Source organism: Condylostylus longicornis, unplaced genomic scaffold, assembly GCF_029603195.1.
Source record: "Condylostylus longicornis isolate FDR11 unplaced genomic scaffold, ASM2960319v2 ptg000038l, whole genome shotgun sequence".
Classification (NCBI taxonomy): domain Eukaryota; kingdom Metazoa; phylum Arthropoda; class Insecta; order Diptera; family Dolichopodidae; genus Condylostylus; species Condylostylus longicornis.
This window is the reverse complement of record NW_026578007.1, coordinates 5,290,716-5,362,804: the sequence shown is the minus strand read 5'-3', so window position 1 is coordinate 5,362,804 and position 72,089 is coordinate 5,290,716. Positions and strand designations below refer to the sequence as shown.

At 25.1% G+C, this 72,089-nt stretch overlaps 5 protein-coding genes across 5 annotated transcripts; all 5 read left to right on the top strand.

The window, feature by feature from the left end:
- Window positions 1-22,063: 22,063 nt before the first annotated feature.
- On the top strand, window positions 22,064-26,590 carry LOC129609161 (uncharacterized). Its single transcript, XM_055521066.1, has 5 exons — window positions 22,064-22,405; window positions 22,749-23,034; window positions 23,103-23,268; window positions 25,692-25,994; window positions 26,056-26,590. Exons 1-5 carry the CDS (start codon window positions 22,285-22,287, stop codon window positions 26,476-26,478), a joined length of 1,299 nt encoding a protein of 432 aa, XP_055377041.1. The 5' UTR covers window positions 22,064-22,284; the 3' UTR covers window positions 26,479-26,590.
- Window positions 26,591-28,154: 1,564 nt separating this feature from the next.
- Window positions 28,155-30,775, top strand: LOC129609188 (uncharacterized). The gene is made up of 5 exons (XM_055521107.1): window positions 28,155-28,399; window positions 29,188-29,473; window positions 29,535-29,700; window positions 29,987-30,289; window positions 30,360-30,775. Exons 1-4 carry the CDS (start codon window positions 28,291-28,293, stop codon window positions 30,113-30,115), a joined length of 690 nt encoding a protein of 229 aa, XP_055377082.1. The 5' UTR covers window positions 28,155-28,290; the 3' UTR covers window positions 30,116-30,289; window positions 30,360-30,775.
- A 923-nt stretch (window positions 30,776-31,698) lies between these two features.
- On the top strand, window positions 31,699-34,727 carry LOC129609147 (uncharacterized). Its single transcript, XM_055521044.1, has 5 exons — window positions 31,699-32,038; window positions 32,401-32,686; window positions 32,740-32,905; window positions 33,805-34,107; window positions 34,164-34,727. Exons 1-5 carry the CDS (start codon window positions 31,921-31,923, stop codon window positions 34,590-34,592), a joined length of 1,302 nt encoding a protein of 433 aa, XP_055377019.1. The 5' UTR covers window positions 31,699-31,920; the 3' UTR covers window positions 34,593-34,727.
- Window positions 34,728-36,535: 1,808 nt separating this feature from the next.
- On the top strand, window positions 36,536-40,970 carry LOC129609040 (uncharacterized). The gene is made up of 5 exons (XM_055520893.1): window positions 36,536-36,817; window positions 37,464-37,749; window positions 37,860-38,025; window positions 39,947-40,246; window positions 40,308-40,970. Exons 1-5 carry the CDS (start codon window positions 36,697-36,699, stop codon window positions 40,731-40,733), a joined length of 1,299 nt encoding a protein of 432 aa, XP_055376868.1. The 5' UTR covers window positions 36,536-36,696; the 3' UTR covers window positions 40,734-40,970.
- A 3,127-nt stretch (window positions 40,971-44,097) lies between these two features.
- LOC129609255 (uncharacterized) lies at window positions 44,098-54,080 on the top strand. The gene is made up of 12 exons (XM_055521188.1): window positions 44,098-44,230; window positions 45,010-45,295; window positions 45,362-45,527; window positions 47,355-47,657; window positions 47,731-48,160; window positions 51,673-51,743; window positions 51,894-51,952; window positions 52,590-52,761; window positions 53,298-53,471; window positions 53,532-53,609; window positions 53,670-53,763; window positions 53,881-54,080. The coding sequence occupies exons 1-12, from the start codon at window positions 44,098-44,100 to the stop codon at window positions 54,078-54,080; spliced, it is 2,166 nt and encodes a 721-aa protein (XP_055377163.1).
- The last annotated feature ends 18,009 nt before the right edge of the window (window positions 54,081-72,089 follow it).

Genomic DNA, 72,089 nt, shown 5'->3' with positions numbered 1-72,089 from the left:
TACACCTAGATTTTTGATTTTTCTTGTTTTGTTTTCTTTTTGGGAATGAGATTTCTAATTTGAGGTGGAAAGTAAGCAAGACTTTTAACATTTTAATAACAAAAAAAAAACATATTTTCATTTATTTTTGTTTAACTGTATTGGTATTTTTAGGTTTTCACCTAAAAAATTCATAATTTAAGAGGTACTAATTTCAATTATTATAAAGGCCAAAAGGAAAAATTATTGCTACAATGTGTTACATTGCCTTTAGGTGAAAACCCTAGAAAAAAAAAGTAAATAAAAATAAGAAAAAAGTTATGTTTACTTACCGTAAAATTTAAAATTTATTGCCAAAAAATTTCTGAGTGGCTACCAATTTTACTTTTTTTATTCTGAATTTTAAAATTTTTTTTTAATAATAAAAAGTATCTTAAGGAATATTTTTTGGGACTAGTTGTAAATTAACGTGAATTGATAATTTTTTTTTCTCTGAAAGCTAATTTGGGCATAGTCATTTGAATATCGTTTAGGGCTAGTATAATATCAAAATTATTGGTAATTTGATCTAGAATTTTAAATTTTGATTTCACTACCGAAATTTTACTAATTAAAGGTAATTTAAATGTTACGATTTTTGTTATTTTTATTATTTCTAGGACTGAAAAATTAAAAAACAATATTTGAATTTACAAAAGTTTTCTTTGTTGAAATTAGAGAAAAATTGGATGATATTGCAATAATTGTAAATAAAAAATTATTTAATTTATTTTTGAGTCCTTTATAACCCCATTATAGCCACCATTGATGAAGAGGCAAAATATGAGGTTTCATATTAAAATATAGCGGTAAAAGCAATATGGAAATTTTCATAAAGACCTCGAATTTTAAAATTTGAAAATTATGCAAAATATTTGGTTTTGTTATAAATTTTTAATTGAAAACTGATCCATTTCTAGCTAGCAAAATTATTTTCTGCTATCAGGCTCATTTTTGACTTCATGAATTTATTAATAGACAAAATTATTGCATTATTCGAATTCTATACATTCTCATTACCTTCGGAAAAATGTTTCGTTTAATACGGTGTTTAGGGCGGCATTGTATTGCAATATAATCCACAAAGATCCTTACTGTACAATAATACTAATGATTTTTAATGATGATTTTTAATGTGAATTAAAAACCTGCAATGCAGTAATTGAAAGTTTGTTCGATATATTGAAATCAAAGCTTAACCTCGTAGTTGATCCTCAATGTCGTGCCAGATACCAGAATATCGTACACAATTCAACAAACATGTTATTAATATTAGCTTGATAAACTTATTGACTTCATTTTTGACTAATTTGAACAGCATTTTGTCTCTGCGTTATTCGTGACGCATGTCCAGAATTCACTAAACAATATATTAAGTAAACGACTACTAAACTACTAGAGGACTAAAATTTTTATTTGCCATCATTATTTTAAAACTGTTTTTCTTCAATTCTGTTGCATACTACGGAATCTTCAAAAGTAAACACTAATACACAATCATTAAATTAGTAAACCTGACACATAAATTTATACAATCATAAGTATAACAAACAATTGTGTAACAAGTTATAATTTTGATTTAATGTGTTACTTCTTTAAAAATTTTAAATCATAATAAATTCTCTAATAATACCAACTCCTAATTTACACTCCTTCTGTAAAAAAAATAAATGACTTATTCTTCCGGAAAATCTAATAATTTTTCTAACAAGCTAAAAAATAATGAAATTGAAAGTATTTCGAAAATTCTTGTCTTTTTCACTTGCTTAACAATAATTCAAAATTAAATATATTATAATAAAATATATCAGCATATAAACATACACACTTGCAGATATTTTTGTTGTTAAACAGAACATTTGTAAACCGACAACAATTTCCAATCGATAAAACAACAATGTCGTTATTTCTAAGTATATCTCTATGCCTGGTGTGTTTGTATGTAAATGTAGAAATATAAAAGAAAAAAATTTCGATAAAAATGCAAATATTTTTTTTTTCCAATTTATTAAATGAAAAATTCCAAAAGCAAAAGAAATGAAATATTGAATGATAATAACAATAAGAGAAACATGACACTTTGGATATCAAAAACATGCTATTACTGAGAATACAATAAGAAAAAATAAATAGGAAATATAATTTTGTTGTATCCTTCAGTTTATTTTTTGTTCTTTATTTTTTTTCTCTTATATCCTTTTAACTTATCGAATACATATGTAATTCAGTATTTTTCTTTTGTCTCTTATTTTTACAATTATTTTATGGTTTTTCACTTTGAATACATGAAATTTTTCGAGTTGAAATTTTTTTGTTCAAGCTTCGAATTCGATTCAATCTTCATTGGAAACTTTTAAAATATGAAAATACTAAATGCTTCGTGTATATATAGTACAATTTGCAGGGAATCAGACACATGTTTAAAATTTTTATAATCTATACTGAAATGTTAAATAGAATCTATCTAAAAACTACTAATAAATCGAAATTCGTCTGATTGCAACTAATTTCAAAAACAATAAAATTTAAAAAAAGCAAGCTTTTAGTATTTTTCTATTCTTAGAATACAGTTCCGCAATACACATTTAAAATACTCTAAAAATACACTACAAGAGATATATGAGCTAGCAAATGAAAACACCTATACAAAAAATTATTTTCAAAAATTTTAAGGAAAAGAGTCTAAGACGGCTCCAAAAATATTCTAGCCAAAAATCTATAGTTATTTAGGCTAAAAATTATCGAAAAAATTAGCATCTCATAACATGATCTTCACAAAAAAAAATTCTTAAAAAAGAGATCGACTTCCAATAGATTTAAAATATAAACACATAAACTTATCCATAACATTCATCAGCATAAACATGGAACAAATTTTGAAATCCAATTTTTACAATAAATAATTCGCCATCCTCATATATTCGCATCCTTAAAAATATTGGTGTCAAGATCAATATAACATGTGCAATCATAATATCAATATTAAAATCACGTATAGAGTGTATCCTTGTTTAGTTATTTGCATATTATAACATTTTCTAAACATAACCAATTTTATTTTTTCCCTTTTGGTCTTTCTCTCTTTTCCTCTCTTAACCTATACGTCTCATCTTCTTTCCCTTATTACTTTGTCCTTTCCTAATTCCAACATTCATCCACTTTGCAAAATTTATATAAAAATATATAACAATACATCATCATCATTATTCTAATAATGTACCTACTCTTTATGTATAGCCATATTAGGGATGTAGTTAAGAATTCTTTTGATTGAAAAATGATGCAATAATATTTTTTTTTAATATTTTTTTTATTAAAAGTGAAAAAAACCTCAACAATATGAAAATGAAAATATGGGGAAAGAAAAAGAAAAATAGAATATTCGAAAATTGTTTGACATCATTTTCAGCATAACAATCAAAAATATTAAAAAGTGTTATAACAGAAAAGCTAAAATAACAAAATGAATAAAAGTTAAAGTGTGAACAAAACTGAGAAAAATATCAGTAGAGTTCTAAAATAAGAAACCAAAAATAATACAAGAAAATTTAAAAGGTAAAGGTAAACGATAAAAATAAAAAATCAAATTACTTACACAATAATAGAAAATCTTATTATTGCAATCCTTGAATATTCCAATGATTATGCTAACTTTGAGTTGGTTATGTTTCAAAGCTTATTAAAAATAGAAGTTGTTTTGTACAAGAAAATCATAATGAAAAATTACTGGGCACGAATAGGTAAAATAAGACGAAATAAATATGGAAACTGGTTGGGAGGAGCGGGTCAGTGTCGATCTGCTACAATTTCCCACATGTATCCCATCCTAAAAAATTTTTATCTTACTTGGGACCAAGGGACCGAGGGAGCGAGAACTGGCTACACTCGGTCGTCTAGATTTGAAGCTATCTGAAAAGGATTGTGCAAGGCGGAGAGCAAGGGCTGCCGTCTCTGCTTGGAAGAGGATGAAATGGAGGAACACTTTTTGTGTAATTAGGAGGCAGGGGCTACTCCATAACTGAGATGCTTCGAAAAGAGATTTTGTGGCCCCTTTGATGGGGCTTTCGTGGCTTGAGGTTGCTGCTATACTGCAATTTGTCAAGGGTCTACATACAGTTAATGTAGGATGGGAGTCACGAAAGATCCTAAGAGTCGATATGAGAAGAGTTAAAAAAATTAAATAAAAATATATGATCAAAATAAAAATTTTATTACTAATCAATTTAAAATGGAAACAAATTATACAAAGTTAAAAATTTTTAAAACGAGAGGTTTTCCTTTTGTTAACGCTGAAGATTGACTTTATAAACCTCAAAAATAATAAAATTTTTATGCTTTTTCATAGAGGGTTGATCAGATCAAATGCCATCATTATACATAAATTTCGCTGTTATAGTGTTTCATAAGAATGTTATTTGAATTCGCTGCAAACCTGAATATCGGACTCCAATAAACTTAGGCTGGACAATGTGTTTATTTAAGTTTTATATTTTATCGAAGCTTTAATAAAGTTCGTGCATATATTATGCGAAATTCCAATTAAAATTATTTTCATTATTATAAGCTACTATGAAGAACACCCAATAGTCGTCACATACACATTAAGCAATATAATTAAAAATTAAAAAGAATTTTTTTTCATTTTCAAATAGCGTTCTCATTTTTTGAGAATAAAATTTTTAATGAATCTTATTTGAAGAAACTCACAAGAGCTATGACTTTTTTAAGTTTGCAGGGAAATTTTATATGATATTCTACAAATTTAACAAACTAGTTGATAATTTCCTTTGTCTTATTGAATGTAAGAACTTCTTTTCAAATGTTCATTGTTATTTAAATAAGACGCTCTAAAGAACTATAAAAATAGCTTATGAAAGGAACAACACAATTTTATTGTAACTGATTCACAATTGCATGAACTTGTACTTATTTATTATTAAAATTTAGAAAATACAATTTAAGAAAAACAGATTTACTATTTATAAAAAAACATGCGAAAAACAAAAATAATAAAAATTTTAAAGTTAAAAAACTAATTTATCACATTTTTCTTCCACCTGTACAATTTTGAATAAATTCATTTTAAATTTATGCTTTATATGGACTAGATGAACACAAAGTAACAATAAATAAGAAAGCAAGGAATCTCATGGTTAAAAAAGAGTTGTACAGAAAACATAATTTACAGTGTTATCCTGTTAGTAAATTTTATGAGTTTTTAAAAAAGAAAAACAAATAAAAAAAAAATTCTCTATGGAATTGTTAAAAGAAAATGGAATGGAATTTTTTAGTTTTTAAAATTGAAAATTGAAACTGATGATGAAATTTTTTTTCGTTATAAACCAAAATACTCATAAAATCTGATTAAGTCATTTCATTACAAAAGAATATAAAAATAAGGGAAATTGTCCTTTACATCAGTTATGATTGCATAGAAATTGCAGTTGAAAATTATTACATACAACAATGGATGAATAACTTACCTTCTAGTCTTTTACTTCTTCTAGTCAAAAGAATACAAGACGATGATAATGTTCTGTGTGTTTCGTACCCATTGTGTTCGTATATCTTTTGTGCTAGAACAACGTTAATGCAGCTCTTTTAAAGAAAAATTTGATTTTGTCAATTTTGAAATTTTGCTTATTGTGCTACAGTAACTGTTCCATATTTTAACTTTTGTTTAAAATAAACCACAATTTGTGAACTGACCATAGTATGAAATTTGGTACACCAAACTAATCGAAGCCGTATGCCAAACAATTTTTAAACTTCTTCAAAGTTATATCCCAGTTTCGAAAAATTTCTGAATAATTTAAAATTTCACGTAATTTAGTATACAGGAAGACTTATAATCACTTTCATAAATAAAGACTCCAGTAGATCATGGCACATAAGAAATTCCTAGAAAATTTAATTGAAAATCTTATATCAATTTAATTAATGGGCTTTATTAAAATGATAGAACAGGGATGTAAGTACTACTCATAAGACGTGCACCCATAAGAGTAATAGCTCATAAGAGTAATTTCAGAGGTAAGAATTGGAGGGTCGTAATCTAAATACTTTCTTGTCAAGACTGTAATGACGTATAAATTAGAAATTATCACATTCTTTCTTTCATCGCTCATTTTATTGTTTGGACAATTTTTATTTAAATTTAAATTAAAAGAAAATTAGATATATTTCCGAAGCATTGTAAAAAAATGTTTGTAAGTCTTCTTGTTTCTACAGTTTGTGAAACAGACATTGTAGAAGTATAAACACAAAATTTCTTTTATAGAATACGAGTACAATCTACCAAAGTTCTTTTATCTATTTTGTATATTAAATTAAAGTATACTAGAATGAGAGGTGCGATATTTCCAAATAAAAACTGAAATCAAAATAATTATTAAGTAAATTTTTATTTGCCTAAATTTCTTATTGAAAAATTTTACATATTATAATATAATTCTAGTATAGATTTGTACTATAATTCCATTCTCAATGTTGAACTAGCGTATGGGGTGCAAAATTGTTTCGAAAAACTCATAGTTCTTATATGAATACCATGTTATGTTAAAAATTAAAGAAATCCAATAAGACAAAGAAAACAAATACATTTAGTTCTTGTATTTTAATTTGTAAACTTTAAACCTATGACCTTAAAATATAAAATCAAAAATAAATTTATTAGATTTGAACAACAAAATTAAAATAAGAAAAAAAACACAAGAGAAGCATAATTTGGCAAAGAAAATGGCATGAGCATTTTTTAAAATAAATTTTGTATTTGCATTTCTGAATGCCTGATAATAAATTTTTTAAATTAAAAAATTGTAATTTTTTTTTTAAATTTTTTAAAAATACTTAAAACTCTTCAAATGTGAAATTGAAATATTCTTGTTTAAATTGTATGTGAATATATAAGCAATATTTAAACCTTATTTAAATTAAATTGAAAAAATTTTTCCTTTTCTAAAGAAAAAAAGTTTAATAAAAGTTTTTTGTATTTTGATTAAGAAAAAAAAGCAAAAGTACAGTGAAACCTTTTTTAAAAAATATTTTGTAATCTCTTTAAAATCTCATTTAAATCGGGCGTAAAAGAATTCTATGAGCTTGGTGTTCGCTGGCGCAATATAAAATATTTGATAAATTAATATTAAAATATTCGTATGCTTTATTCGAATTACAATACAAAAATTAGTCAATTGAACAACGCATTCTCACATTGGCTGCTAACGATCTTTTGTGATTGCTAAGCTCTCATGTACATAGGTGGTGATCTGGTATCTAAATGAGTGGCATAAATTAGGCTGGAATTGTATGATTTTTAAAGATTGTTTGTAATCTAAAGTACAATCATCTACAATTTTTTCTTATTAAAAAACTTTATGTCATTTATAATTCAACATTTTTTAAGTATTTGTCGGAAACCGTGAACTGGGAAAATTTTAAAAACGTACTTTTGTAATTTTAAAATTCGTATGTGATTTTTTCAATATGCATAAACATAAAAATTTTTGTTAATGAAAACGAAAATAGTTTTCGTTTTTAAAATGATCTTCATTTTACAAGATTTACTTTTTAAAATGAAGATAGAGATATAATTTAAATATAATTTAAAATTTTAAAAATTTTCTTACAAATATTTTGAAATTACAATATTTTACAATATTCCAAAATTTTATATAATTTAGTTTTACTGTAATGTAAAATTTTGGGAAATCTTATAACTCTAGTAATGTCAAATTTATTTGTTCAAATATTTCAAAGGCAACAGATATAAATTATTATAATATTGTATTTGTTATTATTATTTGAACTCAGTGCAAGAGTAAAGCTGTTTTTAGTTGGATTTCGGTAATAAATTTTTCTAAATTATTAAGTTTCTGTATAATAAGTAAGTTTAAATCTAAGAATTTGAAAAAAATACAATTCGATTGCAGAAATATGAATATTTTGTATTTAAATTTAATTCATCTTTAATTGTATACTGAATTTTATTTAATCTTAGCAAGAAATCTATCTACATCAATAGAATTTTAGTATATTTTTGTACTTGAAACTTTCGAGAATACAAAGTCGAAATGACATCAAACATTTTTTTTTTTAAATTAACCAATCTGAATAAATTATAATTTATCTATTTAAAGATTTTCAATTCCATTTTCTGAAGAAATTTTCATATTATTCCATATTTGGATTTTCCATAGAAAATTGTAGTAAAAATAACAAAATTCAAATATTTTCAGCTCTTCTCAGCTATTTAAATTGAAATTAGATCAAAATACCAAAGAATATAACTTTCATTCTACTAAAAGACTAAAGAAAAAATAAATTTATTTTAAAAATATTTTCAACGCCCAATCGTAACTATTTTAAAATTAAAAAATATTTTTTTTTATGAATATTGGAGGAATGAAGATAAACTTTTTATTTTTTCTTAACTTTCTTGAGAATTTTCATCTATAAATTTTAAATTTCTTTTTCTTTCCTTTATTATTATTATAATTTTTTCCAAAATTAATATGATTTTTATTCATAATGGTAATTATTTTTAAATTATGTTTTCATTCAGTTCCTAAGGAACAGATTTATAAAATTCTTATACCGTATGTATGTATATAGCATGTATTTATACATATATACGAGTATTACAGATGAATACATAAAATGTCTTCTATAAATAATTTATTAAAAAATTGCAACTTTACAATTTCTGATATCCTAGCATTTTAATTTTTTATAAAAAATTTAATTTAATTTTTTTTTTCTTCTGAAACCTACTACCGAAAACAACACCCACTTTATGACAAATTTTTATTCATATAAATAACAGTAATATGAATTTTTTTTGAGTTTATTTTTAATATGTAGAAATGTTTGTGATGTGAAGGTATGGATTTGGTTACGAAAAAAAAAATTAGTTTTATCTAAGCCTCATTCAAAATTTAATAGGAAATTTTTTAATAAATACAGAAAATTAATTAGGAAGTTGTTTTTTACAATCCGAATCAATAGTTTTGCAAGAATTTCAACTAATATAAGCACTATAAAAATATATTATTTAATTTGCCTAATAATAATGTGATCGTCATCCTAAATATATGCAATATTTTGTAAAGAAATGAAAGTCACAATAAAAGAAGAGTAGCTATTTCTGACCTTTTGTTATTTTAATTCCTAGTCCTGTTATATGTAAATATTATTCTAATTTTGTTTTATTACGTATTTTGCTCCTCTGATTAACCCTTAATAACGTCACCTTAAACTATACTAATATAATTTTTTCCTTACATTACTCTGAATTTAATTTCTTTTTCCTTCATTTATTGTATACAATAAGGGAGGTTAGGTCATTGCACCGAATTTTACATGAATCATTTCATATTTGAGTAGATATTCAACTGATTAACATGTAGCTAATATTTTCCTTATAATTTCAAAGAAGTTTTGAAACACTCTAAGAAAAAAATTTTCTTTTATATAGAATTTAATCAATATTTAGGTTTTTGTTCTCTGTAGCCGAATTAAAGGTATATTAACTTTGGTACGTAGTTTGCATTCACTTAATTGAGTCGTTAGCGCTATTAATATTACATAATCATATTACATAATAATTACATTAATAACTTCCTTCTAAACTTCCAAATAAATTGATTATTTTCTATCAAAGGCAGCTATTATTGTGGTTTTCTGAATTTGGCCAACGGTTCCGGATAGCTGCCATATAAATTAAAAATATTATTTCAAATTATTATTTCGTAAATATTTCAAAATCTAATATAGTAGCGTGTGCTCAATTGTATCTTACATAAACTGCTACAAAACTCAAATGACTTACTTGTACACAAAACGTAGTCGCTCAAGAAGTCAATAAAAAAGACGAATCTTTAAATTAGTATAATTAATTTTTTTATTTTCTAACGAGTTTTCAATTAAAAACTTTTTAGGGGGTAAGAAAAATGAAATTAAAATCATTTTTACCCACCATATATTGAAGATATTATTTTATAACTGAATATATTACATACAATTTAACATGAGTTGAATGCAGTAACTTTTAAAACAGCTGAATATAAATTTACGTTTGGTAGCATATAGCTGTAATGTTTTACATAATATGTGTAAATGTATTACATAACATCAACTTTAAATACAATGTAAATACCAAAAATAAATTTTCTTTTTTAGAATATCGGATTGCCATATCGATTTTTGAGTATGTAGGTATCCCACATTTATAGAACATTGGCTAGATGAACAGCATGTATATGAAATTTTATAATATTTTACTTTATTTCTTCTAAGAATAGATTTATTAAGAGAATGAAGTCGATTTAACTTTTAAATTTCTATATAATAATATATAGGAAATGAATACATATAAGAAACTCGATTTTATAAATATACTTACTGACAAAAAATTGCTTTAGTATTAAGAAGCAAAATATTTGATTTTTTTGAAAACTCTGATTCTGAAAACCTGGTATAAGATTTTTTTTTATTAAAAATTTTTTTAAATAATTTTTGTGGCATAATCACATACATATACCTATTCCCACATCATCATTCACCTATCCAGTATGAATAAAAGAACGATCCCATATGGCAAAATTTAAATAAATAAATGAAATTTATTACCATGTATGTACCCTTTTTATTTCCTAAAAAGAAAAATTTTGGAAAAATATAAAATAACAAATTGAATTTTAAATGTGGGTATAAAAATATGTGATGTTTTAAGAATTGAAAGAAAATTTATATAAAAAAAGTAAAGACAAAAATAAAAATAAAAAATTTTTAATATATTTTTAAATAGGTACATGTGGATCAGTGTTTGACAACTTAATCGTAATCGGTAATCTTTAAAATAATTTTGAAATACTAAATATACAAAGTTTGTTAATTTAACTGTACAAAATTAGCGTCGAACTTATTTTAAGAAAGGCAGTTACAGAAATAATGTTACAAATTCTATGCACATGCACTTTAATTTTATTGTGATTATAATCAAGACTACTATACTTAAATTCTTTACCATAATGTTCATAAAACTGAACAATATTAAGCATTAACAAGCGTAATAAGTATCTTCGAAAACGTACTAGAAAAATTCGAAAATTTTCGAAACATACTAGTAAAATTCCGATTTACTAATTTTTAATTAGCAGATTTTGTAAAATGTGAAAATACATTTGAGTGTCCGGGAGCTTAGGTATAAGGCTCGATCAATTAAAGTCATAATTAACTTGACTTTAAAAAATATTGAGTTTTACTTTTGGACAAAGCGTCATAATGCCCTATATCCTGAATACAATAAATTCAACAAATTAAAGAAACACTTTTCTGAATAATTCTTTCATATTTCTGCAAAGCTATCTCTATGAAGTTATTAGGGAAATTTATTTAGGTACTTGGCATTATTATGATTGTATTCAAACTATGTATTTATGAACTTGCAGATTTTATTAATTTTTAATAAAAGGTATTATTAATTTAATATAAAGCTTTGTCGTCATAATATAACTTGAAAAAAAGGTTTTTCGCTTCTGTCTAAATATGCATATAGAATTGGCATATGTCGGAAAAATTATTGAAAACTAAAATTTGTATACAGGTATACAATTTAAAGAAGATGAAAGGGTTTAAAGTATACAAATTAGGGATTTTAATATTTTGTTGAAATTTTCTGTTCAATTTTTTGTTTTTGGAGTATTAAGAATTTTTCCAACAAAATAAATAATTTTAGAATTTTTGATATTAAATATAAAAACCGAAATATTCCATAGGAAACGAAGAGTGTAAGTAAAAATTATATAATATAAAATTATATTTATATGATGGTGTATGTTTTCTAGCACTTTTTAAACAAAATCTTAATTGTAGCACGCTGCTCGTCCGTCCGTTCGTGAACTTACAATTTGTATACCCTTGAAGATAGAAAGCTTCAATCATATGTACATCGATCTTTACTAAAAACTTATTTCCGTGAAAAAAAATTTTTTCCTAAAACTTTCTAAAAATTCCATTTTTTGAGTAATTATTGTAGAAAAACCAGAAGCATTTTCTAAATTCTACAATCTCAGAAAAGTGACTGGCTTCTTCTATCGCAACATATTATTACACCTGAACTTTAAAAAAACAATAATAGCCGTTAATTTTATCGTTATCTAAAATGCGTTTTTTTTTTCAAGCTTTTTAGATCGTTTTTCCTTTAAACCGCAAGTTGTAGGTGTTTTAAAATTTAACAGCTTTTATACACTAATAAAAAGTAATTTATTTCGTTAAAAGACAATTTTTTTCAACATTCACCTCTTCACAAGTTATTGCCTTTTCAAAATTTGTTAAATTTGATAAATTCCTCTTGAAAGATTGCAAACATTGCTCATCCGAAATGTATGCAATTTTTTTAAAATTTTATGGTTTATGAATAAATTGTTTTTAAAACCAGTATTTTCACTTGTTGAAGGGAAAAGTGCTGTTTTACAAATCATTGGTTTGTCCCAACTTTATTACATATTATACATGTTAGTTACTTATGTGTTATCAAAGAAACAAATTTGCACACGTACATAACATTTTTTGTATAAAAATGTATAAAAATTAATTACACAAATGGATTTATGTATTTAATATGCATCAGAATCTGGTTCTGTATTATTTATTATTTACTTTATGTACATAGATATGAGCCCATATATTAGATTTTATATAATCCTTTTATGCACAATCATATAGAATTTTTGATTTCCTATTTTTATTTTATTTTTTAACCTAAATTAAAAATTTATATTGTTTTCTAATAAATTTTTTTTTCTCACATACCATGTTATAAAATTTAGTGATTTATATATTGTAAAAGTATTAAATGATATTACAAAAAGTCTTTTAGTCTATACCGTACATAATAAATTTTATGATGCCTTATTAAATTCATTTTGATTTTGACGGAAACTTTTTGGGTTTTTAACAGATTTCTGAAAGAATAAATTGATTTCTTCTATGTCAGTTAGATTTAAAGAGTTTCTGGATTCCAGGATATTTAAACCCATTTTGTAGCTTAAACGTTTCTGTTTAATGTAACAATAGTTGTTGCAATTTATATAACAGTTGTGATACAAAAATGGTTCAAGTTTGATATTTTGAATAAATTGTGTTTTAAGTGTTTCATAGTGTCGCAAAAAGATGGAAATCAAAGCCATTTGCCTTGCATAAAGCAAAACAATAAAATCAAGAATAATTTCTGCTTTTCTGAATAATTAATTTGGAAAATTTTCAATATTATTTCCAATGCCCAACTAAAAATTTCATCGACTAAAGTATACAATTGAATAAAATTATTAAGTTTCCAAAATTTTTTTTTTTACTATAGTGCTACATATGTATTTCAAAATTTATATAATATCAAGGAAAATTTTATTATAGGGTCTTCGTTTAATTCATAATTGGGATAATTGGGATTCATTAAATTCATAATTGTAACTCGAACTGAAAGCGATGCAAAGTATGAAGCTAAGATAAATTTAAGAACATGTTCGCGTTTTGATTACCTTCTACAAACGGCGAAATTTCATTTAAAGTAATTAATAACAACTTCTATGAAAAATAATATATCCTATAATGTTTTGGATCAACTCTATTTTTATTCGGTTTATAAACTTTTTTTTTTAAATTTTATGGTATTTTTTTTTTAAATTTTTAAATTTTTAAAAAAAAATGTATTTACCAGGATTTCAGAACAATCAACAGGCAGCTGGCTGTTCAGCATTCGTTCATATTTAAAACTAAGGAAAATCTTCGAAAAATTTTCCAATCTTTGTTCAGTAAAACATTTCTTTTTAAAAATCAAAAATTAAAATAAAAAAAAGTTAAGAGAAAACATTATTTTTGCCAAAGTTTTTCAACAACATTAAATTTTGTTTATTAACTTTCTCTTCCTTGCATTCAAAAACAAATATACTTACAATATGGTTCATTCCGTACGTACCCAAACAAGCACAATTCAAAAAATTATTTCATAAAACTTTTATTCTTGTTATTTGTTTTGTGCCATGCCAATGAAATGTAAATTAATTCAATTTCATATACAAAGACATACAGTAAATTATATTTTGTTTTTATGACAAAATTTTTATGACATGTTTTCGGATAAGCAACGAATTTAAAAACGTTTCTTGCGAAAATTTTTAATAAAAAATTTATAAGATGTAGTATAAAATTTGCATTAGGTTTGCATTACGGCGTATGCTTACACAATTGCAAAATATCTAGCAAGTAGAAGCATTTTCTTAAAGAAACTCTTTATTCAGCTATCTAAATACTAACTGCCGATACACTATAACTAAAATTAAAAAGCCATTAAATGCGATAACAATACGAAATGCATCTCATATATGGTATTCGCTGAAAAGAACTGGCAAATTATTTCTCCAGTTTCCTTTTATTTTTAGCTATGATCAAAATTTCAGTTACATATGTTTATGGTTACAAATCACACATATAAAAATTTTTGAACATATTGCTGTTGTACAAGTATTTAGTATTGAATTGATCGCAATGCAATTGAACGATGTGCAGTAATTTAATTTGTAATTAATTGTCTGCGTAAATATATAAACTCCAAATTGATCAACCTGCATGCATTTAATTTGAGCATTTTTCAAATAAAATGATTTTTTTTTAAGTTAAAATGGGATCACTACAATATTTATTCAAAAAATTAGGTCACAAAATACTTTCACAACAATAATCCAGCTAAATTTCATGAATATGTCAAAGTTTACAAAAATCAAGTTGATCTTTTCTCATTTTTCAGATACATACCATATTTTACTTATCATTAAGCTCATTATCATTTATTTGACAAGTTAATTGTAACTTTATTCTCTTCTTAAAACCCAAAAGAATCGTGTAACAGAAGAAGAACATTTCATACGTAAAATCTTGTATGTGTACGTCTACACACATTTATTTTCAAGGCCACATGTGTGCGTTACTTACATATGCAATATTTTTAAAAAAAATATTTTCTAATAAAATTTGGTACCAGGCTTTCAGAAATTTACATAAAATAACAACACCTTTATTGTTTTTTTTCTCTTATCTTTTTGTTTATTCTTTATATTTTCCTATGCATAAAGATTTTTGTGACGACATAATTTTGATCCTTAGAGTAAATTTAAAAAAAAATTTTTTAATTATATTTTCTTAATTCACTAAAAATTGTATGTACATATGTATATAAAATTATAACGGTACCTATATGTTCATAATATTTAAACGTGTTGTGGTTCTTCAAATGTATAAGAGTAAGAGAAATGAGTAGAAGAAAGGAAAATGTGATTGAAAGAAAAAGAAAACAAGATAAAGTAAAACTTTGTTGAAAAAAACTTTGTTACACCATTATTTTCAAAGTAATTTACTGTGTTCCAAAACCTATATTTTCTATAGAAAACATGGATACACTCATATTATTTATAAACAAGAACACAACATTTTCAATATAATTTTTCATACACAAGCAACGTTGGTGCAATAACATAGAACACATAAGAATTAAAAAATCACACACATGCCAGATATTCAAATAAGAATTTATTTAAAGCAAAGTACAATTCGTTTGAAAAGAGATCAGACTTTAAAAAATTTCAAAAATTTCAAATAAATAAAGTTGGGTCAAACCAATGGTTTGTATTGTAGCACTTTTCGCTTCAACAAGTGAAAATACTGCTTTTAAATACAGTCTATGTATACCTACCACACTATTAAAATTATTTTCATTCATATACGAAACTATTCCTAGGATTGCATATATTTAGGATGAACGATTTATGCAGTCTTTGAAATAAAGCAAAAATTAATATAAAGTGGAGTTAACATAATGCTCGATCTTAAGGGTTAATTGTATGAGTTAAGAAAAATAATTATATTTTTTAATGTCATGGAATTTACCGTTAGCTTTTTGTGTTTATAGGAATTTGAAAAAGCTTGCGATTTCGGAAATATAAGGTGTCAAAAATTCAAATTTTGCAAATTTCAAGAGGCGATAACTTGAGAGTGGGTGGAGATAGAAAACAAATTTCTTCTAACGAAATGAACTATTTGTTAATGTCTAAAATCCCCAAAAATTTCAAGCTTCTACAGGCTGGGATCTAGAAGAAAAACGAAATCAAAAATTTGGAAGAAAAGAACTTTAGATAACGGTTAATTTGAACGGCCATTTTGTTTTTCTAAAGTTTAACTATAGCATACCACGGTAGGGGAAGCAAGGCACTGCCTTTCTGCGTTTGCAAAATTTGAAAAATGCTTATGGTTTCATTGTAACAAATAGTTAAAAAAGGCCATGTTTATGGTTTTTGTTGGGAGGGGGGTATTACTTCTAAAGGGGGGAGATATACGTATTAAATTTCAGCCTTCTATCTTAAAGGGTGTAGAAGTTTTGTAAACAGACACACGGACAGACGAACGGACGGACGGACAGAGTGAAACTAATAAGCACTTTTTCTCAAAAATTTTTTTGGAAAAGTGCTAAAAATGAGTAAATCAAAAATTTAAGCAAAAGACTCATTTGGGCAACTCACATACCTCGAGAACAATTCTTTTGGATAAATGATTTTGTGGATGAAATGTTAGCTGTATGATGAGTATGATCTGTTCTATTGCAGTTTCACAAAGAAGTTTAGTTTACTTAAGTAAATATTGAGGTAGTTAATATATAAGATGGTTTCAATGAAGCTGTTGTGAAAAGTTTGCATGTACAGCATTTACAGGAATTTCAAATAAAAGTCTGATGAAGGCCTCCTTCTGAAGCTAAATTATTAAAAATTTTAACCGCAGTAATGAAGTAGAAAAGTATGCTCAAATGCAAGCTATAAATTAAAATGTCAAATAGGACTTCCAAATATAGGAAGTTACACAGTAAATTCATTACGGATTACAATAGAAATTTCTTCATAATCAAAGAAACGAGTTAAGGGAAGAAAAATTAAAAAAATTTTCTCCACGAACTGGACTCGAACCAGTAACCTACCGCTTTCTAGGCGGTCGCTTTACCAACTGAGCTACAGATGTATGAAGAAATTGCCGACAAATTGCTCTTCAGATTGCTTTACACATATTGCGATCCACATGATTACTCCTCGAAGAAAATGGTAAAATTCATTTAAAATAGCTATTGCTACAGATACCGTACAAAATGTATGTTTTTATGAGCAATTTTTAATTATTATAATTATGATTTATTTTTACGCAAAACTTCGTTACTTAAATTTACACTAATCAAAAAATATTTTTAAAAAATGTAAAATTGCTTCCCATTTTTTAATTTCTCTTTTATATTATGCATCATTTCTACTTCCATTCCATATATTTTGTTACAGATCTTACAAGAGTGTGCTATCACTGTCAGTAGTGATCACAAAGTGTAACATTATTTTAATAATGTGCAATACGTGAATAACATACTTGCAATACTCACGACTACTTAAAATTATTATCAAATGCTCAGATTTTATACTTTAAACCGTACAGATTATACTTTTGAACCAGATATCTTATCAATTTATATTAGAAGTTATTTATTTTTAAACAGTTGATAACATAATATCTTGCAGCAAATTATGTAATAAAAATAATATTTTTAGTAAATTTATGATCGTATTCAAGTTTATACTGTTTGAGTTAAGTTTATAATTTCATTTACTTTGACATAATTGTATTTGTATTGAAGTTGTTGAGTTTAAACTCAATTAGCTGTCGTGAATTGGCAAGTTTAAATTTCGAGTTGAAAAGAGAAATTTTATTAATACTCTTATAATAGAAAATGGCGCATTCATCGGCAGAATTTTCAGAATATTTTGGCATTCAAAATGAAATTTATGTTCATCTGTCATATTTTTTATCAACTGTCATTTATTATATAATTGTGTATTATGTATTTTTATTTCCAATTCAAGTTGTATGTGAATTGTTTTTTTTTATTTTTAGAAATTTTTTATTTTCTTCTTTATTGTTTATGAGATTTTTATTTGAAATTTTTGTAAAATAAAAAAGTATTTTATTAAATTGCTCAATATTTTTATTATTTGCACTTTTTCTAATCTTGTTATCCAATACTATTTTCCGTTACTCGTCCGTAATGGCGCAAAAACGAATTAGAAATAATGGTACATTCATCAATTAAGAATTTCTAGATTTTGGGATAAGTTCTGGAGGTATTTTGAGTACTTATTAAAACTAAAGACTTTGGTTAAGACCAAACGCGTGACTCAATAAGAAAAAATTACAATCGAAATTGAATCGATTTGTCATTTATTTTCTGAGATCCAGGTATAAGTTCAAATTGTTGACTTTTTTTCCACTTCAGTTTTGACCATATGCAATACTCTCAATTGGGCATTTTGTTAAAGTTTGAGGGAAATTATAAGTATTATGTGTAAATTTTTTAAATTAATCTAACATTTTATAATACTATATATATTAATATCTATATATCTATAACACTATCTATATCACATATTAATCTAACATTTTACGAAATGTTATCAAATGATCTTAATTTATTATCAATTATATGAACTTAATTTTCTATTGGAATTTCGAATGAACATTAAATTTCGAATTTTTACATTCAATTATTACATTAAATCATTATACTCATATGAGGCTTCAGAAAATTTAAACATAGAAAATTTGGAATATATTTTGTGAATATTCCATATTCACGGGTGATACCATTAATGAAAAATATAAAAAAAACATTTATTTTACAAAATGTATAAAACACTGGTAAGGTCAAATTCTTATGTATCCAAATATTAATTTGCTAACTGCCCGAAGTCAGGAATAAAATTAGGCATACTTATGTAAATGAAAAGAAGCCGCTAAATCGCAATGTTATTTTATCGCAAATAACATTCATTTACTGATAGTGTACTTATACACCGTTAGTATAGGCTTAATATAAACATTAAATACAAAATAATCAAAAAAATAAATCAATACTAAATAAGTATGTAATTTGTGTTTTCATTGAAATATGTATGTATATTAAATTGATTATTAAAATAAATAACTAAATTATTGTGGTTCACAGGGAAAGAAATTACTTTTTTATCTAGCAATATTAATCTAATATTTGGACGAGATTGAACACATTTCACTCAATTAAAATTCTATATTATGATATTCGTACAAAATCGTATGAATTATAGAATAGTTCTTTTATAAAAATAAAAATAAGTTCTTCTATATCTCATTCCAGGATCTCGGACACTTTAATTTTTGTTACACCAATTGTTATTTCAAAAACTTGCCATATAATATGCACATATCTACGTTATATTAAAAACAAAACTGACAAATCGATGTAATTTTTTCTGTTATTTTAATTATTGTCAAAATTGAAATTGTCAAGCTAATCTAAAATATATGTAAGTAGGTCATAACAAATTTATTACCAGGAAAAAGTATTAACACCATTTGGATTGCTTGGCAATATACCGTTATACTGAAAGCATTAATACTTTGCATATTTTATTTTATTTATGCTTATAATATATAAATCACGGTATATATAAATTTGTATATTTACATAGATACGCACATATTAAGTTAGTTAAATAATTAATGTTTCAGTTTTAAGTTATTAAATGACATTTTAAGGTCTAATTTATTGTTATAATTATTGAAAATTAAATGAAATTACAAATATATTTTCTAAAATTCTTTATTTTTAAATCTTATACCTATTATAGTTGCGTACTACACATTCAACTATGTAAATACTACACATACAATATTTGCGGGAATGACTTGTGTCATTAAAGTAAATGGGAAACTGTTTTTCAACACAATTCGAATAAGTGATTTTTAACTTTTAACTGATTGATTTAAGACTGATGTGTTTGAACGATTTACCTGAGCAACTTTGCAAATGTTTTCAACTATTTTAACATTATTGTTATTTGTTTGTATCTCCGTGTAAGTTTTTAACAATATCGTTGGCAGACTGATTTGTTATTTAAAAATTACATTACTATAATGACATTTTAATTAAAACTTTATTATAGTAATAAATAGCAGTTTCGTGTAGACATGTAGATACTTATACGAGTAGTTGTGATTCAAAATATTAATGCTGTGATGTACTTTTCTAAACGGTATTATAAATTCATTTTTCCGCTTGCAATGAATTTACTAAGAATTAATGGGTTCTTGTTCACCTTCAAATTTCTACCATCTTTACTATCATGACTATATGTTTGACTATATCGATAATTTTAACATTATTTGAGGTGTATTCTCCAAATTTTCGGAATTCTACAAATTTTTATTATCGGAGTCCTACTTAATTCAAAAGTTTTCAAGTTTTATTAGAAAAGTTATTTAAGCTAGGGACCTTGGCCGGTTTCTGAGGAACTCGGACTGGTTCTAAGTGCATCCCTTGGAGAGCTACGTAACGTCGGAAACTATGAAGGTTAAAGTATGCAACCTTTTTTAACACATTCTTATATGTTTAATTTCAGAAAATAATATAATATACAGTTATTAAAACTACCAGTTTTGAGTCTGGAGAAGGGGTAACTTGTAATCAGTATTACATAAACTCTGCCTAGCATTTTAGTTTCTTGATGACAAAAATATTTTTCTAATATGTAAAACTGCCTCATTTTCTTAAAATTTTAATTAAATTTACACTGTACTCGTATTTGATATACGAAAACCTACAACAACATATACATAGTGAATTTATTTCAACCACATAGCTACACTCTTTTTTTTGTTCTTAAAATTTTAAATTTATACTCTCAAATCTCAATTTATCAGTTTAAACCAACATACATACATACATAAATATTAAACATAATTGCGTAATTATTTCCAAAACTGTCAAATTGAATTTCATCATATGAATTCATAATACGAAGAAAATAAAGAATTTCATAAAAAAAATTGTCAAATTCAAGAGAGCGTTCCTTAGGTAAATAAAATAAAAAATTAAACAATATAATTAAAAAAGCTTCTGATAACTACACAGCTGTCATTTTTATGTTTATCAGAATGTATAATGGACGCACAAAAAAATTGAATGAAAATTTACTAAAAAATTTTAAAAAAGTAACAAAAAAGCACATTTTTGCTATCAGCAATCCGAATTTCTATATCATTTACGGAAAATTGAATAGTATGTAATTATGTCACAAATATCGTCGTAAGTGTGGTAGCCGTAAAGTGTAAAATGAAATTATGTATTTTTTTGTAAGAGATAATTTTTTTAAATGGGACTTGGCTTGAAATTGTATTTCAAGCATTAAATTATGTCGCAAATTCTAGTACTGTAGTTAAAAAATATTTACACGTCCCGTTAAAATGTTTACAATTTAAAAATTTGAAAACCCATAGAATAGCAAAGCTGTAACAACATATTTTTAAATGTATACATGATAATGTAAACATATTATAACACTTAAGGAACTAGGCTCATACAAAGAAGTAGTTACGCAAATTTATTCCGGTAAATTGCTTCACATTTAAAATTTTCAATTTTTAAATTTATGGACTTTTTTTTTTTCCTAAATACGTGAAAACTTTCATAGGGATAGAAGTTATTATACGGCTTAGACAAGTTTAGTGGGATAGACAACTTTAATTTAACTAAAATTTTCAAAATTTTCTGATCTTTACATTATTCATAAAATAGCTTAATATTGTCTGCCAAGAAGCAAAATAGCTATTGGCAGGCAATGTTAAGCTGATATTACTCTGAAAGGAACTCCAACCAAATGGACAAAAATCGTTACTCCGCACAACAGACCAATATGACTAAAATATTAGCAAATTTTTTGAAATTTACAATATCAAGTTGATTAAATTGTTTAATTATCTAAAAAAAATTCAGGTTCATCTTTTACGCGAGAAAACGTAAACAAAATTAAAAATGAAAAAAACAAAAAGAAAAAGCTTTTATCTTTAAAACATCATTGTCGCGAGAGGGCTTTCCGATTACAATAAATTCAAATAAAAAAGATCAAGTTCAGTTCCTTCATATATCAGTATTATTAGGAAATTTGAACGGTCAAGACTTAATTTTACTATACAAATATCACCTTAATTTATAGTGTGAAGTGAAACTTTGTCGGTTCAAAAGCAATATTATTATTATTCTAATTAATAATTAATTAATTTCGATTGTATTTATTTTTTTCTTAAAAAAATCCACTTTAATTTTGAATTATTTTGCCTTTAATATTTAAACTCAATAACATTAAATAAAAGTGAAAAATGGAAACATCAACAAACGGTCAAGTTTTAGATCCCGCACTTTATAATGAAGATGAATTAGTACCACCAACATGGATTAATGGTGAATTTTTTGAAACTGTTCTAAAAACAGCTAAAAAAGGTAAGTTAAATAAACAATGTCTACTATTAAAATAAGTCTAGTGTTATTTGTTAAAAATTTACACTAGGTTCTAGCTATTCTAGTTTGCAAATCGAAAATGAAATATTAAAAATTATTTCTTTTATCTGCAATTGTAATTAGATAAGCATATAATTCCATTACAGATAAGTTATAAACCAATTATATTTCAATTAATTCAAAAACACGTTGAAATAATTGAGGAAACTTAAATTTGAAAACGACAAACCTTATAATATAACCATTAATAACTTACTATCAAAATTTACAATATTAAATTCAAAATTACTCTTCTATTTATTTTTACTTTGTAATTTCGTTTTAGGTGATATTGAAAAAATTATCAATTACAATATTAGTCCAGCAACTCTTAAAGGTGATCATTTTGCTAGTATTATGTTTCGTGGTGTCGTGCAATATTTAGATAAATCAAATACTAAACAAGAAATATCATTAATAATTAAGACAATGCCAGAAATTGAAGGTAATAAAAAGGATATATTAAGTGATTCTACAATATTTGAAGTTGAAATTGATATGTTCCGTGATGTAATTCCAAAATTTGAAGAAATGTTAAAATCAGTTGGTGATAATACAAAATTATCGGCAAAGTATGTTAACCATATTCCATCTTACATTGAAGTTAAGAAAAATTAATTAAAATAAAATTAATTTTCAGTATGCTCTATTATTCATTAAGTCCACATAAAGTTATTGTACTACAAGATTTAACAAAACTAGGATATACAACAATTGGTCAAAGAATGTGTACATTAGATGAAATAAGAATGGCATTAGGAAAATTAGCTAAATGGCATGCATGCAGTTATATACTAAATCAAGAAGTAAGTTTTATTTTTTTTTTGCATTTATATTGTATTGTCTATAGTAATCGTTTTGCTAATTTTTTGAGGAAAGTAATTAGCAACGTTTACTACAAATTTTATGTAAAATTTCAGATATTTTAATAGTTAATTCAAATTTCTGTGTCAAGTTTACAATAAGAAAACGTTTATCTTAAGTCTCATTAGTATCTATACGATAACTTCTTTTTTGAACAATTAATTGTCTTTATTACACTGGCAGAAGAGTGTAGAAATTTTATAACAATCTTATCATTTTATTTAATGGAATTTTTTCATTTTCAACTCTTTATATAATTATTGTTGGAAAAGGGTGTGCGAAACACTACATATTATTTTGATTATACACATTAGAAATTTGATAGTTGATTTCATATTTTTATTGTATAATAATTTTCATATTTTTATTTACTAAGATAATACTTAATTGTTAGGAACAAAAGCTCCTTTTAATTAGAAACAGAAAAATAATTTTATATCGCGTAGCTCACTCCGAAAGCATTTCCAAACTAAATTTACTTGATTTTATTACGTGTAATTCTTAATTAATTTATAATTTGTTGAAAGCTTTAAAAATGATAACTAGAATTCTAAAATTATAACCCGCTTCAATATAATTTTAGTTTATACTTTGTCATCATGATTTATAAATTGTTAGAAATTAGATGTATTTGTATATTTATAAAAATCTTAAAGTAAAGAGTCCCATGATAAAGTTAGAACATCTACTAATATTAAATAATATTAAATATTTTAAAATACTTCAATCTGCTTGTGTTAGTTATGTGAATTGGTCAAATATTGGTTCTTACAATATTTACGGTCAAAATTTACTATTTAAATTTAATATTAATAATTACTACACTAGAAAATAAAGTATTATTGGACTGGTGAGCTTTGCTTGCACTAGAGAAAGGAATCTTAGGAAAGTTTCAAGAAGCAGCTTCAATCCTATTAGCTATAGGCGAATGATTATGGAGTATAGTTTTTACTTTGCATCTTTAAAAAATGTTCGTCTTTAATAATTACAGTAGAGTTAGTAGAAGAGATTTAAAAGAAAAAAATACTAATTTTAGGTAGAATTTCTTAGCCTATTTCTGCTCATCCTCTCAAAATTAGGCAAGTAAAATTTATGTTTAAAATGAATCGTGATTGCAATATTGTGCTTTAACTAACGCTTTAAATTTCATTTGATATTTCAAAAAAAAAAAACTCTGAAACTTGATCGCGACCATTTCTGAACAGCATGTAAGGGCTGAGATGAGCATCAAAAATGGCTTTTTTATATACCTAGTAAAGGAGTCTCGTTAATTATGTTGATGTAGCTCCACTTGTTAATAAGTTTAGATTTTTATTCGTCAACAGTTTTTTGAATGTTTTATTACATTTAAATGAATGCTGTAAAATGCAGAAATGCTTCTTGTAATAAAAATAATATTTAAGCAACATTCTCTAGATAAAATATGTAGAAATTTTTCGACATCATTACAATTTTTAATTGCTTAATCAAATATTTTCATTTTAAAACAAACTTAACGTAATTATTATAAATTTCTTAAAGTTGTCTCTTTAAAAACCATTTTACTTGGAGCACAGGATTTAAATAAAAGCTGGTGTTATAAAATAACAAAATAAACGATCTATCAACTTTATAATTAAGTTTTTAATGTCAAACCGTCAAACCCAATGAATTTTAGTACCATTTGTTTGCTTTAATTTTTCTGTAGAATTAAAACTTCGCATTTTTTGCTGAGACAGTTTCCACTTTTTAAACCCTTTTGTTTAATACCTCTAACTTTTAAAAATTTCTAATTTTAAAAATTTTTCAAGTAATAAATCTTTTTTTTTCCAAAGGTCTTTGTCACTATTGACATAGTCCAAAAAAATTTGCCCGCTTTGAACAATTTTTTACCCTGATAATCACATTTCTTTATTTGGGAAATCCTTTCCTTTCATATTTCTAATTAAAATAATGTTTTATAAATAATTAAAATATGACAACATTATCGGGCTATAAAAAAAACTTTCTAATTATTTACCTAAAAAAAATCCTTACGAGGCTGCTACGAAAAATGAATAATTGTGAGGAAATTTTGAATTGAAAAAATTCCTAAATAAATCTAATGTGCAGGCTGAATCAAAATTTTTATTATCTAATAATGAAATTGTAAATAATTTGAATTTGCAATAATATTTATAGAATTGTAATGAAATGCTGCTCTAAATTCATTATTGTAGCAATACGCTGATATTTCCAAAAAAAAGTTAATTAATTGTACGCAAACCCCATCGATTCCCTTTGCACTATTGATGAAATTGATAAAATATAACTAATTTGAAAAAAAACCAATTGTTTTAATAAATTAAAGACTAACAAAATTCTTTACTTTATTATGTGATTTTAGATTAATGGTGGTTTGGAAAAATTTATTAGTGGAACATTTAATATGCCTGGTGTAGATAAGAATGAATGTTTTACTAAAGGAACTGAAAGATTAGCAAATTTAGCTCGTGAAACACCAAAATTACAAAAATATGCTGACAAATTAGATCAAGTTAAGCATTTAGTATTGCCGAAATGTTGTGAAATCTATGATATGTGCAAAACAAAAGGCCACATTAATGTTTTATCACATGGTGATTTTCATGCAAAAAATTTAATGTTTAGAATTAATCCAAAAACTCAATTAAGTGAAGAAGTATTACTGGTAAGTCTTTTAAATCAAATAAAAATTTTTCATTATTTTTACATATTTCTAAATTTTTTAGATTGATTTTCAATTTTGTGTATGGGGTTCAATGGCTTTAGATATTTTATACTTTATTTATATGGCAATTGATTTTCAACTTAGAGAAAAAGTTTATGATGAAATGATTTACGAATTCTTTTGTAAATTTCGTGAAACATTAAAATTATTGAATTATAAAGGAAAATTACCAAAATTTTCTGATTTACAAAAGGATTTGTTATTGATACGTCGTTCAGAAATTTATATAGCTTCAACATTTTTACCATTTATGGTATCTTTTATTGAAAATCCAGAAACTGGACCAGAAGATATTGTAAATAGTGTTGATAAACAATATGAATTATATAAATTACAAGGATATATTGACACGATACAACCGACTTTAGAACGTTTTTTAAATCGTGGATACTTTGATAATCTACTTGAAGATGACGATGAATGAATTTGATTGGAAATTTACCATACAATCATAAGTGAACCTCACACTGATCCAAAAACAAATGTAATAATTAAATCTTGATTTTTCCTAAAATAAAATATATTTTTATATTCAAGCACTCATTTTATTTTTCTCATATTTGACGTGAAAGAATTAATAAGATCTCTTAAAAATCATGTCAAAAGATGACAACATTTTTATAAATTGCAAATTTTATAAATTGAGATTTAATCAATGAACTTACCCTATTTAAGCTTTGTATTTTTAGGAAATTACATGTAAAGAATAAATTAGCGAGGTTGAACTGTAATTGATTAACTTCTTTTCTAAATAAAAGTTCAATACATAAATATTAAAATGTTACCAACGAAAACATGAATATGGACTTGTTTAATTAAAATGACAAATTTTAAAGTACTACTGAACTTAAAACCAAAGAAACAATTCAGTGAACAACTTAAGACAAATAAATTTAAACATACCCCAGAAATTACGAGAAAACCGTGTGTTGTACCATAATAATAAAGCAAAATAATTCACCAAATTGAAGAGAAAATTGTCAATGCAACTATGTAAAATTAAATGACAATTTATTTTCAGTTTTATTAATTTACAATTTATTTGTTTTAATAATTATAAACAAGGAAGCATTTATTTTGTTTGTTAACATAGCTATTGTTATTGCGACAAATATTGACAAACTGCATAATATCTTTTACTTCATCTTATTTGTTATCGTAGCTATTGTTATCACTTCAATAATGCAAATAAACTTCGAATTTCACAAGTCTATTCAATAATAACAGATAACAAAAATCTAATCCACAAGTGGAAACTTAAATAATTTAATCAAAAACTACTCAGCCGCATACTGAAAGATAATACTTGGTAATTTGAAATAATAAAATTTGTTAATAATAAGAAAAAACGTAAAAACATACAGATTAGAAGTAAAATCTGCTAAAAATGATCTTAACCGTTTCCTATTACAAATTTGAAACAAATGAGAAACAAAAATCATTAGGGGTCTGCCTAAAGTCTTATAATAACAACTTGGTTTTGTAACTATTATTTTATCAGTCATAAAAAAAGTCCCGATAAACAAAAATATGTATTTTAAAGAAAACTGATAATTATTATTTAGTGGAGATTTTTGTTGGAATTGGAACGGTTTTTCATATTATAATGTTCGTTTTGACTTCTTGCCGCTTATATTTTTCTTTTGGTCTCTGATCTTCGAATTAATGCTGCAATATTTTATTAAAAATTAATGGAATCAAAATTAAAGAAAATATTTTACTGAGAAAAAATTCATTAGTCAAACAAATAGTAAAAGAAATCTAAGCACGTGGTTAAATTAGAAACATCAGAATGGGCAGACAATTCACTTGTCATACATAACATAATCATTAGTGATCTGTAAATTTTGCGCGCATTTGAGCAAAATAAACATGGTATTTACGGAAAAGCTTTTATAATTATTTATAAAAAATTGTTTATAATATCTACGAGAATATTTTTAATTATAGATAAATGCTCTTTAATATGAGTGTATGTAAACAAAACTAATATCTACGTAATGAAAAGAGCTTTTTTGTTGGCACAAAAACTTTAAATGCTCTGGCAGCTTTTATTTTTCATTCATAATCAGTATTATTTATAATTTTCATTAATTAGCAACGCTACAAAATATTTAATTTTAGAATTTGGTGAAACCTCATGAGTTTTCATTAATAACTAGCGAAAAAAAAAACAAAAAAAAAAACTGTATGAATTTTTTACAAATTCCATTAAAATTCATAGCGATTGACAGAAATGAATGCAACTGACATAGATCCCAGTTTGTATAATGTTGATGAACTAGTACCACCGGCATGGATGGATAGAGAGTTTCTCGAAAAAGTTTTAAAAACAACAAAAAAAGGTAACAATTAGGTGAATCTTTAAAGTTAGCAAAATATGGTGAAGCAATATAATGTTAAGCGCATTGTAAATTTACTTAATATAGTATACATACTAGTTATCTACACACATAGATATAGGTAAGAATCATTAGAGTCTGAATTTTTACATGACATAGTTCAGTCTAAGTTGCTCAACTATATGTAATCGCAATTTTTGCAATTTATTGATTAAAAGGAAATATAACACAAGTCAATGAATAAAGCTGGTTAATTTATGACCATGATCATAAGTATAGCTATTGAAACCTTGATTAATTTTTTCAGGCACTCGAATCACTGCTGCTAGTGTTGTAAAATCATGAGACTATTACTAATATTAAACAAATTTCTACCTATTTAGTAGATTATTATGTCAAAGTATATAAAGTCGAGGAAAATACGAAATCAGGGCAAATAATTTAATTTTGCTAGAGTAGTTAGAGCTGCGAGTTAGAGTATGATAGAAAATTTCTTAATTAGATACTGCATAACACATAAAGTGTGTAAGCGAAAAATGCATAAAATTAAATTTCCTTTTGAGCTTTTATTTTACATAGTGTCCTTCACTTTGCCCATATTACTTTATTTTTGCAAAATACAACGTGGTGATCATTCCTCTGTATTTCAGTAATTTTCATTTAGATAACAAAAGCTTAACATGATTTTGAGACTTGATTAGAATATGAACTATAAGACAAGAAATTTCTGCAAAATGGAATCAATAAACTTTGGATAGTAAAAGTTACATTTTTATATTTTTTGTGTTTAGATGACTTCCATGCAATCATTGAATATAATATTGGTCCAGCTACACTTAAAGGTGATCATGTAGCCAGTATTATGTTCCGAGGTGTCGTGCAATATTTAGACAAATCAAATACTAAACAAGAAATATCATTAATAATTAAGACAATGCCAGTAATTGAAGGTGGTAAAAAAGACTTATTGGATGGCTCAACATTTTTTGAGGTTGAAATTAAAATATTTCGTGATGTAATTCCAAAATTTGAAGAAATGTTAAGATCAGTTGGTGATAATACAAAATTAGCTGCAAAGTATATTTTTAAATTTATTTTGGGAACTACTACTAGTAAAACTTAAAAATTCGTATTTTAGTATGCTCTACTATGCGTTAAGTCCACAACAAGTTATTGTACTAGAAGATTTAACAAGAATGGGGTATTCAGCTATTGGTCAAAGGAAAACTACAATGGAAGAAGCAAGAATGGCATTAGAAAAGTTAGCAAAATGGCATGCATGTGGTTATATACTCAATAAAGAGGTAATTATTTTCATTTCATAATATTGTTGGTTAGTAAATATGACCTTGGTAAATCTATTGAGTTAGAGCAGTTTTAACTCTTGAAATAGCTAAAAATTAAAATACCAGAATTCTCATATTATGCACATCAATTTCTTAAAATATGCTTTCAATATGAATGCAATAATTGCAATATAAACATTATGTTTTTTTTTCGATACGTCAGTGTCGAATCAGTGTTTTTAGATCACAATATCAAATTAATTTTAATATACTTAATACCTATATTTTTAATTATCTGTTGTAGACAAATGGCAGTTTAGAAAAATTTGTTAATGGAGTTTTTAATATGCCTGGGATGGATAAAAATGATTGCTTTACTAAAGCAACTGAAAGATTAGCTAGATTGGCTCGTGAAACACCAAAACTTCAATAATATGCTGACAAATTAGATCAAATCAAACATTTGGTATTTCCAAAAACTCGAGATCTCTATAAGTTATGCAAAAACAAGGGTCGTATTAATGTTTTAGGGCATGGAGATTTTCATTCAAAAAATTTAATGTTCAAAATCAGTTCAAGGACAAAATTAACTGAAAAAATAATGCTGGTAAGTTCAAAAAATTACGAGTACTATTGAGTCATATTTTTTTAAAACAACAAAAATATTTTCTTTTTAGATTGATTTTCAAGCATCTGTATGGTGTTCTATGGCTGTGGATTTATTATACTTTATTTATTTGACAATTGACGCAAAATTTATAGAACAATCTTTTGATACATTAATTTATGGTTACTTCAACAAATTCCGTGAAGCATTAAAGTTATTGAATTATAAAGGAAAATTACCTAAATTTTCTGATTTGCAAATTGATTTATTAACGGTACGTCGAGTTGAGATTTATTTAACAGCAACATTTTTACCATTTATGGTCTGCCTAGTTGAACATCCGGAAATTGAATCAAATGACATTTTATCAAATGTTGAAAAACAATATGACTTATTATATAAATCCCAGATGTATATTGATTTAGTCGAGCCAATATTAGAACGTTTCTTAAATCGAGGATACTTTGAGAGTCTACTTGAAGATAATGACGACGATGGGGAGATTTAATTAAAAGAAAATTAGAAATTAAAAAATTAAAAATTAAAAATTAATTCAATATGTCAAATTTAACATCAAAATTTTAGAAATTGTTTTTTTTTTTTTTTTTTTAATGAAAGTAATTTTATTTTGGTATAAAACCAAAATTAATTTAAATATTTTTTTTGTAATAAACAATTTTAAATGAAAATAATTTTATATGAATACTTAAGTATATACTTAAGAGATCATTACTGCATTATTGTGTGTTTTAGTGCCAACAACAATTTTATGTGATCCTATCCTCTTTTTATCTCTTTTATTGTTTTTTTAGAGCCCCACTTATCGTAACATATCCTTATAAACCGAAACTTTCTTCGTCATTTTAAAATTTAAGCCCAAACAACCTTTAATAAAATTTCAACATTCTTTAGAAACTTTTATTTTGAAATTAATAAGTGAGTGAGGTAACAAATTAGCTCTTATAATGTGTGTTTGTGGTTCTTTCCAATATGCTCTCAAAAATCTCATTTTGTCATCCTTAACTAAGCACCTAAGTAACAACAAGACTTACACAAAGACGATCACATGATGATCTCTTTGCTAACAGAGAGGAGCTAGGGAAATAATGTTTGTTTTAATTAAATTTTAATATCAGAGAAATTAAAAATTTTTTTGCAATATGTAATGTGTATTTGAAAGACCATATCCGCGTATTATATAATTTAAGACATCAAAGGAAATAATATTTGCACGAAATGTTTTTCATTAATTAATTTGTCTTATATTTTTGATTATCTGTGATAACTATATTTACTCTCTCAGCTCTCTTAACTAAGCAAAACAAGTGTATAACAATGAATAAGCTTTTATTTCTAAAAGATTATTAAAGCTGAACTATCTACGGTTCTATTTTTATTTTGAAATAAAATTTAAAAGATTGCGATCTATCTATTCATATTTTAGTATCGTTAAATGTTTTGAATAATCAACAAAGCATTTTATTATAAAAGTATTTTTTTTCTTTTAATTAAAGGAAATCTTAGGACCATTTCAAGAAACCTAACCTCAAGCAGATTAATAAACTGTCATCTTTATTTTTATTGATTTTATCTCAAACAAGAATAGTATAAAATAACTTTTACCATTTAACATGATGGAAACAAATGGCGGCCCATTGGATCCCAGTTTATATAACGCTGATGAACTGCAACCGCCAGCATGGATCAATGATGAATTTTTTGAAACTGTTCTTAAAACAGCAAAACAAGGTAATGAAATTCAAAAGAAAAGTAAATCAATTAGTAAAAAAATTCAAACTATTAGTGATGATTTGTACAATTAAATGTAGCAAATAAGAAAATTTGAAAGATTCAAATTACATTTTCAAATCTTACCGAAGACATTTCGAAAAAATTATTTTGAACTTTTCAAATGTTTAACGATACTGTTCAAAACTTCACATTTGTCATTTTTCAATGCATTTAGAGCATATAAGATTGTCGTGTTGCTAATGCTAGAGCGTTTTAAAAATTAATAGAAAATTTAAATCAGTCCCCGAAAGAAATCACCATTCCTTTAGGAAATCTATAACTTTTTTAAATATTTAGTTTTTACATTTTTTTATTGTCAGGAGATATTCAAAAAATTGTCAAATATAATATTGGTCCGGCTTCATTGAGAGGTGATCATTTTGCTAGTATTATGTTTCGTGGTGTCGTACAATATTTGGATAAATCAAATGCTAAACAGGAAATATCATTAATAATTAAAACGATGCCAGAAGTTGAAGGCAATAAAAAAGAATTGCTAACTGAAACAAGTATTTTTGAAGTTGAAATTCAAATGTTTCGAGATATAATTCCAAAATTTGAAAAAATGTTAAAATCAGTCGGTGATAATACAAAATTAGCGGCAGAGTATAATAAAATCAATAATACAGAAAATAGTTTTTATTAAAATTAATTTTCAGAATGCTTTATTACACTTTAAGTCCGCGAAAAGTGATTGTAATTCAGGATTTATCAAAAATGGGTTATTCAAGTGTTGGCCAAAGGATGTGTACAATGGAAGAAGCACGAATGGCATTAGAAAAATTAGCAAAATGGCATGCATGCAGTTACGTCCTCAATAAAGAGGTAAATTTTACGTTTTATTATTTTGGAAAATAATTAATATTTAAGAATTCGATAGTGGATTGATATCATTTTACCTTCCATTGTTTTAGTAAGTTCTTGTAGATTTTCTTGCTTAATTATAAAATAACACATTATTTAAAGACATCAAGAACTGTTGTACGGGATTGTTTATCAATATCAACACAATATGACTTTACATAATATAATTGTTTTGCAACAATTATTGTATACAATTTTTAATTCTTTAAGTAGCATTGAATATGTTCGAAAATGCTAAAAGCTCTCTTAATGCATTTTTCAATACATACTTTTAAATGTGCTAAATAATAGTTTACACAACAATTATAAGATTTTGGTTACCTTCTTTCACACTATTGCAATTGAACTTTGCAAACAATTGTTTGTAGTGCATGCATACAACTCTACATATACATACATTCGTAATGAAATTCGCTATTTAAGCTCAGTTATTTTATAATAAGCTTTATAACAAGCTTTGTACTAATGTAAAAGTTATCTTTTTTCAATACCAAGGTCTTTTTGAATTTTTTATTCAGGTAGTCTTGTTTTTAATGATAAGATTATCTTATCATTCTACGATAAGAGTTGATTGTAAAATAATTGCACACTTTTTCGAAATACAATTTGCATACTTTGTTCTTAGAGAGCCTATATTTGATAACAAGAGTATCCAATTTGCAAAAGCACGAGTTTCGAAAAGAATATATTTATAGAAGGCCTAAGATAAAATTGAATGCAATTTAAAACTATAAATTACAATAAATGTTTTTAAAAAATTGATTAAAATTAAAGAATATTTAAAAGTATCTTTACTTATAAGTTATTCCTATACCATTCAATTAATTCTGATCAACTTTTGATACTATTCTCTTTTTAAGACCAATGGTAGTTTACAGAAATTTGTTAACGGGGTCTTTAATTTACCTACTTTGGAATCGAATGTTTGCTTTACTAAAGGAACTGAAAGATTAGCTCAATTAGCACGTGAAACACCGAAACTACAAAAATATGCTGATAAATTGGACCAAATCAAAGATTTGGTATTACCGAAAATTCGAGATGTGTATGAAGTCTGCAAGAAAAAAACTCGTGTAAATGTTTTAGGGCATGGTGATTTTCATGCAAAAAATTTGATGTTTAAAACTAATCCAAAAACAAAATTAAGTGAAGAAGTATTCTTGGTAAATTTTTACTATTAACAATAACCAAATACAAATATCAAAATTTTTAATTTTAGGTAGATTTTCAAGTTTCAATATGGTGTTCCATGGCTATTGATCTGTTATATTTCATTTATATGGCAATTGAATTAGAATCAAGAGAAAAATATTTTGAAGAATTAATTTATAATTTCTTTTGTAAATTTCGTGAAACATTAAAATTATTGAATTATAAAGGAAAATTACCTAAATTTTCTGATTTACAATACGATATGTTAACTGTACGACGAATTGAAATTTATTTAGCTGCAACATTTTTCCCGTTTATGGTAGGTTTCATTGAAAATCCACATCTTGAAATAGATGAAATTATGTCGAATGCCGATAAACAATATGATGTATTATATCGATCCCAAATGTATATCGATGAAATACAAATAATATTGGAACGTTTTTTAAATCGTGGATATTTCGAAAGTTTACTTGAAGATGATGATGATGATTAAATGCTGGGACTTTCATTAAATGCAAATTATGTGATTTTTTAACAAAAATTATATGAAATAACAAATTGTTATTAGACAAAGAAAATATTTTATATTGTTATAGAAATTAAATTGTTGAAGAAAATAAAATATTAAATAAGCAATAAGGCGATTCTCTATATTAAATTCGTAAAATTATTTCTTAATATTCTTAATATTTTTAATAATCAATTTAATTTTGATTTGTAATTTCCGTGAATACCATACATGAGAAATTAAAATTATTTTTGCACTGATTTCATTATTCAAAACTAAAGTGAAAAACTAATTTAGCTCAATAATGTTCATACATTATTGAAACTAAGCGAATTTCAATAATACTGTATCTGCACATGTACGTGTATATATTATATTTATTTAATTTTACAAAAATATATTAAAAAATTGCTGCACAAATTCAAAAAAAACTTGGCAAAATAGCGAAATTATTATAAAAAAAATTTAAATCATTATTTGACAGCAATTTCATTACAATTCGCGTACATGTACGTGTGTATGTAAATACATATAACATAGCCGCAGCATAGTAAATAATGAGCATTAATATTTTGAGAGTAAAAAAAAGCTTTTTGCCTTGTTTACCCATGTTTAAAAAAGTAGTACATATTCACATTATAAGCAGGTGGCATTGAAATTCCACTTTCGTTTTGCAAAAAGAACATAAATAGCAAATGAATTATAAAAAAAAATATCTATGCACATATCTTATCTCTCTCAAAATTCCAAAGTTAAATGAGTAAAATTATATTAGTTACTAAGATAATGTTATATGCAAAAATTCTAAGTTCTTACAGGCAATTATTTTATTTTATACAATGTCAGACAAATTATTACAAGAAGCGAAAAATATTATATGGAGGGCTTATGAAAAAAAATCTAAATCAAATATTTTAAAAAGTTTTGTTTAACTTGAAACAAATTCAATAATTTTGAGCTATTTCACAGATAAATAATATTACAAATAGACCACAAATTAAAGAAAGATGTAATGTACTCGTACCTCTATGATTTTCCAAAATATTAAAATATAAGACTAAAAAATATGAATTAAAATAGACTTTTTCTATTGGGTGCAAATTATTTTTAAATAATTTCTTAGGAATTGGTTTTTGCAATTTACCCTCACGGGTATAAAAACTGCATTATGCGTACCCATATATGAGTTGTAAGAATGTTTGATTCCCAGCTAATTTAATCTTATTTCGTGCAACGATAAATTCAAAGAAGTAATTTTGAGAAGTTGCAACCAAGTTCCTAATTTTCTTGAAAATGTACATATATATTCCTGAAGTAGCACTTTTCTTTATCTCCCAAAGTTGATACTCACTGAAATTACTCTCCGATATCCCAAAAATTTTTTCCATGAATTTTACAACAAATCTACAATATAACAAGATTCTTAGACTTAATCATTTTGTATATTACACAGTTGTGGCCATTATTTTGCATATATAAGGGGGCAATTTTGCAACACTTTCAGGAGCCCTAGAATAGCTATTGGTAATTATTTGTTAACAAGATCACTTATGATAATACTGAAGCTCATTATTTCGAATACATTTTCATACAATTCATCGCAGTACATTTCGCCTTGCGAAAACTCGGATAAAAAATGTCACTGGAAATACTTATAAAATTAATGTCATTTTAAATAAGTTCAGCACTAATTTTGTTTTGAAAATGCCACTTCAAATAAAATTTTGTCATGTTGTGAAATAATTTTTGTTTTTATTAATTCTACTAATTCAAGTAATTTTAAAGAGAATCATAAATATTTGCTTGTATACAAACATATATGTACATATTATTATATGCATATAGGTAATTAGACTAAAAAAAGCTCTTCATTCCGCTCTATAAAAATTCTAATTAAAATACGACGTTCAGTTCATTCATAATATCAGTATTATACGAAAATTTAAACAACTAACAAGTGATCTCAAAATATTTATTTTGGACGGGATTTTTTGCAATATTAATTTTTTTTTTAATTAAAATTTTTTATTTAAATTTTACAATTCTTTCAACATCAAATAAAAATTTAGAATTAGATAATAGTATATCAATGGAATCAACAACAAACGGTACCACATTAGATCCCAATTTATACAATGCTGATGAATTGGTGCCTCCAAAATGGATTAATGGTGAATTTTTTGAAAGTGTTCTAAAAACAGCTAAAAAAGGTAAAAAATACTTTTTATACATTCATTTCTGTAACGATTTGCTTCTCTGTGTCTCAAAAATAATAGTGATAATAGATAAATTAAAAAATTACCTATTAATTTTTTGCATCTTATACGTTGCCCGGTACAATTTTCAACGTCAAATAAATTTAATTTTGAATTTTAAAAAGTGAACAAGCGACAGGTGTTTAAATACAGCTTCCAAATAATTGAATTGAGCCATATTGGTAGTAGGAATGCATTCGGCTTCTTGCCTCTTTACTATTTTCTATTTGTAAATGAGTTACTTTGTTTAATACCATCTCATGTCGATTCTAACTTCGAAATTAATTAATATTTAGTGTATAATTGGCAATATTCGGGGTGAATTATGTGCAAAAGTAACTTAAAATTAAAGACTATCATTGGAAAACCAAAAACTTCCACAGCCAATATGAATACATGTCAATTTAAAAATTTTAATTTTTTCGTCTTCGGTTATAAAAACGAAACACTTAAAACAAGCATTCATTATTATTGTAAAGCATTCCGCATGATAGAATTAGCCGATTTTATGCTAATAGTTTTCTTTCTAATAAAATATAAAATATTTTTTTTAATTTTAACTCCAATTAAAACTAAAATGTTCATTATCGTATAATTTTAGGTGACATTAAAAAAATATTGAATTTTAACATTACCCCAGCATCAGCTAAAGGTGATCACTATGCTAGTATTATGTTCCGTACTATTGTACAATATTTAGATAAATCAGATATTCAACAAGAAATATCACTAATAGTTAAGACAATGCCAGAAGAGGAAGGTACTAAAAAAGACTTTTTAAGTGATGCACCTATATTTCAAGTAGAAATTCAAATGTTTGATGAAATACTTCCGAAATTTGAAGAAATGTTAAGATCAGTTGGTGATAATACCATTTTATCAGCAAAGTATGTTCATTTTAAACATTTTCTTAGTATCGATTGGCTTTAATAGCCAATGGAAATATTTGTTAATTCAATTAGATTTAAACTATACAAAAAACTTTTTTGTTTCTTAGGATGCTGTATCATACATTAAATCCACGAAAAGTAATTGTACTAGAGGATATTACAAAAAAAGGATTTTCAGCAATTGGTAAAAGAATGTGTACAATTGAAGAAGCCAAAATGGCATTAGAAAAATTAGCAAAATGGCATGCATGCAGTTATGTTCTTAATGAAGAGGTAAATTAAATAAATTTTCAACCTTAATTTTAATTTTTAATTTAAGCTCGGCGAATCTAATTTAATTTAAGCTCGCCGAATAAAATAAGCGAATGTTTATATTTATAATCAAACATGTTCGATAGCAACATAAATTGAATTCTTTTAATTAATATATGTATGTTCAATATCTCTTCATATCTCTTCTCCCTAATCCTGTTGTGACTTCTAATATTGTATTAAAAGATATTTCATACCCTATACAAAATAATTTTTACGTACATAGTAGAACGAAGATAAGCTTGTTTATGATAACAAACGATTTTAAATTATTAGATACAGGTTGCCTGTGTATTAATGATATATATGTATACATAATTATGTCGAAAATATTGTAATTTCTCCTATATGTTATATTGTATTTTATGACTTTCGATAACGTATCAAATATTTTCGATAACGTTTGTATATAAAATACCAATAATGTAAGCGATACATAATTGACATACTTCACTCCATACATAAAATGATAATATTTTTTTTATAAAAAAAATACTCGTATTATGGTTAGAAGATTTTTGGTACATGGTTGTACAAAAAAAATCTTTTCATTTTTAGATATTTTAAAAGTTTTTGTAAGGGTAAACTGCAATTTTCAAACTATATTCTAAAACCCATATTCTGTTAGTCCCATCACTTGAGGGAATTGAAAATTATTGAAAAGAATTTCGCTTTTCTGTATAGAATTTCGGAATTTATTTTAATCAGAATATTAGAAATTTTTTCAAGAACAATCCATCAAGTTAAATGATGTGACTAACAGAATATGACTGTTAAAGTTAATTTGTAATTCTATATACAAAACGTTTTTAATCACAAGACCTGCCAACTTTTTAAAAAATTTTAAAATATAATTACAGAATATCTTTATTAAACAGTAAGGCAATATATTATAGACATCAACAAATTATAATATGTAGAACAGACAAGCATAGTTTTCCGATCATTGAAAATATTGTAGGTCGAGTAAATATTTCTGAATAACTTAATTCAAATTTCTAAATTATTTCCAAAGTTTTCAAAAGTTCTCTTTAATTTCTAACAAAAAATTTTCAAAATTAAATTGAACTGGCTGGTTAAAATATTAAAGATCATTTAATGTTATGAGAGAAATAGAACCATCCCTTGTTTCACTATTTAAATTTTTAATAGAAGAGTTCAAATATCTAAAGAAATTAAATTTTCCAGATATAAGGAATTTTCCTTAATTAGTGTTTACTTAATATCTTGAAAATTTGTTTTTAAAAATTTTGTTTTTTACGAAAATTTAAATTTCATTCAAAAATTTCCCTTTCAATTTTTTTCAAATTTCTTTGAGTTTCTTTGAAATATTTTAGTAATAGTCAGAATAGCTCCGATTTGGAAGATTTTTCTTATTATTGAAATCCTTAAAATAAATGTGCCTTTTTTTATGTGTTTTTTTCTTTTTTGTGACAGTTAACATAATATTTTATTGATAAAATCCCTTTTTAATTAAAACGGATTCTTTTTTGTAATTAAAACACAAAATAACCTTTAAAAGACCATAATTATTGTGTGTTTCTTTTGTTATTCAAAACATTCTTAAAGATTTTTCACAATAATATAGAATGTTAAATAGTATAACACTTATTATACAATATAAGTTTTTTAGAATATTACTGCGGATATTTACCGATTCATAACAAATAATAATTCTCGTATGTTATTCACATATATAATGAAATCCTTCTGAAATCAGTTTGAAACTCTAGCCAGATTTTGTATGTTTAAGTATTTAAAAACAAATTTTTCTTTTAAATATTCATTTTAATATCAAGAAAGCGCCAGCTCCTATATCTTGATTTTTAAACTCAATTCTTAATATTATATTTAATGTTATTTTTTTTCTTTTGTAATTCAGACAAATGGCAGTTTAGAAAAATTAACAAATGGAATTTATAATATGAGTGGTTTAAAAACAGATTGGTTTACAAAAGGTGTTGAAAGAGTAGCACAATTAGCCCATGAAACACCAAAACTACATAAATATGCTGAAAAATTAGATCAAGTTAAACATTTGATAATGCCAAAATGTTATAAAACTTATGAAATATCAAAGGATAAAATAAATATAAATGTTTTAACACATGGTGATTTTCATGCAAAAAATTTAATGTTTAAAATAAATCCAAAGACACAATTAAGTGAAGAAGTTATGTTGGTAAGATGAAGAATTTATTTCCATATTTTTTATTAATATTAATTTGAATTTGAATTTTTAGATTGATTTTCAACTTTCTGTATGGTGTTCAATGGTCACAGATCTATTATATTTTATATATTTGACAATTGAATTAGAATCAAGAGAAAAATATTTTGAAGAATTAATTTATTATTTCTTTAGTATATTTCGTGATACATTAAAATTATTAAATTATAAAGGAAAAATACCAACATTTTCTGATCTTCATACTGATATGTTAACTTTATGTCATGTGGAAATTTATTTAGCTACAACTCTTTTACCATTTATGGTAAGTTTACTTGAGAATCCACAAAAAGAACCAAATGATATTCTATCATATGTCGATAAACAATATGAATGTTATCAATCACAAATGTATATTGATCAAATACAACCAATATTGGAACGACTTTTGAATCGTGGCTATTTTGACAATGTAATTGACTATAAAGATGAGGAATAGAATAAAGTGTTACTATGGAAAACTATAACGCATTTAGCATAGTTAATTAAAAAGTGTTAAATGGTTATGATTTATGAACAATATAACATCAATTTTATTTTATAGACTTTAATAGTGCAATTTTTTTCATTAAAATTATAAAATTAAATTAGTTTTTATAATTTTAATTTGTTTTTATAATTTTGTATTAATGTTGTTTAATATTTTTTAATAAAATTTGGAAATTTTGTAAATGAATTAAGATGTTCAATATTATTTTATTGCTTTTTATTACTAAAAATTATTCTTTACGTTACCTAATTCTCTACAATATTAAAAACTTTGGAAAAGTCTTGCAAATTGAGAACGTCAAATTGATTATTTTTAGAGAAAAAATCCATTTGTTTTCATTTAATGCTTTTATCAGAAATTATACTTTTTTAAAGAAATAATGATTTAGGAATTATATTCCTAAATCATAGTTAGAACCCACATTTATTAAACATTATAATAATTAGGAAATTCACAAACTTATGTATCGGAAACAATCACTATCCGCAAATGAACCTAGAAATAATAATAAGGATTTTACATGAGGCTCTCGATGGCATATCATTTCAAATATAATGTATTTCAATTTAAAACACAAATTCCAAAACGACGTTTGAGTTCATGTTGGCAGATCTTACTTAGATCTGAAAATGTAGTGCGTTTTTGTGACATCACTGCAAAAAGGAGATCGTTTTTGTATAAAGAACTTTGAAATATATACTCTTATATTGTCAGCATATGAAAATTAATGCTGCCAATTATCAGAAACTGACATTACCTAAAAATACAATTGATAAGCTATTATTATAAAGTAAAGATGGGAGAATCAATCTTAGTTAATATTTTAATTATTTTAAAGAAATTTTAAAGGCTTTATTCTCTCAATTTTTAAATTTTCTCCAGACAGAAGTATGAATTAAGTTTTAAAATCTGCCAACATGAATTTAACTAACATCTGGGTCTACTTTAAATTTAACTTGTTCATCTTCACCTCATAAAACTTGTGTTTAATGAATGTAAACTTTAACCAGGAATCTCTCTGTAAAATTTATTCGAAAGTAGTCTCACTTTTACGTAAAATTTTAGTTGCAGCAGAAATTATTGCTATAAAGCTTATTTTTTCGCAATAAGCTTTACGTTTGTTAAAAAAAAGGTGTTGAAAGAGTAGCACAATTAGCCCATGAAACACCAAAACTACATAAATATGCTGAAAAATTAGATCAAGTTAAACATTTGATAATGCCAAAATGTTATAAAACTTATGAAATATCAAAGGATAAAATAAATATAAATGTTTTAACACATGGTGATTTTCATGCAAAAAATTTAATGTTTAAAATAAATCCAAAGACACAATTAAGTGAAGAAGTTATGTTGGTAAGATGAAGAATTTATTTCCATATTTTTTATTAATATTAATTTGAATTTGAATTTAGAAAAAGGTAAACGGAAATTTATAAGCTTAAAAGCTTCTAAATTATAAATACAAATACCGTAATCAAGATATACAAATAATACTGTTTTAATACTGTTATCACAATTAATTTATAAAACTGCATATATGTATGCCTGCAAAATATTATTTTTACATTACTTTTTATTAGCAACTATTTAAGAGTCATAAAAATTTGTACTTCAAAAAATTTATTACAGAATTATTTGTATTAATATATTATGCAATTTATAATTTACAATATTACAAGACAGTATTCATAAATTCTTTATTATATTACTGTCGTAAATATACTTTTATGGTAATAGTAATAAATGAGTTATAGCAGGTGAAAAATTGAAATAGGAGTAGATTTGTGGATTAAAGGTAATTTTACGAATTGAAAAGTAATAGTGTTGTCATAAATGAGGAATAAAATTTTTATTACCAACGCATTAACAATTATGAAACACGCACAAGAAAATGTATTTTTTTTTTTAACCAGAAAAGAATGATTTTGAATAACACTATTGCCAAAATAGAAAGGAACTTGCGAGTTTTTATACCCGTACGAATGTATGTTCGAAGAATATACTCAATTTGCCTTACCGTTAGAGTAATAATGGTCTGAGATATAAACTTAAGTATATGTTTTTGATCAGTGTCAAATTCTGAGTCGATTTAGCTTTATCTGTCCATCCGTCCTTTCGCCCCTTCCAACGACAACACAAAAAGTAAATGAGCTAATTTCACAAATTTTCACAAATGATTTAGTATAGTATATGTCAGAACCCTATTTATATTGGATACGATCGAGACTACTGGTTCGGGTAGCTGCCATAGATCTTCAAAATTTATTTGGCTATATCTCAGAAATGATTATAGAAGTCATAGTATTGAAATTTCACACAAGAGAATATATTATTGGAGTCATTGTGTGTTAGCTGGCCTTCTTAAAAACTGTTCAACTTTACCATATTTTCAGTACTGTAAAACCTACAGTACTGAAATATGGTAAAGTGGCAGTTATATTCATTAGAAATTGTTGAAATTTCATGAGCTCATAAGTAAAAGTTATTTGGCATTATCTTAAAAATTATTGGAGCTATAATATAGAAATATCGTGAAAACAAGTGTATTATTAGGGCTGTTATGTGTGATTAAAATCGTTGAAATTTCTTGATTTCTTATAGTAGCTGCCATAGAACTTCAATAGTAGTTTGACATGGTCAACTCTATTTTCTCTCGTTTTAGTAATAATGTTTTATGGGAATAGAATTATTGTAAGGTGATAGGAGAATTGAGATGAATTACAATATATGTATATGAATAATCAAAACTGACAATAAGAGAATAGTTAGAAAAGCCTAAGAACATAATTATTTCCATTTCTTATCTAGAAAGAAAAAATAATTGTTTGTTTTAACAGAATATGGGCACTAGCTTATTTAAAATAATTGAGTATTAGAGCAACAATTTAAATTGATAATCGCTATTTCATAACTATTATTGTAGATAATATTTATGAGATTCTTATGAGAGATTTAAGCTACTCACAATATAAAATACATTTATGTATGTGACATGCGGCTTAAAACATCCCAGGTTATTTATAATAAAATGTATAATGGCAATTTGAAAAAAAAACTCATACAAAGCTTAACAAAAAAGCTTTACATAAATGTTATAAACTAAAGTAATAATATTATTATTGTAAGATAAAGAAATATTAATTCTAAATAATAGCTAGTTTCCATTCAATTAATATTATTATATCAGTATTATTAAATATCTTGAAGAATCAACAAGTATTTTGCAGTAAATTATTTTATTTTTTTAAAACAGCATATTTAAATTAAAAGAAATATCTAAACGGAAGTAATTTATTGTTATCTTCAACATATGGAAGATTTAATGGAAACCGTAAGAAATGACAATATTCCAGATTCTGATTTATATAACGCAGATGAATTGATACCACCACCATGGATTGATGAAGAATTTTTTAAAACAGTTTTGAAAACATGTAAAAATGGTAAAAAAAATTAAAATTTTATCGAAATAGTTTGAGAATTCCGAGATTTTTATTAAATAAAAATTAGCAACTTAAATTAGAAATATAATAATTATTACTAACCATAAGTATAGGCTTCACAATTCATTACTCAAAAGAATTTTTAATAAAGATAAATTTTAGAAAAGTTTTGCCACAAAAAATTAAGTCAAACATTACTAGTTATTGTTTTTATTATTTGATAGCCGAATAAGTTGATCATTTAACCTCCAATCTTATAAGGCGCAAGATTTGATAATATTGCTTTATATTGTGAAAAATATTGTTTTTAAATAAAATTATTGAGCAAAATTTAAATAAAATTATTAAGAAGTTTCAAAAACTAAGACAGTTTCAAAGAGAGTTCTGGTGTAACATATTAAATATTTTTACCATTAATATTTCATATAGTCGGTTCGGTTAATTAATTATAAACCTGCTTTATAAAATCCTTTGATTTCCAAATCTACACAATTATTTCACTAAGTACCGTACCAGGTGAATGAATACTGCTAATTTAATATTTTAACATTGAAATACTATGTTAATTGAAAAGTTGTTAAATTTTGTTAACATAATATTAAAAAAAAATTAGAGCGAATTTTAAATTTTACAATCACTTCGAAATATACAAAAATAAATAAAAATATTTTCTTAAATCTTTTAGGTTTATGTTACTTTTATTAAAAATATCGTCTTTATTAGGACCCCTTTTAAAATTTCACTATAATTTACAAGATTTTTTTCCTATTGTTCTGCAGATGATTTTAAAAATATTATTAAATATAATATTAGTCCAGCTACAGTTAAAGGAGATCATTATGCTAGTATTATGTTTCGTGGCGTCGTCCAATACATGGACAAAGAAAATATACAACAAGAAATATCAATGATAATAAAAACCATGCCAGAGACAGATGGTACAAAAAAGGATTTTTTGAATGGTTCAACAATATTTGAAGTAGAAATTGAAATGTTTCGTGATGTAATTCCAAAATTTGAAAAAATGTTAAACTCGATTGGCTATAGCAAAAAATTAGCGGCAAAGTAAAAATTTTAAGATATTCACATTTAATAATTAATTTTCATTTAATAATATTATTAATATTCCAGTATGCTCTATTACACATTAAGCCCGCGGAAAGTAATTGTATTGCAAGATATTACAAAATTAGGTTTTTCGGCAATGGGTAAACGATTGTGTACAGTTGAGGAATCAAAAATGGCTTTAGATAAATTAGCCCAATGGCATGCATGCAGTTATGTACTTAATAAACAAGTAAGTTTTTATTAATTTATTATTTGATTAGAAAATAACTTTTGTGAGTGTTAACAAAAGAACTAAAATGTGGAGGCAATTGAATTAAAATTTTTTATTTGTAACCAACTATAAAATTTCAATTACTACAAAATATTATCTAATAGCACTTAAATTGCAATAAGAGAAATTAATAAGTGTTTCCATACTACATACATATGCCCATATGCAATATTTTTAATTGAAATATCATGGCAATTTGTAATTAAGTAACTTTTGATAAATTATTATGAAAAATTTGTAAACACTCAGAAATTTCAATGTGCATTTCACTTCCTAATAAAAATTAAGTATATATTTTGATAAGAGACAATAAGTGTTTACATAGTTTGTAAAGCTTTTCTACACTGCATGTTTGGAATTCAAAGTTTTCATTTTAATTAGCATTTAATTAGTTTGTAATACGATAAAAGTATTTACAATTAAATTTAATAAAACTTAGAATATGCACTTAGATGTTGTAATATTTATTACAATATCTGAGTGCTTAATCAAGAGTACTTGTGCCAATATTAATTGATGATATATGCACACGTGACTATAATACCAAATTATTAAATTTCCAACCACTCTCATAATTGGTTCAAATTGCTTTATTCTAAATTAGTCACATAAAAAGTTTTAAATTGTTATAAGACTTTTCAAATATAAAAATCATGCTGAAATTTTATTTTCTGCACTAAAATCGATTTCATAATTTTGTTTAGAAAATTTTTGTGAATTATAAAGAATTTATAATTTTTTTACAATATTTCATGTTCATTAACATTGTCCCTTCTTTTGCTAATTCGAATAAATGGAAAAAACTTTGGAAAAAATTTAGCCACTACGAAATATTAAAAGTGTTAAAGAAGATTTACTAACACAGAATTATAAGCTGCATCATGAACAATAATTAGTTATTAAACATTTTCCTTACGGTTTCATTTCATTTCATAATAATTTGTAATAAAAAAAATTTATTTTCCAATCCCATTCTAAATTTTTTTTGAGACACTATGTTACACCTGCGCTAGTATTGAAATGTAATCTGATAGTTATATAGAAAATTGTAATATAAATATTTGGACACTCATTTACAGTTTTTATTTTAAGTACTTTTAAAGACAGCCAGTCTTTTTTTATACAGACAACGAGCCAAGTAAATTGTATTGTATTTATTTAAATAGGGTGCATATAAGATTTTCAGTAAATTAATACAAAATAACTTGCCATATAAATATTTTACGAATTAAATTTTTTGAATCTTGCATTTTAGTATAATAAAAGAGTGAACTAGCCATTTTGAATGGTTTAGTAAGGAAATTTGCGAACCTATATCACACTAGCCGCTCACACTATTTTATAATTTTTTACGACATTAAACCAGATTTTACAAGTAAAAAATTATTACCATTTTTTCAATACAAGATATTATGAAATGGCAAAATAAGTAATCTAGATGAGTGTTATTCAGTTTATATTTAAATGACTAAGCATGTCCTGTTTAACCAAATTTTTCAAGGCTTTGTTTACATTTAATTTAGTGCCAATAAATCAAATCAATATTTTTTCAACATAAAATTAATTTTAAAAAAATTGCATAAATTTAGGATAATTGAAGTAAATTTAAAAAAATAAAATTCAAAGTAAATCATAAAAGAAACAAACTACTTCATAAGTAGCTAGCTATACCTATAAAACTTAGTTTTTTGAAAATATCAAGCGATTTTAAGCCTGATAGAACAATAATAATTTCTGATGTGTCCCAAATCTTTTATTGATTTAATGTTTTTTTTTGTATTTCAGTTACAGGGCGGTTTAGAGAAGTTTGTAAATGGTATATACAATATGAATGGTTTAATTATGAATCCCTGGTTCATGAAAGGTGGTGAAAGGTTAGCTAAATTAGCTCATGAAACACCAAAATTACAAAAATATGCTAAAAAACTGGACCAAATTAAAGATATTTTATTGCCGAAATGTTCTCAAGTTTATGATTTATGCAAGAAAAAAGGACGTCTAAATGTTTTAACACATGGTGATTTTCATTTGAAAAATTTAATGTTTAAAACTAATCCGAAAACACAATTAAGTGAGGAACTGATGCTAGTAAGTTTAAATTCGATCAATCTTATTCATTATTCTTCTATAATTGTTATAATTCTTTTGTTCCCTATTCTAGGTTGATTTTCAACTCTGTGTTTGGACTTCAATGTGTGCGGACTTATTCTATGCTATTTATTTATTAGTTGATTTAAAACGTAGAGAAGAATGTTTTGATGAATTAATTTATGATTTCTTTTGTAAATTTCGTGAAACATTAAAATTATTGAATTATAATGGAAAAATCCCAAAATTTTCTGATTTACAAATGGATATGCTACTATTAAGACGTCTTGAAATTTATTTAACCGCAACGTTTTTACCATTAATCGTAGCTTTAATTGAAAATCCAAAATTGGATCCAGATGAAACTTTAACTCATGTCGAAGGACAATATAAATTATATGAATCACAGATGTACATTGATGAAGTTCAACCAATATTAGAACGTTTTTTAAATCGTGGTTATTTTGATAATATACTTGAAGATGATGACGAGAACGATAAATAAATAGCATAATGATGATTTCTGGAACAAAGTAGTGCAATTTTATTAATTTTAGCCATTTCATTTAACATATATTGTAACAAATGTTAGTGATTTTTTTGGATTTGTATAACGTGTTTACAGATTTTATTAAAAAAACCTTATTTGCATATAAAAATTTAATAGAAAATTTTATTTTCTTTAGATAATTTTGAATACGCGTTGCAATATAATAAGTTCTCAGTGTTATTCTTAAATTTTGTTGAGCTTGAACATGACTAAAAGCATAGTATTCTCATGCATTCATTCTGTAATTCTATCATGTGCATAGATTTGATTCTGACAAGAATTTTCTAATGAATTAGTCTAGTTCACAGTGTGATATAAAAAAAGTACCTGCAAGGAAATTGTCAGCTCTTAACAATACTTTCTTTATGGTTACCTCCTAGACAAAGAAAGGGAATTTCCTCCGAGAGCTTAGCGTAATATGAAATTTTTAATTTAAATCATTTCCAAAAATATTTTTCTTTACATTTATAACGCAAATACAATCTCAACAAATTAAAATGAAAATTTTACTTTGAAATCAAGAAAATACGGTACGTAAGTACTGTTTAACTAGTTTTTACCTTTTTAGAAAAAAGCTTTCTGAAATCCGGCAACTAAATCAAATTTTATCTACGAATATTATTTTATTAATTTATTTAAACAAAATATCTTAAATTTAAATAGTCTTTTATATTGCAAGATTTATTTTCAATCTCTCTACCTCTCTTTCTCATTCTCTCTCTGTATATTACTGTATTTATAGTCTAATTTGATTATTGTTTTGAGTAAACGTGACTTGCTGAATATTTCCGGTTATAATTAAATACAAAAGTAAACAAAACCAGGTAAAATTTTATAATGAAAGCTTTGCTTACTCAAATTTTTATAAATTACGTAAAAAAAACTGGAGTAACTTGATATTAGACATAGTAAGAATAAAAAAAAACCGGTAAAACAGTTCTCATAATATTCTAGATTTGGGTTTTTGTATTCATATGGATGACGTTTTAAATTAATTCAACAATAAATGTATGAAGGAGTGTAGGTTTAAATATTTGAAAACATAATAAAGCTATAGCATAGTTTTTATAGTAGGGTTGAGTAAAAAATAAAAAATAAAAACTCGAAACAGCCCCATAAATCAAAAAAATGTTGGTCAAACCCATTGTTAGATTTAATTGAACATAGAACCTGGTTAGTGTTTGAATATTCTTCAGAAATAGTTCTTATGAAAAATCATTAAGATAGTTTGTATTTAAAATACTACCTTGAATATAATGTTAGTCAAAATATTTAATAAATATTTTTAACTAGCAAAGTCCCGTCGTGGTGGTGTATCTCCCCCACCCCTCTGTCTTCTCTGCCCAGCATTCAGAATCCATAACCGTTTGTCGGGTTTATTTTACAAAAATAAATTATGATCAAGTAATGGAAACAGAAATCATAAGATAGTGTCGAGAAAAAAATATAATGTTTTGTTTTATAAAACTTTGCAAAGTTTTATATAAAATATAAAACTTTGGATTTGTTTTGATTTGTAAATTATCACCGTGTCTTCACTTTGGGACTACAAACCTTTGTGAGGAAGTTGCGTTGATTACTCTTTTCAAAAGCCGTTTTGAATTTAATAAAAAAATTTGGTGGTCAGCGACCCAAGAAAACAAAAATAATATGGCATTGGGTTGTATTATGAAACTTGATTGTCATATTTTTTTTGACAGAAGTGTTAAAAAAAATTTAAATTACCAAAATATCAACATCAAGAAAATCACTCAAAAGCTTGAAAAATTACTTAAAAAGCACTTAAAAAATCCCTTGAAAAAACCTCCAGCTAAAAAAGCCCAAACCCCAGCTTTCTACCATGAGAATTTAACCGAAAAATCACTCAAAAAATCACTCAAAAGAGTCACTCAAACATTCCCGACGATATTTCTTAAGGTCCATACCTCAGCTTTCTAAGTTAAGCCATTTTCATGTTAGAGCCATTCAAAAATGTCATCAAAAGTGTGAGCGACCGAGAAACAAACATAGCTAACATACAACATTAAACTGTTATTACATTATACGTCATTATTAGATTATAAAAGAAGCTTTCTTATAATTATTAATAATACCTTTGAAATAAAACACTAGAATATTTCAATTGAACAAGCCACCCTTCTTTTAATAATCCATTAATTTAGTATAACAACCTACGGTCCAAAGAATTGTGGTCCACAAATACAAGATTTGTAATGAAAATTTTCTGCATTTTAAGGTTTAGAATTTGAATTAATTAAGCCTGTATTTAAATTTATGTCTATTAGAAATATATACATGGTATATTTAGGCTGTTAATAGTGGCTCGAAGCTATTTTGATTTTTTTAAAAATTTTATCAGATTAAATCGTTTGAAATATTCATAAATATTGTTTATAACATAGTTCTAATTAGTTATTTTACTTTCTCTGTTTAATATCAGGTTTCCCCAATTAATTTCAGTTTCATTCTGTAGAATAACTTATTACAATTTTTTGCAATAAATTAATTAAAAATAAAAGGGAATTAGAAAAGTAAAAAAAAAAGATTTATGAATATATTTTACCGAACATTAAGCCAAAATTATCCGAATTCATAAAATATATTCAAAAATTTTAATCTAAAGTCGATAAACTCGAATCATGAACTATCTAAATCCGATGACATCAATTAGAATTACCCAAACTTTTATTAAATTTTCTTAGCCCTATATCAGAAAAATATTATTATGAATATGTTTACGAGTGATAAATTAGATTAGAAAACTGTTATATAACAATACATTTAATGATTTGTTAGTTTTCAAGTTCAAAGTCAGATTTAATTTTGTTAAAAGATGGTTATTGTTATACAAAAGCCTATGAAAAAATTTTGTAACTAAATTATTTTTAGGTAACTAGGTAAAAGATTATAGTGTTTGTTATTATTAATTTTTTATTAAGATAATAAAAAATACCACAACCCATTTTATAAATCTTTAAAATTTAATCTCAAACTCTTGCCTCCGCTTCTTATCATACAATAATATTTTAAGAAGAGTATGTTTACTTAAGCAAATGTTATAAACTAAAATTGATTTTTGTTTTGAAAAACAAAAATTTTAATTTAGTTTTAAAAAAATCGTCATAATGTTGGTGTCGTAATCACTACTTATAAGCTATCGTTATAATCATCGTTATATTAAAATTTGATCCAAAAAAAAAACTTTTGAAATTCTATTATCTTTTAGTTTTTTGTTGACCTCCAAACAAGTAAGAAGGATTCCCATTTATTTTCTGAAAATTTAAATAAAAAATTTTATTTAAATATTATTATGGCTGGAATTCATTCCGTACCTAAGTGGATTAATACCGAATTTTTTCAAATTGTTCTTGAAAATTATAATAAAGGTTGTAATCTTATAGAAAAAAATATTATATTTGTAATAATTTGAATTAATTTTAAATACAATATGTTTGTTTTAAATAGGCAAAATCAAAAATTTTACTGTAGTACCAGCTGCCAGAGAAGGTGATCATATCGGTGGTAATGTACTCCGTGTAAATATCAATTATATTGATTTTCAGAATAATATACAAGAAATCTCAGTAATTATAAAATTTTTATCGGAATGTAATGATGAATTTGATAAAAAATATCAGAGTGAAGTAAAACTTTTAGAAACTGAATTAAAAATGTATTCAGAAATTATTCCAAAATTTGAGAAAATGTTAAGAGATGCCGGTGATAATACAAAAATTGGACCAAGGTAAGTTATTTTTGAATTATTTTAGACGAAAGTTTATAGGAACAATAAATTTATAATTACTTTTTGCTTAAGTCAAGTTAATTTATGCGGAAAACATTTTACAGTGTTTAATTAGTAAATTTTTTCCTTCTTATAAAAAAAAGTTGTTATTACGCCTACAATGTCCACATGGAATTACATAATTGGTTTATGTCGTTCTGTGATTATAAGCAAAAAGATGTCTAACTTAAATTCGGTAATTTTTCATGTTTTTGCAAATTCAAGTTTTTTCAATTATTTTCGTTTAGTTTTATTTACATTCTGCCAAAAATTTGGTAAATGTTTTTGAGTCAAAATTATGGCTGCAAATATTAAAAAGCTTGTAATTTGGAAATTAGTTCGTAAATCGGTTGGAAAAGCAGTCTAATTTTAAATGTGGGCGATGGTTTTGATGTTAAGAACTGAATATCATAATAATTAATATACAGTTCTGATTGACTGCTTGTAAAAATAATGTCTCAGATTACGGACTAACATGTTTTGTTTATTAATAAGATTATTTTTATATAAGAAAGAAAAAATTTCTATTGATAATTCAACATTTTTGTAGATGGTTTTATTTTATCATTAAATATTTGGATTTCACTTTCTTTTTAAGATTGCTGTACTCTGCTGAGCATCCAAATATGATAATGGTTTTAGAAGATCTTTCGAAATCACAATATTCGGATTTTAGTTATAAACGTTCTCGAATAGATGATAAAACTGCTGACTTAATACTTGATAAATTAGCAAAATTTCATGCCTGCAGTTATAAATTAAATAATGAAGTAAGTTTCTAATTAAACTAATGTAATACAGTTCTGTTATTCTTGTATAATGTCTACATAAAAACACAGAAACAAGTATGGCGTGCAACATTTTGAAATTATTTAGACTAAATATTCATTGATATTAAGTAAAAAACGGCATAAGCTATTGAATAAACTGAAATATACTTGCAAAGTAACATAAAACTAAAATCCTAAACACAAGAAACCAAAAATTTTGAATTAATCTGAGACAAACCTTGCTGTTACAGTTAAAATTGTTGCAATTAAAATTTCTAGAAATATTGTTATACCATTGTTTCACTTTATTCAATCTTGAAGGAATTTTACTGAATTTCACGCTCTCTTAGATTGTTATAAAATCAGAATGATAGTTTCTTGGGAAATTATTGGAAAGGGAGAGTAAAATGGCGTGAAAATGTTTTCAACAATTTAAAAGGAATATTAATTAGATTTAGAACATAACTACTTAAGAATACTCCCGAAAATTTTTATTTTTTTTCAATAACCATAACATATGCAAATTTTAATTGCAGAATAAAAATTGTCTTGAATCATTTGATAATTCAATTTTTAAAGTAAATGAACATCAACTTGTCGACATAATGGGCGGTGGTGTTAAACAACTAATAAAAGTTTTAAAACCATTAACTAATAAAGATTTAAAATTAAAAGAAATTATTGAAATGTTGGAAAAAATAGAAGGAAAAGTTTATGGAAAATGCAAAAATTTATATGAATTTTCGAAAAACAATACAAAATTGAATGTTCTTAATCATGGTGATTTTCATATTAAGAATTTAATGTTTAAATATGATAATAAAGAAATGGTACAAGATGTTCAAGTAGTAAGTATTTTTATTAGATATAAAAAATTTTTAATTAAATTAAAATTAATTTTATTTTAGATTGATTTTGCTATGTGCTTTTGGAGTTCAATGGCATTTGATTTACTTTATGTTATTTATGCAATTTATACACCAGAATTACGACTTAATAAACGTGAAGAAATTATTTATAAATATTTTAAAAAATTCGAAAATTCATTAAAATTAATTGGCTATAATAATGATATTTTACCAAAATTTAGTGATTTACTTTATGATATAATACAATTAGGTCATTTAGAAGTATGGTTTTCAACAACATTTCTTCCACTTGTTTATGGTATTGTACAAAATTCAAATGTTGAAGAATTTACCCAAAAAGAAGATGCACGTTTATCAATGTACAATATACCAGAATTTTTAAAAGATATACAATTAATTTTAAAATCATGTTTAAATTATGGTTTCTTAGATGAATCCTATTACCAGTGAAAAAAAGCCAGAATTTTTTATAATTTTTTAATAAAGTGTTGAATAAAATTAAATTTTTATTAGAATTTTTTATAATATTACGCAATATATTAATCGAATTTAGTTTGCTCATAAATTTTTAGCAATTTTCCAAAAAAAATTTTAAAAAAAGTACTTATTAGTTTTACTCTGTCCATCCGTCTGTAAACATGGTAGCAAAACTTCTACATCCTTGAAGATTAAAAGTTGAAATTTTATGTGTGAAAGATCTCTATTCAATAATTAGAAATTTATTTCCGTAAAAGAAATTTTCACCTATCACCGAACTTCAAACATTTTTTAAATTCCGCAAACGCGGAACTGCTCAATTGAATATTGAACAACCTGTGGACATACATGAATATGTATATATGAATGTATGTCTACAAGATAAACCTGAACATGGTACAATCTCTCGGCGGCAACAAGTTGGAACGATTTTACGTATATCACTGCCCTGGTTAGTATGAGGCTAGCGCTTTAAAAATTTTTTCCGGACTGCTTCAATCAAGTCAACTTTGATGTAATTCGTATGTTTTTCCTGAATTTATTTTAATAAATTGGGAAAAACATACGAATGAGAGTTTCAAAAGGAAAAATGAGAGTTGTTCTCTTTACGCGGTGGCCTTATACATACTTACCAGGGCAGTGCATATATTCAAAAAAAATTTTAATTTATAAATATTCATAAGGAAATTTTTTTTCTTCTTATTTCATGATAATTAAAAATTGCTGTCAATTCAAAATTAGAATGTAAATCAAAATTTTTTAATTCAATCAGAGTAACATTATAAATAGAAATAATATAGAAATTTTTAGAATTAAATTAAAATTTTACAATGAATAACAAAATGGATGAAAATAAATTAATCAATGTGTGGAAGCTTTTATAAGGAAACACCCAACTTATACAGAGCTATAGAAGACAACAATATTTCAACCTAATTCCGTATAGGGAGGAGGTCAAGGATAAAAACAAAATTCTATTATGTGAATTCTATAGTTTATTCTGAAAATAGCCCAAATACTTGAAAAAATGGATTGGCAAATAAAACGTGACAAAGGTTGAAGTTACATTAAGAAAAAATTTAATTTGCAATAATTGGGTAACTCAATTTTTCTTTAAATTTTAGATATTATATTTTCTACCGATTAAAAGAGAGTCATAAAATAATAATTGCAATTTAAAATTTGAATAGTTGTAATCAAACTCGACATTTTTTCATATATAGGTACTGTATATTTTTCTTGTGCTTTCCAAAAAAAAATTTGAAAAAAAGTGTATCGCTCTGTCAGTCCATCCGTACGTGTGTCAGCTCCCAAAACTTCAATATATTTAAAGTTATATTTTTCAGAAAGTTAAAATTTTATACAGAAATATGTAGATCCGCGAGCAAAAATTGTTTTATTATCGGGTACGAGTATTTAACCCACAAATACGAAACTAAAAACATTTTTAAATTCTGCAACTGCAAATATGTAGCCTAATGTTGTTTCTACCGGGACATAGCTAAATTAAACAATAAAAAGAAAAAAGGCCCTTAAAATTACCCGTTATATAAATCACGTTTTTCTTTCAAATTTTTGCTATAGTTTTTCTTCTTAAATGTATGCAATTATTAATAATTAATGGATTTACTCAAATACAGTTCATCACTTGCTCAAAGGAAAAATAGTTTTTTTTACAAACCATTGAGTTGACCCAACTTTGTTCGTATTATTTTCTGTTAATCTGTTTAATTTAACATAAGGGTATAATTCTAAGTATAAAGAGTAAGACGAACAAGTATTCGGTAAAGAAAATTTTTAATTTTTCCAGAACAAAAACATTTACTCAGAAATTATTTATACACGGTTGATTCTGTAATTAGCAGAATAAAATTTTATTTAAAATTTTAGTGTATACATAACTACATTATATTAGAAAAAATATTGCATACATTTAGGATGAGCAAACGACAAAAATTAAAAGAAACGATGATACAATGGTCGTATTTGATGGTTAAGTAAATGAATTACGATGAAATAATTATATGATATGATGGCGAAGCTCACAGTTTCGGAAATATGTGGCTACTTGGGAGAGGGTGGAAATGAAAAAAATTCTAAAGTTGCTAAAATTTGAGACTCACAGTTAGAAGAAAAACCATGTCGAAAATCTTAGAAAAAAAACGGGTTTTAAATAGCGCTTAATTCCAACGGTATCGTATTACGGTATCACGCTAGAAGAAGCCTTTCATTACTTTCCTGCATATTAAAACTGCATTAAAAATAGTGTATTTAAGACTTTGAGGGGCTATAGCCGCTTACATTTGCACGCATATAAATATTTTGAACAAAAATGAAATGATTACGATATTATTTTAATTTTAATTGGTCATTGTTTATTTAGGTGGTAACTTATTTTTATTTTTAAAATCAGTTGCAATTATTTACAAGAATAAAGAAAATTTTCATTATCAAAGTTAATAGCAAAATATTAAAGCACAAAAATCGAATTCAAAGCATCCGCATTTTCACTTCAGTTTTATGTAAAATATAAAATTAAAGTTTATTAAAATTTAATTTATTTAAAAAAACCACAATTTTTAAAATTTCAAAATATTTTATCAGTATTATAAAAATTGAAACTTTTGAAATTTTTCCCTCTTTCGATCATATCATTTAAAATCTAGGCATCTTATTGTAATTTACTCATCCCTTATATACTCATTTCACATACATTCATTTATAATGTAAAAGAATTTTAACCACTCATACTTAATTTATTTTAAAAATTTTCACATAGAATATTAAATAATTAATTAACTACAAAAAAAAATTTATTTTAATTAAATCTAAATTATTCCGAAGGATTTCAATTTTAAAATTTAAATAAAAACAAAATACATAAATTAGTTGACTAGCTAGCTATATACATACATATAAAAAAAAATTTTTTCATTTTCAAAAACAAAAGTTTTTGGAATTAATTAAATATTAAAAGAAAAATATAATAATTTCGTTTCGTAAATATCCCGATTGGTTATGATACGGAAAACTTTTTCTAATAAAAAAGAATTCAAAGATTTGAGAGTATGGTTAACATTTAGTTTCTTCCATCCTTAGAAGGTCATAGTGTTGGTGTATGATATCGCAAATAACCATGAACCAGTTTCTTGCGTCATTGAGTTTTACTAGGTAGGTGACGAGACTCCGTAGTAACATCTAATTACATATACATGAAATAAATATAAATTTCTCTAAATAGTTACAATGACATTAAAATATAATTTAATTAAACTTAAACCAAGTTTCAATAATATTATACTCGTAATATGGCTAGGCTCTAATTACTATTATTGGACGCAATATTTTTAATTAAAATCTCAGATACAAAACTCAAAAACTCATCAGCTGTGCTAATTTTTATGGAAAATTAATATGTACGCACGAATTACACAAAATCTTTTATTCTCAATGGGAACAAACTAGCATAAGCCTAGCATAAAATTAAATTCCAGAATCATAGAACCCAGAATTTCGCATATTAATTTGTGATTTTGTGATAACATCTTCACTTTTATGATGCTGGGCTCCGTAATATTTCGGGACAGTATTCATTTCAATATAAATTTCAAATTAGAATTTTAACCCTAATCCATGCATATCTCGGGAAAATAAAACATATGAAATATTGTTAATCCTTTTTAAAAAGAAACCCATAATGTAGAGATAACAATTTCAGAAGCAAAAAAAAATCTATTCAAAAAAGGAAAACCTACACGTATCGTAGATCATTTTTTGTACAAAAGAATCTTATTTAAAGATTCTCAATATGTGCTTCGAATATTTAATAAAAAAAAAAAACTTTCTCATTGTTTTTTCATTATTGTTTTTATATAATACAAAGCAGACTTAAATCCAAAAATATTATGAATAGAAAAAAATTAGAATTTTATGGTTATAAATTGAAGTAAAAAAACTATTTCAAAGTTCAAAAACAAAAATTTTATATGAATTTAATTTTTAACAAGAAAATTATTTTTAATGAACATGCAAATAGTTTCAATTCATTCTAATTAAACAGCTCGTACCTACATTTTTAACGTAATACAAGTAAACCTTTCTGAATTGTGTAACAAAGTCAATTGTAGAGTGAGAACTAATTTTTTTGTTTAGTTGCTCAACTACACTTATTATATTACTTTTCAGTTACAGCTACTTTCTAAAAATATTTGCATTTTTTATTTACTTTGAATAAAAAATTTAACTCTCAGTTTGTAAATAATAGTCTTGGTGTTTGATATGCAAAGGTACATAGATCCTTTTCCTTTCATAAAATTGTAATTAAATTTTTAGTTTGTGGCAGCTTCGTTTATTCCTCTTATATACTCACAACTCTTAACAATGGATAGATAAAATAAATAGATTAGGTTTTGCTGTACGGTTTTTCGTAATAAAATTTTTCTAACTTCAGGGACTATTTTTGAAAACCTAATGCGTTAGAAAATTAATTTTATTTTTGAGAAAAAATTTTTCAACAATATACTTATCACAATACTTTTGACATAGTAGCTTTCTTGTTTCGCTAAGATCATTGATATGCTCAGCAGATAGCCGAACTCAAAGTTTATTTAATAGTTTAAGAAAAGGTTAAGAAAATATCTTTTAGGCATACTTAGATACCTCAAAATCTATAACAAACCCGGAAAGTTCTTAGTCAATTAAAATTTGTTCTTAATAGAGCTGTAATATAATACGAATTAACTGAAAAGTTTATGAGTTAAAAGAAAATTTGATCCTTTGTAAAATATTAGTTGCTGGCAATTGATTTATGTATATAAAACCTAGAAGTCCATATATAAAATTTTCATAAAAATTATTAAAAATTAATTGTTGTAGAGTCATTATCCTTGTAGTCATTTCTGGGCATGACTAGAACTAAACGATTAGCTGACATCCCTCTAAAAATAACTGATTTACATTTTTCTGTGAAATAGACTCCCAGTGAAAACTGGACGAGTGAAAGTAGTTGTCATTGTGCAACGACCCTTATTGTATTTAATTCGGTCGGTAAAACGCAAAAATGAAAAAAATTAGAATATTTGAGTAGTAAATTAGATATTTAATATTGATTAAATAATGAAAACCAATAGTAATAGTAATTTCATCTCAATTCCTTATAGATTCCCAATTTTAGGCCGTATAGTTAAGTGCTTATTTAAATAAACTTATTAATTGTAAAAAATGTAAAAATTTTAGATTTATTTTTTTCAGTTTATTAATCTATTTTTTTTGCCAGTAGGTGCTTATGGAACGAATTTCCTTATTGGCTTATTCTGTAATTTCTTATAAGCAAGATGTTTAAAATATATTGAAGAGAAAATAATAGGAAACTTATATATCAGTCTCTCGTATATCAGTCGAGTACAGCAAATCACTTGCACAACATAAGCAGCTATAATCTCTTTAAATTTACTACAATCTCCTACAATATTATAGGGTCCAAAACTTTAGAAGCACATAAGTTGGGTAACATCTTTTTCTTGAATTATCTTATAATGGTTAAGATTTTGCTTTTAATTTCCTCCACAATTCATAATCATTTTCGCACAAAATGTCTTTTCAGAGGATATGGGAAATTTTTATCAATGATGTTGTTCTTATTTGTTTTATTCGTTTTTTTGTTATCAGTTCATTCCGTTACTTTTTCGTAATATCAAAAAAATTTGAAGTGTAATAGGATATGTTATGCCTTTTATATTGATTTTTCTGTTTTTTTTTTTGTTTTCTTATTAGAAAAAGTGTCCTTACCAAAAACAAAAATTTTATTCTTCTTTTACTTATTGTTTACATTTTATTTAGTAAATTGCCTTTGGTCATTTTTTATTTGTTTAACTTGTATTCGGTTACATCCTTTACAGTTATCCTTTAATGATTTTTATTTTATTTTCTTATTCCTTCTTACATAATTTTCCCTATTTCATTAAAAAAGAAAAATTTTTTTTATATTATTGTTTTTGGATATTTTGGTTATGTTTTTTAATGCTATAGGGCACAAAGAACTCCTTTTCTTAACAAAGTTTCTGTGATGATTATTTTGTTTTATTCTTATTGCAATAAGGATAAATATTAAAATATTTATATATATATAATAGAAACAGGATACAAAAGTTCATCTCTTTTGGGAATTTTAGTTTTTAAATATACGATATAGTAAAAACAAAAAAAAAATATGTTTAGGTCGCATTTGATAATAATACAAATAATAGTAATAACAGTAACAATAATACTAATAATAACTATTTGAAGAGCATGTATAAATGTAAAATTAACATAGGCAATGTATATATTGTTTTATTTATGTAAATATTGTAAAGGACTACATATTATTATTAAAGGAATTTTGATAATAATACAATCAAAAAATTGTTGATAAAAAATTTGTTAAATTTAGATAGAGGAGAAATTTTGTAGAAATTTGGTATGTGAGTATTTAGTATTCATTTACAATTACAAAAAAAAAATGTGCTTTCATAGTATAAAAACCTTTTATTGTTGAAATTATTTAGTCTTTCAGAGATATTTGAATAGAGAGGATTGATATTTATAAAAAATATTTCGACATTTTAAAAAATACTCGAATAAATTTTTTCTTTATCACTTCTATCAAATTTAAAGGTTCCAATCAAATTCAAAGGTTATACCTTCCAAGTAGTCAAGGCTAACTTCCAAGGTGTCCCACCCGAACATCCGCGCGACGCCAATGTACTAGGCCAACAGAAAGGCCCATCGGAAGCTCTCAAAACCAAACATGAACTTCATTACACCATAACTCATTAACCTCGACGTATGTGTAAAAGCAACACGTAACAACAAATTTATTTAAAATTCAATGGGTCTATGACGCTTTTATCAAAATTAATTCAAGACAAAAAAAAATTCTAAGAGAGCAGCAATGCAAATAAATATTGCTTTAACAAGAAAAATATTTAAGAATAAGAGACCATACGCAATAAAGGGTTAAATTAAGAAAACTAATGTTATAGAAAAGTAGGTCATGAAGTATTAAACTGGTGACTATAGTGCACATAAATTCTGATAAAATGATAGAAGTTTTACGAACTTAAAATTTCCTCTTTCCATTTTGGTTTCGTTTAAGATAATCAAAAACTTTTTTTTTTTTTAAATTTTATATCCTTTCATTATACCCGTACGAACGTATGTTCGAAGGGTATACTAAATTTGTCTTACCGTTTGTAACGCTAAGAAATAACGGTCTTAGATATAGACTCAAGTGTATGTTTTTGAACAGTGTCAAATTCTGAGTTGATTTAGCTTTGTCTGTCCGTCCGTCTCAACGATAACTCAAAAACTAATTGAGCTAAGTTTACCAAATTTTCACAAATGGTTTATTGTAGTAAGTGCCAGAACCCTATTTAAATTGGACATGATCGGGGTACCGGTTCGGGTAGCTGCCATACAACTTCAAAATTTATTTGGCTATATCTCAGAAACTATAAAAGCTATGGTATTGAAATTTCACACAAACGAATATATTAGTAGGGCCAATATGTTTCATAAAACTCGTTGAAAATACTTGGCTCCTTCTGGTACCTGCCATACAGCTTCAAAACTTATTTGGCTATGTCTCAGAAACTATAAAAACTGTGGTATTGAAATTTCACACAAACGAATATATTAGTAGGACCAATGTGTATGGTAAAAGTCGTTGAAATTACTTGGCTCCTTCTGGTACCTGCCATACAACTTCAAAAGTTATTTTGCTATATCTCAGAAACTCTAAAAGCTATGGTATTGAAATTTCACACAAGCGAATATATTAGTAGGGCCAATGTGTTTGATAAAATATATTAAAACTTCTTAGTTTTTCTGGTAGCTGCTATACAACTTAAATAGTAGTTTGGCAAACACAGTATTTTGAAAAACACATAGTTCTGAAATTTTGCATAAATTAATATGGTAATACGGCAACTTAAAGCCATAGTCTGTCGCATAGTCAGTTATGGCATCATTATTTGCACATAGAATAACAAATTCATACGGGTATCACAGAGTTGACAAAGTCAACTCTATTTTTTTTCTCGTTTTTAAATACATATTATAAGTTTTATCAGGTTATTTTTTATTCCGATCTATGGAATGTAGAGAGAATAATATTTTTTGTATAATAATTTGTATTTGTTTGAATTGTCTTTTTATCAAAATAATAATTTTTAATATTTTACAAAGATCTGCTTGAAATTAAAAGTTATTATTATCAAAAAAAGTCAATAAAGAATAATAAGTAAAGTTTTTAGTAACATTAAGATATCTTGAGTAGTAAGGCAAGGATCGGTAAGAATATTATGAAAAGTTTTTTGAGGTTGTTTTTTTGGAAAATAATATGTTGTGCTTTGAAATTCAATAGTTTGTAAGACACAAACTATATATCTAAAACTAGAATATTTTTGTGTTCCACATTATATGTTTCGAATTATTTTAATAAGAGAGCTAGGTGCTAGCCTATACAATATTTATGTTCGTTTCATTTATTCTCAATATTAAACATAAACAGTAATTATTTTTAAAGAACAGAAATATTAGGATAAAATTAAAAGTAAATTTGGAAAATAAAACAAATTTAAGGGTATCAAGTGTAGCATTACCATTTATACAAAAGAATAATATATTTTATTAATGGGGAATTTGACGGGTTATTTTGTTTTTTAAAATGCATTGAAAATTTAAATTAAAGACAAGAAACCGAAAAAAAATTTTCACCAACCAATTATGTGATAATAGAGTGACAAAGGCAGTTCTTACTCCTAGAATAAGGCGAAAAACAGAATTTATAAACCTAAGAAAAATGGAACTATCTCAAAAATTTTAGTTAATCTAACGGAAGTTTAAAACGAAATCAAAACAAAGATTTTTTGAAAGAAAACTTTCTAAGTTTTTATAATTAATATTTATTAAAAAACGAAACATAATTCATTACCTAGAAACAGGATCAAAAAAGGAACTACAAAAAAAAATTTCAATTTTCCGGTTGAACGTAATATGAATTGCTTTAATGTGTACTCAAAATATGTTTAGAATAAGCATGTTATCTATAAAACAATGTATAAACAATTTTATGTTTAATAAGTTAAAAATTATAATTTAATTATAACGCATGAGATATAATATCATTAGAATAAAAAACACAAACTATTTAGAAAAGTTATTTTCAATGTGTTATATGAAATACTTAGTGAATATACATAGGTCTAAGCATTATAAGTAAGAATATGTGGTAGTAGTTATAGAGAACGCCCAAAACACGAAAAAAAAATTCTTATTTGAAAAATTTTCAGAAAACGAAAAAGTAAATGGACATTATTTATACCCACTTTTGTTTTAGTTTGTCAAAGGATAATGAAATATGATAAACTTTCTTCTATGATAAAGGTACAATATTTTTTTTATTAATAATACATCTGAATCCTATGTAAATATATTCGCTCCAAAAATTTTTAAAATTTGTCCTCTAAAATTACACAAAAATATATATTTTGTTAGGTTTAATAGGAAAATTCCATAAATATTAAAAAGAATATATTATAAAGAGTTTTTCTGACTTCGCAGCCCCAAATTGGGCATAGGGTTAATTAATTACCTACTTCTTGTAAAGTATATTTAAAAACTAATAACCCTGTATGGAAAGCAAGGCATTCTGACCCCTTTTTTCGAATAAAAATTTTACAGTCTGGAATTATGAAAATTTGTTGAGTACAGAAAATTTCAAACTTCGTTAATACCCCGTATTTTGTTTCTTGAGTGATCGGATATTATTGAAAAGAATTTTGTTCTTGAGTATAGAATTCCGAATATTGGAATTGATTTTTTCGTAAAACAATCACTTCAAGTAATGCGATTAACAGAATATGGGTGTGTAAGTCATTTCAATAGTTTTCAAAGAATTAGAGCATTTCATTCGGTATTATTTTCTTACATCTTTTCAATTTTCTCAATAACTATTTTGAGATCAACATCGCATTATAAACTTAAATCATTCTGATAGTTTCTCTATAAACGCATTTCTCTCAAAGTTTATTTATTCGAAATAATGACTCCGTTGATGTGTTCATTATTTTTGCACCAAACCACCACTGCCCATACACATATTTAAAAATTCCGAAAACATTCAATTATTTTTTCACACATTTTTTTCTTCAATTTGATTTTATTTTATTGTGATAAAAAAAAATTATTGTATTACAGAAAAAACAGTACTACAAGTGTGTTATGTGTTACTGTTATAATATTGACATTTCAAACAAATAGTAAAATCTACAATTATATCCAAAAGGCACGTGTCCCAATAGTACTTAAAATAATAGCATATAATTTACATAACATATTAAATATTTTTTGTAAATAGAAAATAAAAACAACACAATGAATTCTTAGATCAATTCTTTGATCTAACAAATGTAAATAAAAACATGAGTCCCACAATTTATAAAGTGATTTGATCTCCAGTGACGTTACTTTGTTTACAATTTTTTTGAAAAGTTATAAAATATGACTGTTATATTAAGGCAGTAACCGATACGCCTCGTAAAATGTCAACTAAAATCTGTCTAGTTGACATTTTACGAGGCGTATCGGTTACTGCCTTAAAATGTCAACTAAAATCTGTCTTCTATTAATTTTGGTTCTATTTATTCTACATATATATTTTTAAATATATTCTATATATATATTTGAATTATAGCACAATGGAGACCTTTTACACATTCAAATTCCACGTATGCAAAATTTGAATACCATGTTGCTGCTAATTGTAATAATAATTACAATATGTCATTTCTTTTTAACTTTCATTACTTTAGAGTTTCATAGCGATTAAAACATAAAAACTTATACCAAGCTTAAGAACGTGCAAGACAAACTAGAAAAACATGAACAACGCCACTTAAAATTTATTGAAATAGAGGTTCAAGTATTAAATTTTTTACTGAAAATTTGACAATTCAAGCTTTATTACCTATAAATTTGAAAATACGGTTAAGTTTTTCTGAAAGTTGTTTGGTTACTTGTATCGCACCACTGATTTGATCAAAGCAAAGTTTCGAAGAAATTATACTATTGTACACACATATTTTTGAAAATTTACTGAAGGTAGTCTAAAGCATGTTGAAACTATCGCTGAAAGTTGAAGATGTAAATCAAAAAAGGCATAAACAAACACCATTAAATTAGAATTTATGTTGAACCATAATCCAAAACTAAAAATTCTTCGCGACAACACTGATACTCTTATATTACCAGTCAAAGTACAAAATGTGACATAATTATTTCTGTTGGAGAGAAAAGTGAATGAGAAAGTAAAGAATAATTACATTCACAATCACTTTCACACTACAATTACAACAACAGTTATTCATTAGTCAAATATTCTTTTTCCTTTTTGGCTTTGTAAATATTTAATTGTGTGTATTTAATATATTAATACAATACACATACATGTAATTACAAACACTTAAAAGTGACATACAATTATAATAAATAATTTCATTTCCTATTTTATTTCCTATGCATTTATTACTTTGGCATATTGTCGAGGTCAAAATAGCTTAACTAAACACTTTTGTGTTTGTCCACTTCTCTATAAACTTTTATATTGTCATTTTTATTATTTTTCTTTTTAACTCAGAATTCAATTTTATTTTCTTTCCCACAGATTAAGAGTGTAAGCAATATACATAAATATATTTTTGGAATGAAATCAGGTCAACCTGTCAACCTTTGATGAAAACGAGTTATTTGTCTACAGAAATAAAAAACGGAAAATAAAGAATAACATACAAGGACAAATAAAATAGCCACCACACTATAAAGAATTGTAAAAAAAACTTTTTTTTAATTTAAATCAGTTAACGACCGGTGACAAAATTTTTGTGGTTTCGAATTAGAAAATGATAAAAGTTCTAACAAAATTAAATATGTATGTGTATTGTATAATGATTTGGTTGAACGCCAGGATACTGTAATAATTTAAGGAGAATGTTACAAAATTAATATCCAGAAGACCATACAGTCTGTCTTACTGTTGATCTGTTTGTCTGGCATTCCTGTTAAGTTTGTATTCATAAAAACTAGTACACCCGCCGAAGTAGAAAACTGAAAGAAAAATAGTTTTTGTTCTTTCTAGCACTTTTCCAGAAAAATTTGAAAGAAAACGCTTATTAGTTTCACTCTCTCCAACCGTCTGTCTGATGATAGAAAGCTATAAAAATTTTTTTTATGAGAATAGATATTTAATAGTAACTTATTTTTGTGGAAGAAAATTTTTACCTATCCTGTTTTTACCTATAGAGGGCGAGATCTAAAAGCTATTGCACAGCAAAACCCTAAAAATGCCATTTTTTAACTATTTATTATAATAAAACCACAAATCTTTTCAAAAATTCTACAAATCTACAAATCATCCTAAAAATATGCAATCCTTGAATTTTTTCGTAATATGAATGAAATTAATTAATAGATTGTAGTAAATTGTTTTTAAAAGCAGTATTTTCGTCTGTTGAAGAGGAAAGTGCAACCATTGCTTTAACCTTACTTTATTATAATTCTTTCTGGTTGGTATTCTCAAATTTTTCTTATCAATTAACCCTGTTAAAAAAGTTAACCTAGTATTCATTACATTACAAATTGTAAGTTTAGATATTCAAGTTATCTTGTTGTAGCAATCCATTCCATATTGTGATATTTTACTTATCTCTTCAAAAAACCAAAATTTGTTGGTTTTTCCAGTTAGACGAGTAACATTTCAGCAAAATAACTACAAAAAAAAACCTTCATAGTCTAATTAGAGACCATTAATCTTTGGTTTTTATTTTCATGAACATTGTTTTTTTTTTTGCAATGTTTTTTTTTTTTGTAAAGAAATGAAATTCAAGATGAAATTTAGAAAACGATGAAAAAAAACAAGAATAACTAAACATAAAAATTGCACTGTAATAAAATTGAAAACTTAAGATAGAAAATAAGAGCAAAAATTTAATTCAAGAAGATGAAAACCTAGAAATTCCCATATGACTATATTTTATTTTATTATACAAGTACATACACACACATATGTATAAATGTTTCTTAAAAATCTTATAACCCTGTTGCTTTTCTCATTCACAACTATAACGATTGCTCCATAAATCATGTCCCTTCATACGTATACTTTTATTATACAGAATAGTTTTAATACAATACCCGCATACATTTACAAACCACATGACATTTTAAGAGTGGAACATGATGATGATTATTATCATCATGATATTTTTTTATACATTATTTACATACAAGCATATTGTATATGTATAAAATGAATGACATTAAAATATAAGAGTAGAGAAAATTAAAGCTAAAGCAAGCAAATATAATTGAATTCAGGACATTCGCATCCTTTTACACAGTCCCTGTTTCTTTCTTTTTTCTTTGTGTGTTTTGTTCTTCTTTTATTATAACTTCAATCTTAAAAATTTTTTACTTATTTTTGCTGTTAGTTTTTATAAAAAGAGAGTGAGATGCTCAACAAGTAAAATTTTATATATTCTTTTCTTTTAAATTGTCTTTTAAAATTGGAATTACAAAATTTAATAAAAAAATTTTTACAATACATGTATAGGGTTTGGTAGGTACATACAATCAATTAAATGATGCTCAAGTATAAGATGCACAACTTTAAGAATATTGTTTCGAACTCTCATAATATTATATTGGAAATTTTCATATTTAAAAAAAAATATTTTGGAAAAAATATGGCAATTTAAAATTGTAGTTAGTTAAGCTTTCATCGAGAATTTTTAAGGCACCCACAAGGATGAACAGAAGTCAGTGATGAATTAACGATATAAAATGAGTAAATTTAGGCTATAATATCGTACGTGTTGGACTAAGAAAAAGTTAAAAACTGCACGACATCAACCGGTGATCGTACTTTTAGAAGACTAAAACCGATATAAGATAGTAATTAAAGTAAATATGAATAAGTTGAAAATGTTAATGGGTGTTTTCCGAAAAATTTCGATATGCGAAATTTTTGGAAAAAAGGGAGTCATTTTGTATTAATTAATGATTGGAAAATTTATCAAATATTTTTAACAAACCATTCGGTTTTAATTGGTAAAATTAAATAACGGATTTGGCAACACCATTCTTATTTAAATAAATAACACCATTCTGATATGATTGCAAAGGACATCACAAACGCCATTTTTATTTGATAAAAGAGAGCAACTATAATTCCGATTGCAAATTTAATAAGTTTTCAATAAGTTTTTGGATTTTATACAGCAACTTTAAAAATCTCTATGGTATTGTCATTTAATGTCATCCTATTGCCTTTCATTCACATAAAAATATTTGACAAAATATATAGATACACATAGGAGTTCACGTACGACACATATCAATATCTACACATCATTATCTTGTGCAAATGTATTGAATGTAGACAATTACACGTTCCGTTATAATATAATCGAATATTATCCTTAATTCGGTCAATATTTATACCTTCATTTTAAATTTAAAGAAGAGTAAGTATAGGTATGTAGTTATATGTACGTCACACACACATATATTTTTGCTGAATCTCATAAAATTTATTCTACCCTACTTTTTCTATGTGTACTTCTTATATTAAATAAATTTCTATATCGGTACATATACATATGTACAATGGAGATATCTCGTAAAAGGTCTATATACAACATATTTGCAATATGGGTGATTGGATTGTATTCGATTGAATTAATTTTTGTTTTCTTTTCGTTTTTCTTTGTTTTCTTAGAGAATATAGAAATCTAACATCATCGTGATCATTGTTAATTTTTTATATCATTGATGATTTTATTATTATTGTTATTACTATTGTTATTACTAGAATATAATATTTATTATTTAGGTATGAGCATATACAAGCACATCTACATAAGGTATATGTATTTATGTATGTATGTATGTATATACATAGTGGAGATTCATACATGTAATTTTTGTTCCAATGATCCTATGACACTTTGCCCTTTTTTCTTTTCAACAAACAAACAAAAACTTGTTATAAAAACTTTCATGTTATGAATTTAAATTATTGGTATCAACGTTTCCACATTGTATGGATCTGTATCACAAATATTTATGAGGAAAAATTATACTGTTACAGAATGTACAATTATTGTTCGCAAATATTACATGTTGCTAGGTATTGATAAAATTTATGTAGATTTCTAAATTGGTTCTTGAAAATAATATTAGATATTCAACATTAGCACTAAACTAAGATATGCAACATTAGCAAGTAAAATTGTAACACTTTGTACAACCTGTAATGAATTCTTCTTTTTTCTTTGTCGGTAAATATTAAAATTTTTTAATAATTTTAAAAAGCTGTTAATAAATTTTATGATAAAAAACTAATATTAACTAATTGAATTTGCAATTTCTTAATAATTATGCTGATGGATCATAGGGCAATACGTCAGTCAACTTCTTTCTCAAAACTATTAAGATAATTCTATTATTTACAACACATTGTAAATATAATTAATTATCGAAATCGGGTTACAAGATTTTATTAAGATATTCAAATAATTGCAATACTTTATTTGTAATACTTCAATTGCTTGGCACTCTATGCGTTTGAAAATTCGAAACTTTTTCAATTCTAAACGGAGCTCAAAATTTATATTACTTCATTTAATGTTGAATACTGTCATAACGTTTTGTAGCACAAGAAACACAGTAAGAACATATGATAATAGAAAAAATTACTTTTTATTTTAAATGATGAAATCAGATCTCATAAATTAGAGGAATTCACCTCTTATACACAAAACATTCAAATTTGAACTAATAATTATTTGAACTTTAATAAGACATGAATAAGACATGCTTAAAGTACGTGATCAGACCTAATTTTTTACAATTCTAATAATTAACTTGTAACGAATTACAGAAGAAATAATTTGACTATTTAAACATTGATACAAAGTGAGATTATTCATTTGATATTCCTTCATGAAATTGCTGGAATTCGGCTTTCAAAGTATCGTAAAAAAATGTTTTCGGGAGAGTAGTACAATGCATGAAGTCACCGCTCAACAAGCTTCATATTCCATTGTAACACTTGAGTTGTTATCAGTACGAATATGAATTGTTTGGCCTAACAGTTTTGAAATTAAAAAAAAATTCATTCAAATTAAAAATTTCTGATGAAAGAGTTAAAGTCTTCTTACGTTTATGTTTCTGATGTGGAATTAAGATCTAGAAGTCAATATTAAAAAATTTCGACCAATTTGATTTCAATTACTATTCAAAATTTTTTATCGAAAATCTAAGATTTTAGCCCCGATAAGCTATGAAATTATTTAATAAATTTATGAAGGTTGGATTTTCAAATGTTTAAAATTTTTAACATTTGAAAATTGAGGAAAATATTATTATATGAGCCGTCTCTGAATAAATAGAAAAATCTCTTGAAGCTTTCAAATTTTTAAATTTAAAATTTCAATAACATAAGAACTTTGTTAAATAAATATTTTAATAATGCTTATATGCTCAACAATAACATAAGCATTGCTATAACCAATCGAACTATTAACTATAAGATGTGGCTTTTAATTATTTTAAAATATCTAAATCATACATCTTATGAGATTTACAAAACAATACTTTTAATAGAAGTAATAAGAATACTATTATAAAGCTCATTAAAGATTACATCATTAAAATAGTTAATTCCTCTTAACAAAACCATTTATTGTACCAGTTTTTTTTTATTCCTCCTCTTGTTTTCTATAAAATATAAATCCCGACTATTATTTCAATTAAAGGAATTTTTAATCTCTCTAAAAACCACCACTTTTATTACTCTTTCCATTTATTTTATGGTATTGAAAATTAAAAATGCAAATATTAAAATATCCATTAGTCTTAAGAATTCTTGAATCCTTTAATCAAAGGATCAATAGAAAACATTGTGTGCTATCTAAAGTATTATTGACCTAAATTAAAATGGAAAAAAAAAATTATCTCTATAAATGTGATGTAAGATGCTTGTGTATACAACCATTAATTTAATTGAGGTTACATAAATTACACATATATTAATATTTACGTAATTTTAGTTATGACCCTTATTTAAGCAGTCCTTTTTATTGTAATTACAACTTCATATTTTTCTATAATACTCGTAACTATTATGTAAGTTTTAAGAAGATCTTAAAAAGCAATTTAAATCCCTTTACGTAATTTTTTATAAAATATTTATTTAAGGATTTTTGATTATAATATTATGCAATTCCAAGAATATTCATTCTATATATGATTACTGTAACTATAGCAACAAATATAAAATTATTGATTCATTGCAAGCATTTTAATATTGCAATCATTCTTAAGTACAATAAGGATCCGAAAATTTCAATATTGTAATAATAAAATTTTGATAGAAAATAATATAAACCGAAAAATCAAATGTTTAAAAAATTCTTTACTTTATATGGTAATGGAAACTAAGGTTTCGTAATGACCAAGTCAGGTATTGTTTTTTTAAAATGATGTTGAGTGCAGTTATGGATCTCTCTTTAGGTATAAAAAGATCAATAAAATTTAGGATTTTTCTGCCAAAGAGTTGCATTACCAGTAGAATAATAGAAACTTTCCAATTTCTGGATAACGTTCTTTAGTTCTCTACTTCTGGTTGCAGCCATTCTAAAACCCAAATCCACATGTTGGACATTATAGTCATATTGTTGGAATAATAAAAAAAGGATAAAAGGCAACTTTTATAATAAAAGGCAACTGATATTTTGGATCCAAAACCTTATTGTAAGGTTAAAGATTACAAAATAATTCAAGGAAATTTGTAGGCATTTATATGGGAAGCAATTTTTCACATTATTATTTTGTGCAGAGAGACAACGCAGCTCGCAATGTAAATTAAAATAGTTTTCATAC

Bases quoted from the DNA above. Each gene is read 5' to 3' on its own strand.
- LOC129609040 (XM_055520893.1), top strand. From the start codon at position 36,697: ATGGAATCAACAACAAACGGTACCACATTAGATCCCAATTTATACAAT. The intron at 37,750-37,859 runs GTATGTTCATTT...TTTGTTTCTTAG, and splicing joins AATACCATTTTATCAGCAAA to GATGCTGTATCATACATTAA. The intron at 38,026-39,946 runs GTAAATTAAATA...TTTGTAATTCAG, and splicing joins GTTATGTTCTTAATGAAGAG to ACAAATGGCAGTTTAGAAAA.
- LOC129609161 (XM_055521066.1), top strand. From the start codon at position 22,285: ATGGAAACATCAACAAACGGTCAAGTTTTAGATCCCGCACTTTATAAT. The intron at 22,406-22,748 runs GTAAGTTAAATA...ATTTCGTTTTAG, and splicing joins TCTAAAAACAGCTAAAAAAG to GTGATATTGAAAAAATTATC. The intron at 23,035-23,102 runs GTATGTTAACCA...ATTAATTTTCAG, and splicing joins AATACAAAATTATCGGCAAA to TATGCTCTATTATTCATTAA.
- LOC129609188 (XM_055521107.1), top strand. From the start codon at position 28,291: ATGAATGCAACTGACATAGATCCCAGTTTGTATAATGTTGATGAACTA. The intron at 29,474-29,534 runs GTATATTTTTAA...TTCGTATTTTAG, and splicing joins AATACAAAATTAGCTGCAAA to TATGCTCTACTATGCGTTAA. The intron at 29,701-29,986 runs GTAATTATTTTC...TATCTGTTGTAG, and splicing joins GTTATATACTCAATAAAGAG to ACAAATGGCAGTTTAGAAAA.
- LOC129609147 (XM_055521044.1), top strand. From the start codon at position 31,921: ATGATGGAAACAAATGGCGGCCCATTGGATCCCAGTTTATATAACGCT. The intron at 32,687-32,739 runs GTATAATAAAAT...ATTAATTTTCAG, and splicing joins AATACAAAATTAGCGGCAGA to AATGCTTTATTACACTTTAA. The intron at 32,906-33,804 runs GTAAATTTTACG...TCTCTTTTTAAG, and splicing joins GTTACGTCCTCAATAAAGAG to ACCAATGGTAGTTTACAGAA.
- LOC129609255 (XM_055521188.1), top strand. From the start codon at position 44,098: ATGGAAGATTTAATGGAAACCGTAAGAAATGACAATATTCCAGATTCT. The intron at 53,472-53,531 runs GTTTATGGAAAA...AAATTGAATGTT, and splicing joins TGGAAAAAATAGAAGGAAAA to CTTAATCATGGTGATTTTCA. The intron at 53,610-53,669 runs GTAAGTATTTTT...ATTTTATTTTAG, and splicing joins TGGTACAAGATGTTCAAGTA to ATTGATTTTGCTATGTGCTT.